This window comes from Hevea brasiliensis, chromosome 4 (assembly GCF_030052815.1).
Source record: "Hevea brasiliensis isolate MT/VB/25A 57/8 chromosome 4, ASM3005281v1, whole genome shotgun sequence".
NCBI classification, from domain to species: domain Eukaryota; kingdom Viridiplantae; phylum Streptophyta; class Magnoliopsida; order Malpighiales; family Euphorbiaceae; genus Hevea; species Hevea brasiliensis.
In genome coordinates this window covers 11,624,936-11,691,794 of record NC_079496.1, presented here as the reverse complement: position 1 = coordinate 11,691,794, position 66,859 = coordinate 11,624,936, and the positions used below count along the sequence as shown (strand labels likewise).

At 33.7% G+C, this 66,859-nt stretch overlaps 6 protein-coding genes, 1 long non-coding RNA gene, 1 other non-coding gene and 2 pseudogenes across 10 annotated transcripts; 1 reads left to right on the top strand and 9 right to left on the bottom strand.

Moving 5' to 3' along the window:
* Positions 1-211: 211 nt before the first annotated feature.
* On the bottom strand, positions 212-2,451 carry LOC110670019 (V-type proton ATPase subunit e1). The gene is made up of 3 exons (XM_021831942.2): positions 2,129-2,451; positions 1,455-1,502; positions 212-567 (listed from the first exon to the last, which is right to left on the bottom strand). Exons 1-3 carry the CDS (start codon positions 2,224-2,226, stop codon positions 501-503), a joined length of 213 nt encoding a protein of 70 aa, XP_021687634.1. The 5' UTR covers positions 2,227-2,451; the 3' UTR covers positions 212-500.
* Positions 2,452-9,492: 7,041 nt separating this feature from the next.
* LOC110669983 (DNA topoisomerase 1 beta) lies at positions 9,493-17,668 on the bottom strand. Of its 2 annotated transcripts, none has more exons than XM_058145328.1 (16): positions 17,501-17,668; positions 15,688-16,839; positions 15,341-15,535; positions 14,926-15,006; positions 14,141-14,200; positions 13,888-13,982; positions 13,621-13,777; positions 13,413-13,538; positions 11,899-11,982; positions 11,573-11,663; positions 11,362-11,495; positions 10,918-10,986; positions 10,734-10,823; positions 10,196-10,299; positions 9,943-10,111; positions 9,493-9,802 (listed from the first exon to the last, which is right to left on the bottom strand). In XM_058145328.1, exons 2-16 carry the CDS (start codon positions 16,804-16,806, stop codon positions 9,734-9,736), a joined length of 2,643 nt encoding a protein of 880 aa, XP_058001311.1. In that variant the 5' UTR covers positions 16,807-16,839; positions 17,501-17,668; the 3' UTR covers positions 9,493-9,733. The 2 variants fall into 2 exon arrangements, with proteins under 2 accessions (XP_058001311.1, XP_021687580.2); XM_021831888.2 differs by having other exon boundaries at positions 15,688-16,817; positions 17,501-17,656.
* An 8,628-nt stretch (positions 17,669-26,296) lies between these two features.
* Positions 26,297-27,276, bottom strand: LOC131179528 (uncharacterized). Its single transcript, XR_009148428.1, has 2 exons — positions 27,135-27,276; positions 26,297-26,560 (listed from the first exon to the last, which is right to left on the bottom strand). It is a non-coding gene; the product is annotated as an uncharacterized LOC131179528 (long non-coding RNA).
* Positions 27,277-33,586: 6,310 nt separating this feature from the next.
* LOC110665192 (probable long-chain-alcohol O-fatty-acyltransferase 1) lies at positions 33,587-35,347 on the bottom strand (annotated as a pseudogene).
* A 24-nt stretch (positions 35,348-35,371) lies between these two features.
* On the top strand, positions 35,372-35,443 carry TRNAD-GUC (transfer RNA aspartic acid (anticodon GUC)). The gene has a single exon. It is a non-coding gene; the product is annotated as a tRNA-Asp (tRNA).
* Positions 35,444-35,518: 75 nt separating this feature from the next.
* On the bottom strand, positions 35,519-36,037 carry LOC131179386 (uncharacterized). The gene has a single exon (XM_058146212.1). The coding sequence runs from the start codon at positions 36,035-36,037 to the stop codon at positions 35,519-35,521; it is 519 nt and encodes a 172-aa protein (XP_058002195.1).
* Positions 36,038-36,458: 421 nt separating this feature from the next.
* LOC131179209 (probable long-chain-alcohol O-fatty-acyltransferase 1) lies at positions 36,459-37,063 on the bottom strand (annotated as a pseudogene).
* A 7,768-nt stretch (positions 37,064-44,831) lies between these two features.
* Positions 44,832-46,096, bottom strand: LOC110665194 (probable long-chain-alcohol O-fatty-acyltransferase 1). Its single transcript, XM_021825206.2, has one exon. The coding sequence runs from the start codon at positions 46,038-46,040 to the stop codon at positions 44,982-44,984; it is 1,059 nt and encodes a 352-aa protein (XP_021680898.2). The 5' UTR covers positions 46,041-46,096; the 3' UTR covers positions 44,832-44,981.
* Positions 46,097-47,277: 1,181 nt separating this feature from the next.
* Positions 47,278-54,940, bottom strand: LOC110665195 (fimbrin-1). Of its 2 annotated transcripts, XM_058145327.1 has the most exons (16): positions 54,696-54,940; positions 54,297-54,345; positions 54,033-54,208; positions 53,761-53,931; positions 53,352-53,590; positions 53,078-53,249; positions 52,949-52,987; positions 52,697-52,765; positions 52,475-52,591; positions 51,829-52,040; positions 50,932-51,087; positions 50,454-50,653; positions 48,714-48,871; positions 48,518-48,614; positions 48,280-48,371; positions 47,278-47,929 (listed from the first exon to the last, which is right to left on the bottom strand). In XM_058145327.1, exons 3-16 carry the CDS (start codon positions 54,117-54,119, stop codon positions 47,663-47,665), a joined length of 2,076 nt encoding a protein of 691 aa, XP_058001310.1. In that variant the 5' UTR covers positions 54,120-54,208; positions 54,297-54,345; positions 54,696-54,940; the 3' UTR covers positions 47,278-47,662. The 2 variants fall into 2 exon arrangements, with proteins under 2 accessions (XP_058001310.1, XP_021680902.2); XM_021825210.2 differs by having other exon boundaries at positions 54,033-54,345; positions 54,696-54,879.
* Positions 54,941-57,635: 2,695 nt separating this feature from the next.
* LOC110665196 (sodium/hydrogen exchanger 4) lies at positions 57,636-61,272 on the bottom strand. Its single transcript, XM_058146211.1, is given in 19 exon segments — positions 57,636-57,759; positions 57,762-57,918; positions 58,110-58,160; positions 58,163-58,179; positions 58,182-58,194; positions 58,303-58,349; positions 58,352-58,364; positions 58,470-58,608; positions 58,798-58,899; positions 58,975-59,075; positions 59,154-59,220; positions 59,336-59,382; positions 59,531-59,725; positions 59,805-59,851; positions 59,945-60,004; positions 60,101-60,198; positions 60,299-60,417; positions 60,564-60,739; positions 61,251-61,272. Coding segments are annotated over 19 exon segments (1,584 nt in total). The 3' UTR covers positions 57,636-57,646.
* Positions 61,273-66,859: the final 5,587 nt, after the last annotated feature.

Genomic DNA, 66,859 nt, shown 5'->3' with positions numbered 1-66,859 from the left:
CAGCTAGGAGGAGGAAGAGTAAGACAAGGACACCATTGTATGAGCGATGGTCATAGGACTAATGATATTTCTGATGCTTCATCACTAAGCCTATGACCATCGTTGCATATGAGCAATATTCAATAGCCACACAAGACTGTCAAATTCATGAACCTGTCAACTACATCAGGGTTGCAATTTTACAAATTACCAGACTATAATAATCCTTAAATTCTTCATAAGACTAAAATCAATATATTCTTCTGCAAATCCAATTACATATTTGTGCTCTCACTGCTCAATGTATTAAAATTTGAATGAGAGGTCAACAAAAGCAGGTAAAGTGAACCACCAAACTAAAATCAATTCAAAGTTCACACTGATAAATATTACACAAAAGACCCAAAATGAGAAGATATTGAATCATCCATAAGTCCTACTTAGATATTCTCTGGCAACCAATGCACGAGACATTTCCTGCTTTATCGATATGGTCCTACTATGCTTTTCCGGGAACAACTTCACTCTCCTTCATTTAAAATTGGAACAATAAGTGGTTTCATCTGTGCAAGATATACAATAGCCCACCTAACAAATAAAAAGAGCAATATAGTAACCGTGAAAAAAAAAAGAAATACATGCAAGGTTATGAATTTTTATTTTAGTACTGAACCCAAAAGAAATAGCATAAACTTGTATCCAATATCAGAAAAAGCTGTGCTCCAGAATAATTGTTTACTCTAAGCGGTTATGTTATGGACCAAAATTATTACAAACAAAGCAGGAGCTGATTCATCAAATGTAAATTTGCAAATGTAGTAAGTAGTCCAACCCATGAAAAGGTTAGAAAAAAAGTGTAAATATAACTGATTTTAAAGGCAACTCAAAGCTTTATCATCTGTACTATCAACCTATTCCTCAATATTATCTTTCGAGAAAAGCATGTAAACTACCACACTCTTACTATTTTACAATGTAACAGGTAAATAGGGCCTCTTTCTTCATATCACTGAAGTCTGAAAACCAAAAGACAGTAGTTTCCTTGCGGAAAATGTGTTCATGTAAACATGGTGCAATGCGCCATCAATGCAAGTTGGCAGTTGCCATCGTCATTAGGACAGAAAACAATAAAGTTTGTTTAAAATCAATAACAAGTTTAATGAAAAAAAAAGTCTCTCTCTCTCTCTCTCTCTCTCTCTCTCTCTCTCTAGAAGTTAACAATTTTCTTAGCAGTTCATGATACGTATTAAAATCTCAGGCACCGACAGTTTTCTGAATAAACTTAGGAGAAAACTCAAGCAGAGCTAGCACTTGATACATATTCAGTAAATGACACAACATCTTGATGACATACCTTCCTTTCCCCCAGTATTTTCACTTTTATTACAGATGCAAAACACTAAATATGTATCTATAGTATAGACGTTCACTCATGAAAATACAGAAGGCGGAAATGTTGTGTTCCACAAACTTACATCATCCAACAACAGACTGTTGCTGTTATAACCAATGTCAAATGGAACCTGCACCAAAATGCCTAGGTAAGACATATTGCACAAGAATAAAAGATAGTAAGGTAATAACGCAGAGGAAATGCAAAGGAAAAAACTAAAGCATATGCCTAATATTCACTAATAGCCAATTAAAGCAACCAGATAAACACAAGCATCTGAAAACTAACTTGCAAAATCCGAGCATCCAATGAGTGCATATGCATCACATAAATCTATCACTAGGCATATAAAACGTGCACATTAGTACAGATATAGAGAATGAATCCATAGCAATGAGATCAAGCATTCACAAATATTAGAATTCAGATGCAATTTGTCCCTAGTCAAATTCAATTGTTCCAATCTGCTCCATCCATCTTTTACATGAATTTATGCATAAAAAATTGCATCTCTTTTCTTCTGACCCAAATAGCGAAAATCCAAAACCAGAGACGCTATAAAAAAAAAATTACTTAACAGAACACTACCTCTAATTATACTCTACGAGAAGGCAAAGCATACAAAAATAATGTAAAGAAGCAAAATTTTACACACACAATGCCTTAATAACAAAATGGAGCAGCCATTACATTAACCACAATAATTTCAGTAATTAAACAAACAGAAAGAAGCATAATTGAGGCAAAGAAGCCTACAAATTAGCAGAGGGGCCTCTATTGCAACAGATTCTGGTACAGAGCGACGCGATTATTCCGATCACTACAAAAATTAAAGTTATTACCAAAAACCCCATCTCGATTTCCTAATTCGATCTCAGATTTCTGCAATGAATAGAAAAAAGAAGGGTGGGGTTTAATTTATCAAGATTCAACAAACAAATACAAAAAAAACAAAAAAGATGTTGGATCGCAAAGGAAGGAAAACAAAATTGGCCAAAAGGAACGATCAAAAAAGACAATCTGTTTGGTTGGCGAGAAACTGCAGGAGAAAAGGACAATAAAGGGACCTTGCTTGGAATTTGAAGTTTTCCCGTGGTTTAGGTTTCGGTTCGCTGCTGCAAGATCCATTTTCGTGAATATAGGGCCCAAACTTATTCAGGCCCATGTAACCCTTTTCATTTGAATAGTTAAATCAGTACACACACATACACACACATATATATATATATATATATATTCTTTTATTTTTACATGTTTTAAAAAAAAATTAGTAATATATTTTATTTATTTATTTTTATTAACATTTCCTCCACTCGCTCTGTTAAAAATTAAATATAATTAAAATAATAAATTTATCTAATCTTGTTCTAATATATCTTTATACATGTTGTTATATTAAAAAATAAGTAACTTATATAACTAATAGACTTTAGTTTTTTAATAAGGGCATATTAATAAATTAATAAATAAATTATTATTTTAAAAAAATTAATTTATAATTTAAAACAAATAAAAAAAATAAGTCTATATTTATGAAACGGATCGATTATTACTAAATTTTTCTTAAAATTAATGAATTTTATTTTTTCAACACATTAAATGAGGGCATGTTAATAAATTTAAAAATAAATTACTATTTTATAATTCAAAATAAATAAATAAAAGTTATTTTTGTGAGATAGATGAATAATAAATAGATAAAATTATTATTTAATTATTTTATTTTAATAAAATTAATTATTTAATTATCTTATTTTAAAAAATATATTAATTTGCCTATATTTTTGTTTAGTTACTTTTTAGTCCCCTAATCGGGTTTAAATCAAGTTTTTTTGTTAGTTAATATATTCTAAAGAAAGATAAATTATCATTACAGAGACTAAATAATTAAAGATTTAAAAATAAAAGAATTATATAATTGTATTATTTAAATTTGTATTGGTTGAAATACAAACGCTTAATGATAGGAGGAACTAAAAATAACATAAATTAATTAATATATTTTTCTAAATAAAAAATAAAATAATTAATTTTATTAAAATAAAAATATTAAATAGTAATTTCTCCTAGTAAATTTTAAACCCCAGCACCAGGTGCCAAATCTCTTTTCAGTTTTCATTGACAAATTGAATTAATGGTTTCATTTTGCATGAAAAAAATAAAATTAAATACTTATATATTTAATAAAAAAAATCAGTTAAAATTAAATTCTTACAAAATTTTTAATTTCTAAACAGGAGAATATGTTATTAGAATGTAATTAAAATTTTAATTAAAATTATTACGAACTATTAATATATATATATATATATATATATATTGACAAAAATAAAATTGAAACTAAATAATGATTCAAGTATTCAACCTATTAACTTGTAGTGGGGTGGAGCTAGCCAGAATCTCTTCTAGAGAAAGGCCAATTAGTAATTTAGTATGCATGGAGCTCATTAATTAGTACGTAATTAGTCGAGTTAAGTATTGGACAAGCGGTGATGCTTGAAAATTGCAAAGCTCGGAGACATCATCATCATCATCATCATCATTTAGTCCTTCTCTAATTCCCTAATTAACCATCCTTTGAAAAAAATTAAATGGAATCTACCATAACTTTAGATGAATTAATTGTTCCACTTATTTTTATTTTATGTATTATTTATTGGGTTGAAATATACATTTAATTTACACAAGTATTTTTCTTCATAATTACAAGTAAAGTATAATATAAATTTAAGCTCTTCTTTAGATAAGTTTAAATTCTAAAATCATTTTTATTAGAAGGTTCTACTTAAATACTATTCCTAACTTTAGCATGAGAATACACCCACGAAAAAGAACGATGGAAAGAGTAAGAACAAAGAAATGGTAGAAAAGACGGTAAAGGAAGAAGAGCCAAAATCTAGGAACTACCACATATGGAAGAACTATAGCAAAAAATCGATACTATTTATCTAAAGATTATATAAAAACTAAACATAGTGATCTACAATTCTAAATTTGAGTCTATTTTTCATAAAAATAATAATACATTTAAATAATAATAATAATAATAATAAAGAGTAATACTATAACCAGCTTTATACTATATCCATACATATTAAATTCAACTATAACTAGTCAGAATTTTCAACCCTCTAACCTTCTTTCTATATATTTCCTAAATTCCAAAAACTCATTTTGATTTAGGGATTAAATCTCTAGAATTTTTGGACTTGAATTTTAAGACATAGAACTGCTGAGAAAGTTGATGAAATCATAACTCTACATTTTCATATTTAAGTTAACACTGCAAGGAATCATAAGTCTAGAGCTTTAATTTTTGAGAAATGTTGATTGAAATAAATAAAAAGAAAATTGCAAAATGTGGATGACATCCATATTTTTAAACAATTTGCCACAATTCACAACTGCCCTTATCTAAATAAATGTTTTTAAACAAAATGTGTTGTCTTCTCTTAATCTAAATCTTTAATCCTGACTCCATTAATTCAAAAGCTTTGCACACAGATGAAATCATCAGAACCAAACAAATTTTGTGGACCCACTTCCTAATTTAGCATTAATATATTCTTTTTTTTAAAAAAAAAAGAATCTTCTAAATTTAATTAATCTAACCCTTTTTTATTTTTTGGTTACAAATTAATTAATAATATACTCCAAACGTAGCTCACTCTTCCTCTCCCTGAAAAAATTCTATAAATAGAGGAGCCCCAAGCTCCATTTGATCCTCCAGAACTCGAGCAAACTACTCTCTCCTCCTATTCTCTTCCTACTCGTATAGTCGTCTTTATATTAATTTCCTCAGTGTTACGAAGGAAAATGGCTTGCTCAAAGACTTTCTTTCTTCTTGGCCTTGCTGTTGCTGTAGTTATTCTCGTCTCCTCTGATATCTCAGCTGGTGAACTTGCCCAGAAGGGAGTTCAAACTAGTGAGTTTTTAACTTCCTTTACCAAATTTAGATATCTTGTTTCTACTATTACTAGTCTATTAATCACAATTAGCTAATGGATGCTCTCTCTCTCTCTCTCTCTCTCTCTCTCTCTATATATATATATATATATATATATATTCTATAAATATAAGCCATATCCAAGACAGACATGCAATGACATGTTTTATATCCTCTTTGCTGTTTCATGCATATGTCCAAATATGCATAAATTAATGCAAATATACATTACAACTACGTACTAACCCTATATATTTTGTTCAATTTGTAGAGGAAACTAAACAAGCTGATATCAATCACTTCCATAGCACTGGGCATGGACATGGGCATGAACACAAGCACTGGCATGAGCATAGGCACAGCCATGGCCATGGACACGGACACGAATACGGACACAATCATGGACATTACCACAAGCACAGCCATGGACATGGACATGAACATGAACATGGGCACGGACACAAAGAAGGGCATGGACACAGCCATAAGCATGGACATGATAATTGGTACAGGCATGGACATGGCATAGCCACGGACACTGGCACGGCCATGGCCATGGCCACGGACATGATGGGAAGGCAGTCAGCGTGGGCACCCAGGACAAGGTGGCAAAAGTGGAAGCAGAAGTTAGAAACTAGATGAACAACCTCCTTCCGTGTGCACAGTGGAAGTTATTTAGTATGTTTCATGATGACCTAAACCAGAGTTCTTTTACGTAGCCTTTACGTATGAAAGTTTGTATGTGAATAAGGTCTAGAGAGGCGTGTCCTAACTTGTCTCCCATGGATATTAGCTAAACTAATGTTATCACCATGCTGATCAGATCGTTTCCTGGCTCTTAGGTTGTTTATTTATGGCTTTTTCTTCTTCGATATATATATATATATATACACACTTTTCTCATATAATAATTTGCTTTTATATAAAAAATAAAATCAGTGAATGTGTTACATATCAAGAATTATAAGATGATATCATTTTTTTTCTTACTATCTATGTTTAATCAAATAAATTTTATATAAAAAAAAAAAATAGCACTTAGTAATCACCTAACAAGTGCAATCTAATTTGATAGTTTTAATTTTGATAATTTTGATATATATATATATATATATATATATATATATACTTCAATAATTTTAACTATTTAACAAAATTACAGTGAGAGTATAGGTTAATAATTGTAAGCTTAATTTTAACCAATCAAATAAAATAAAAATTCTAATTTTAACCAATTAATAAAACTATAATTAATTATTTTGTAATTTAAAATTAAAATAATTCACTGCACGGTAATTTTGAAGAAAAAAATATTGTTTCTTTAAATTTTAATTTAGTTAATATTAAAATCACTCCTACATATTATTAAAGATTTTATTAATGAATTTTAATTTAGACATGAGCCTTCAAGCTAATTTAAATCAAAACCGACTTGGTGGTCAGGTCTATCAAAATTATCTTACTTTAATACCATGAGATTTTGAATTCGAATTTCAATAGATAATAATTATAGTGATAAAAAAAAACAGAGTTATTATTATCATCTCCTTATATTTGTTATTTTTTTTATTAATATCATACAAAGAAATAAATCTTTGAAAATGAGTAAAAGTCCAAATGAAAATTCTCAAATTTATCTCTGGTTTTTGCTATCTTTTGTTCATAAATTTTAACTTGTATGTTCTTTTTCAATTTCTTGCTTATATGATTTATTATTATTATTATTATTATTATTATTATTATTATTATTAATTTACAATGATCTTTTGAAAAAAAAAATCCCTTCATGTTCAAAAAATGTGAAGTACTTGCACAAATAAAATAAGGAAGTTATGAATTTACGCAAATAAATTACAGAGTAAGAAGAAAAAAATGTAGACTCACTTGTCCTCTTTACTTAATAAAAACATGGATTAATTCATAAAATCATCATTGTTCCTCTATTAGATTAATTCTATAAAGTAAAAATAAAAAAGACTTAATTAAACAAAATATGAAAGAAAAATAAAATAAAATTCATAAAATTGAGGGATTTTTCATAACTATGAAAGAACTTTGCCTTTTGATTTTAATTTTAAGTACATAATTTTTCGCTCTAAGTTTAAAGTGATATTTAGATAAAATTCTCCCAACTTCTCCCAACAATAATGACTCTAGAATTTAAACCCCTGATTTTGTACATAAAATTTATTTAAGATCAATTCCACTCCACGAGTCCAATTACTTGTTAATTTTCTAAAATTTTACTTTGAGATAACTTCTTTTTGAACAACCCATAACAAAAATATTTCCTTTATATTAGAATGTATATATATATATATATTGTGCTCCCTTGTATGATTCTAAATATATCTTAAAATCTCTTTCAAAAATAGTATATAGAGGAGCCTGAAGCTTTACTTGTTCATCAAGCACTCAACCCAAAATCTTCCTCTTTGTGTTTGTGTTGCTAAGGAAAATGGCCTGCTCAAACACTTTCCTTGCCATGGCTGTTGTTCTTCTTATCATCTCGTCCAACTCCAAGGCCTCTGCTCGTGAGCTTGTTGACGAGGGAATTCAAACCCGTAAGTTTTTAGCCCAACATGGGTTTGCAAATTGCGATGTTAATCAATTTTTTTTTTTCCATTGCTGTTATTAATTAAGCAGCCTGTGTTCAGATTTAGGGGCGAAACTATTCTATGCCTTGGGCTGCAGCCAACTCGAAAGTCTTTAAAATTTAAATTTTATTCATAAATTTTAATTTTTTTTTAAACAATATTAGCTCTTTAAATTTGAAAATTAAAATTTTATTTATAAATTTTAATATATTTTTTAAAAAAATTATTATTTGCTCCTTTAATATTTTTATTTTTGTTCCAGCTCTACCCTTTTATGTAAATTTTCAATCTTATTTATTATATTATTTAATTTTGATCTTTTAATATTTTTATATATTTATTTTAAATCTTATATTTTTTTCAATTAAGATTTTAGCTTTGTGAATGCATTTTCTAATATTTGGAGCACTTAGGAATTAGGTCAATGAAAATATTTTCTTAATCAACGAGAAAAAGTAAGCAATTCTTAAAAAAAGATGACTTCCTCTTTATAAAAGAATAAGTCATTTTTTTAATATTAATAATTTTATTAAAATGTGAAAATATATTTATATATGCATGACATAAATACAGACTAAATAATTTCACATTGTCTTAGAAAATAATTTCCAGAAAACATCCACAAAATAAACGAACCTTCATTTAGTTTTTCTTTTTAGTATTTATTTTTAACCTTTAAAGATAAATTCTGAGTTCAACCCTTGTTCGTATCGCTATAAATTTGTTTATATTACGGTTTATTAATTAGTATTTATAGCTATTCGTAGAGCAATATGTGATTGAATTGATTTATTCATTTTTCTTTACAGGAAAAGGTACAAGTAAATTTGAATCACTTCCATGGCAATGAACATGAGCACGAGCATGGGCACGGATAAGGGTATGGACAATATTGATATGGAGATGATCACAGACAAGGTAATGACCATGGACATGGACAGTATTGGAAGAATGGTGGTGATCAAATAATGGCTGGAAATTAAATGAAAATGGCTCTACTTAAGGGCACTTGTTAAAGCAACATAGATATTAATATATAGCCTACGAAATTTTGTAAGTGAATAAGAGGCGCTTGGCTCCAAGCCATAGTGGCCTAATGATTATGTGATGCACCTTAATTTGATGTCATAGAAACGAAGAATTAATTCATATGCGCCTTTAATTAATTAGTATTGTTTCCAGCGATCTAATATATATATATATATATATATATATATATATATATATTCCAGGCATCAAAAAAAACTTCATTCTTGAAATACGATACCTCATTCAACTAATTTAATCTGCGAAACGCATTCTAAATTCCTTCTACCATATTCATGAATTCAACAAGTACACAAGTCGGCACATTCAACCGACCTTCACTCTTCTTCCTGACACATTGCAACTTCTCCGACCATCTGAAATTTGATAGCTTGAGAAGAACACAAGGAAAACTAGCAAAAATTACTTGTCTGATTAATTCAATGTATTTTTGATGATTATATTGTTAGCTCAAGGTATCTCAAAGTCGAAGAAAACAATTCTCTTTGCAACTTTTTACCATCGTTGAATCATTTAAAAGAGAGACAGTATAATAAGAGGGCAAATCGGCCCATGATTAGATTAGATTGAACATACAATATTAATTTTCCGCTTGAACAGAAGAAAAAATGCTAAAATAAACTGTAAAGAGGAAGATAAAAAGAAGAGGAATTGTACTCTTTCTTTATGAACTATTTTTAGGCTCTTTTTTTTTTTTTTTTGGGGGGGGGGGGGGGGGGGGGCGGGGCCAGACATGGAGACATTACTTCACTTGTCCTCCACTTGCCAAGATCAGAATCTGAATTGGGGATCCACATCCATTGCCCATGCAAATTTTGCCAGAAGAGATTTGTTGAATATCTGCAAAAACGGAAACAGGCAGTTAGCATCATCCCGCTCTAGTTAGAAATTAAGCAATTTAAGAATTTACTTGCAGCCAGCAGCAATGGAACCATAATTGCTAGTAATGTTCCCCAGAAAAGGTTGCAAAAGTAGTGCACCTTTTCAATTGGAACTTCATGTCGCTTGCACCATGCTACTGTGATCCTAGGATCAAGGTAATTGATCTTGGACGTCCCTAAAGCCACGGTTTTCAGATCCTCTTTGGTCTTCATAGCCAATTCCATTTTCTCAATCTTCTGATTGGTTGATGCTATCTTTTTCTCTATGCTGTATCAATTAGCAAACCAGTGAAAAAACATATAAAAACAAAGGTGCATAAAATACTTCAACAAAAGGCTCAAATTATATTACGCTTCGGGAGTGAGGTTCCTCTTTCGCTTTCCAGCTGCATCCTTTAATGGAGGCTTCCCCTTCTTGGCCCTATCCAAATCAATTTTCAGCTCTTTTAGAGCGGCCTGCAAGAACAAACATTAACTCAAAGCATGAACTTCATGAACACCAAAAGCTCTTCAGATCAAATTCATAAAGGTCCCAGGATTTGTAGGAGCATAGGATAAATACAAGGCCAATGAACATAAATACACACATGAGCAGGTGCGCAAAAAGATATGAAAAGAAAGAGGGAGAGAATTCTTCAGATCAAATTCAAATTTCATAAAGGTCCCAGGATGAGTAGGAGCATAGAGTAAATACAAAGCCAATGAAAGGATTAGCCAAGGAACATAAATAAACACAAGAAGGTGTGCAAAGACAAATGAAAAGAAAGAGTGAGATTTTGAACCCAGAGAATTCCTTGCATCCATGTGCACCAACAAAGATCCAATGTCTAAGTTACAAAATCACTGCATCCCTCAATAGTGATAAAAACGGTATTATAAATATTTATTACCTTAAGTTCCTCAATTTTCTCAGTCAACCTTGACATTTGCGCACCATGAGATTTTGAGATAGTACGCTGGTGATTACAAATGATTGCAACCTGCAACAAGTGAAACAAACTTCATGCATTAAAAGTCATTAAAAAAAAAAGGATCACCACCTATCATGAAGGCTGTTGGCGAAGCTGGCCTTACCTCTTTGTTTGCTTGTTGATAGATAACAACTTTTTCGGTGACATCCCCATCTTCAGTTTCCTCGTACAACTGTCAATAGAATGAAAATAGCCTCAAGATGGACCAAAACCAACAAAAAAAGAAAGCATAAAGCAGTGAAATCCTAAAATTTCTTTTATCAGGTTTGTAAAGTTCAGAAGGATAAAATTAAGCCATATACTTATCTCACATAACAATCATGACCTCACTTTTTTATGCCAAACAGCATACATCACCAAACATGAGCATATTCTTTTCAGTTATCACCATATAAACTCAGCAAATGAAATTTTGGATTCACTTTATTAAGTCTCATTATGACCACCACAACCACTTGGAATAATCTGTCTCACATACTTGACCATGGCCCATTAAATACAACAAAAAATACGAAACATGATAGCAGGCCCCATTTTGCAAATTCACCTTTTCATCCAATGTGATTGAAGCATTATATGTACGAAAAACTTTTGCTGTAAGGCCAGGCATGAGTTCCTTCAGGTGAGCATTCAGTTTAGTTGTATCCAGCTTGTCAAAAAGATCATCAGTTTGCCTTTTCCCTGGGATGAATTGAGAACAAGTCCATCAGGCCCAACCGTTAAACAAATGAAACCTAACATTGGGACCATTTACTCACCCTTTTGGAAAGTTCCAATTGCGTCATATACCTCAGGCTTAACCTCAACCGTGTTTTCATATCGAATTGAATCTTTACCAAGGAAGTCGAACTAAGCAATAAAACAAAAGCAGAAGTATTTAGACTAATACTTGACTGGAAAGTTTTTATACATTTGTATATAGAAATTGTACAATTACTAATAGCCATTGCGAAGGATCAAAAATCAACAAAATAATCCATTTAAATTTTAGTTGAACCAAGGTACATCAAAATCTTCTAAACGAATTTTCATTTATCAAATAAAAAGCAATGATAGTTCTTCCAGAGACATAAACCCATCCTACCTTCAAATTAAAACTTCCAGGAATACACTCTACATTTGCTACTTTTAACGTACAACAACCAACAGTATCGGCTTCATCATCATCCTGTACAAGTCCAACCAATGGATGAGGAAAACATGAATATGTATTAACTGAAAATGCATACAGTTTGTAAAGCTAAATGCCACTGAAAATATTTTAGACAGCTTGAAAGGTAACCTAATAATATCAAAACCCACAACTAACCAAAGCAAACATGCTTTATGATAATTTGGCAAGTCCTAAGAATAATGTAGAACACAAAAGTATTTACAGATGACCACCTATTAGTCATACAAAATATTTAACAGGTCTCTATTATCCCAGAAGATGAAAATTTCTGAATCAGTTGCCTGGAATTGAGAGTTTCTCAACCTCGCTCATAAGGTTTCAATTATCCTACAATGGTTATATATTGAATTATTGATAAAAGAGCCAAAAAAAAAAGATATCACAACAGAAACCCAAAAAGACCCTTGTGTCCAACTCAAGTTAAAAGTACCACAACTATAAGAAGACAAAAAAGGAATTGAAATATTAGGCAGCAACAATAGCTTGTGATGTCCCGCAGAATGTGATACTTGATAAGGTCTTCATTTGTTTCATGAAAAAAATTGACAATATTTCTTTTAAAAAATAACACTTTCTCTATTTGTTTGGTTGAAATACCATAAAGCAGTTGGAAACTATTTCATAGCACTTGGAGCACATTGGAAAATTAATTCTCTCAATAAGACAGAATGAAAATATTTGGACCTATAAGGACTATATTTTTCTACTTATTGTTGAATAAGAAACAAGTACACCCAAGGGGAAAAAATAAAAATAAAGATCAATGGTGGTTGTCACTAGCGCCTGGCAGAAGCCACATGAAATGTGAGATGAGCAAAGATAATCAGCAATGACCAGTGGTTATTGCATGCCTATGCAATTACTACATAAGTTCATTCCCTTCTTATAAATTTGTGATAAAAAATGACTTCCCATTTTGAGAATTAGAAGTCTTTGACCAAGAAAACAGTTTTTCCCCATTCTCCTAGGTGTCACAAACACCAAAATATGTACAAGCAAAATCATATGTATTTTTGAAAAACAAACAGAGCCCAGATCAACTTAAAACAATGAAAGCCCATCCATAACAATGTGGTCTCAATCTATTTTTCGTCACTTATCTTTTTGTAGGACCATATTGACACCCAATGCCCTAATACAATACCAGATTTTTTGTCCATCAAGTTTATGATGTTTCTAAAAGTATTGGATGTCCTAACTAAAATCAAATCTCCTACAAATGAAAGATAAAACAATGATGAAAAGGCACAAAAATTCACTCAGTACAATGAACACCATTTTTCATCCAAAATTAAAATAATCTCTAGGGATTTAGTTTATGCCACAAAATGCACCATAATTATTAGAAAAAGAGAGCAAAGGCTAGAAGAAATTATTAAAAGAAAGAAACAAACATATGTCAAACAAGATCGAACATGTTATACCTTCTCATTACCCGCCCTAAGAGCTAGCTTATCAATAAGATAGGTAGCAACTGCTATTTGCTTCTTTGCAATATCTTTACTCTTAAAATCCTTTTGGTAAGCTGCTCTGATGTTGTGTATGTAGTCCTGCACTCAAGCACAGCTCATTGTTGAACAGCCAACTTAACTTTATGCAAACAGTAACTACCAGAAGCTTGTAGGTTACTACCTTCAACTTTCTTGCCTTCTCATATTTCTCCTTGTCACTTTGCCCCTTCAAGGAACTGCTGGCTGCCAAGAAAACATACTTGAATTCTTTCGGATTGATTGGATCATTCCAGAAAGCCAACCATGTAACAGTATTATCATGCTTCACTTCTTTCCAACTGCAATGTAAAGACTCCAGAAATTCAGTTCACACAAAGAATTGTAATTTCAGCACATGTTAAAAATAGAGTCTGCGTCAGTATTTGGGTGAAAGAAAATGAAACAACACCTTTCACCAGGAATAGGGCATTCAGGGATTGGGGAATCCTTTCCAATATTTATGGTGATATCACTTGGACGGATGCGCTTTTTCAGCATTCCCATCTGATAAGCATCAACAATTAATAAGCAATTCAAACTTTTTTTCTTGAAAAACTGTACTCACAAACTAGTATAAATTCAGTTAAAGCCACCACATCTCAAATAAAATATTGCAAAAAGCTCTATATTATTGCTGTTGGCAAGGAAGATGTCACTATAACCTTTGGATGCTCTCCCCGGCCTCGAAACAGCCCAGGTGGTTCAACTCTGAAGTTTCCAACCTGGGATTCAGACAAGCATTAGAAATGAAATGGAATCTAAGAACGGAAAGAAATGCATGAAGAAACAAAAATCTTCACAATGAAAACCATAACTTCCTAGGATATCTTGTTCGGATTATAAATCCCATATCGAGAAAGTATAAAAATGAAAGGGTAAATATAAGTGGTTAGATTGTAACATTGATTTGGCTAGTCATTTTGATGTATAAAATAATCTAATCACTTATATATGCCGAAATTAAAATGAATTAATTTTGTAATTTGACTAATACTCTCCAAATGTAACATAGTATCAGAGCCAGAATTAGGTTGTGGATTTCAGCCACCCATAAAACTGTATAATTGAGCTCGTATTGGGTTAAAAATACAAACTAATTGTCAAGTGATAACTATGTGGTTGCACTTAAGGAGGGAGTGTTAAGATTATAAATCCCACATCGGGGAAAATATTAGAATGAAAGAGTAAATATAAGTGATTGGATTGCAATATTGACTTTGCTAGTCATTTTGATATGTAAAATAATCTAATCATTTATATAAATTTAAATTAAAATGAATTAAATTATAATTTGACAAATACTCTCTCCAAATTTAACATATCTGACCACAAAACACACTCTTACTCTCTCTCTCTCTCTCTCTCTCTCTCTCTCTCTCTCTCTCTCTCTCACACACACACACACACACATAAATGTAGAAACAGTGTTCCTTTACAAGTACTTCACCTTCTCTTTGACACCATTGACAATAGCCCACATGTACTTCTCCTCTTGCTTCAACTTCTCTTCTTTCGAGGCCTTCTTCTCCTACATGAACGGTAATATTGATTATCAAAGATATATAATCTGAAAGATTCTCTGATAGAACAAGACAGAAACAAACATATTGATTTTTCAATACTAAAGTAATAACAGCCAAAAATTGTACAGTTCTGGGAGATACTTAAACATAGAATGACTGGCTTAAAGAATACAGATTGAGGCTGGAGAAATTCATTGTTGCCATAACAAAAATGACAGCATACACCAAGAATGGCTAATCAAGTTCCCTGGTGAGTGTAATGAGAGTCTTAGCTCACTGACAAAATTTATCATGTCTTGAATGTCAATTCTAAAGAGTGCCATTTGTACAGCAACATACTTCTGTACTCATTTGTTTTTTCTTCTCCTTCTCCCACTGATGCCATTCGTATATTGGGGTGAAATCACAGTCCTCCAATTTCTGTATTACATGGCTCTTCCCCAATAATTTTCGCCAATCAGACCAGAAGTTCTCAAGAAATTTTCCTTTTTGCATGTAGTCTGTATCTTTCATCACTGCAAACATTGTTGCAACCTGCAGATTGGCAAAATCAAAGTAAAAACAAATAGCTTTCACCAAATATGAAGGAAAGATTTGATAAATTAAAGCGGCTGATGCAGAAATAAACCAATGAAGGCCATCCAAACATGCAAATGACACTCTAATATATAAGGGGAAAGAGAGACCTCCTCTTGCTCAGGAGTCAAACCAACTGGCCGCCCCTTGTAGAGAATCTTAATGCCGTGAGGCTGGTATGGAGGCGGAAAAATGACACCATTGTGAACCAAGGTAGTCCATTTTTTCTGCCCATCAGTGGAGCTAGGTTGCATTTTTGTTGACTTCGAATATTTTGCATTTTTAATTTGTTTCTTGTTCTTCTTATTTTTCTTCTCGGATGACGAAGAAGCAACTTTTGTTGCTTTTTGCTTGGAAGATGATAATTTATTATCTGAGGAGCCTATCTTCTTTTTCTGACTAAGAACAACATTGTCACATTTATCATCATCTACCTTCTGTTCTGCTTTGACTGTCACTTGCTTAACTTTTGTTGTTGTAGATACATCAGAAAGCTTAGGCCTTTTAGAAGAAGACTGATCTGATGAATTAGCCTTATCTATAGGTCTCTTAGTTGGCATCTGAGACGTTTTCTGTTGCTTGTCCTTTACAGTGGAACCATTCTCTTGAATTTTCAAAGCCAAAGGTTTCTTCAAACTAAAATTGTTGGGCTTACTACCTGATGTCCCTTCATTGGCCTTTGTTATGTACTTCTTGGATAAAGGGGTGTTATCATCATCTGAATCTTCATCTTTGACAAAATTAGGTGCATTTCTATTGGTTCCCTTAATTCTAGAACTCAATGGTAAATCATCCTCAGAATCATCTTCAGCACTATTTGATTTAGTTTCACGTTTAACAGACTTGATATCCTCCACAACAACATTAGATGCACTATGTTTAGATGCCTGTTTCAAGTGTTCATCTAAATAACTTGATGCTTTTGAATTTGCCACCGGTGACTTCATTGGAGATGCTGTTGCAGAAGAAGTTGATGCTTTAGGACTTCCTATTGGAGATTTCACTGGTGATGCCTTGGAAGACGGAACAGTGTTTTTACCCTTCTGGACATTTAAGCTTTGACAATTGGAGTTCTGTGATGATGATAGGGGTTTCTTTATTTCTGTGTTAAATTGATTTTGCTTAGAAGTTGAGTTGCTACCCCTTTTAAAAACTATGGGCCCATCATCATCATCATCATCAAAATCACAGGCTCTTTGTTTCACAGATGCTGGAGTAGCCATTATCATCCAACTAAGCTCTGTATTGGCATGTATCAATATCTGATAAAATTAAAATGTATTCAAAACCAAAATGAAGTAATGTTAACATATAACAATATCAAAAGCCAATTCCTGGGCTAAAATTACAAAAAAGAAAAGGCAAATCCATATCAATTCATTAAGCAGGTGTATTGATGGAATGGAATCTACCAGAAATCATCCTATTAACTAAATTAAAAAAAAAAAAAAAAAAAAGCTAAAGAAAATTGAGGATGCAAGTTCAAAAGTTACTAAATCCAAAACGAACGCAATCCAAGCCACCCAAACCGGAAACCCACGCCCCAAAAAAAAAAAAAAAAAAAAGGGCGCCAACAACACAAACAGATGTATAGACAACAAAGTAAATTCCAGATTGAACCAACTAAGCTAAGCTACCCGATTCCAGTTTAGGTGCCAGAATTAGGAATCAATTTTGAGCCCGTTCAATGAAAAGGGTCAGGTTCAGGCTAGGTAGCAGTTAAGCTAAGACAAAACAATTTTATGCATTACTGATAGAAAAAAAGGCATTCAGTGAGCAGAAAAGAAGGAAAAATTGAAACAAAACATTAGCTAAGACCACAGGGGAAAAAGGGGATAATGGGAGACACTAAGCACACAATAAGAGCACCCGATAAGAATTACAGTGAGAAGCAAACAAAACCAAAATTCAAAATTGAATAACCTCAATCCGAGATAATCGTATCTGGAAAAAAAACAACCCCTTCGTTGCCGGAGATGATCGAGCCGGTAATGGAGTAGATCGAGTCCTTTCTCTATTGGTGTTGTTTTATCTCTGTTTCTTTTTACAAGGCGTTGAGGAACCGATACCGATAAAGCCTGAGTCTTTGATTTTGTACATTTGTGCCCTTGCCAAATTAAATTTGGGCCAAAACTATGGGCTCACCATTCTTCTTTTTGTTTTTGGAATTGAACCCATTTTTAGTATTTAAAAATTATTATTGCAAATATTTATATTTTTTAGAATGAAATACTACCTTGCTTCATTTTCATCTGTCATATCTAAATTTTGGGATAAGTTTATTTTTATAAAAATATATTAATAATTAACTAAATTAAATAAAAATAAAAAAATAATTAATATTATTTTATTTTTTAAATGTAATAAATAATTTTATATAAAATAAAAATTTAAATATAATAAATAAAAATAAACAAATGTAGTAAATATAAAATTATTTTTTAATAAAAAAAATGAATTGAATATTAAAAATAATAGAAAAAAAAAAAGGAATGATAAGGACAAAATTAAGAGTGAAATAAAGAAGTAGAAATGGTATCATCATTTATTCATTTTATATAGTGCATGTATTTCTTCAATTATTTTTTGTGTAGACTTTCTAAAATCCAAATTTCCAATGCATGGATGTAGCAATTAATGACATCATAAATATGTCCAAATTTCCAATGACCGATGCATTGCATATATCTATAAATTTTCCGAATTTCAAATGCATGGATTTGCACATAAAATTATAACTTTTAATTCAACCTTTTTTTTTAGTACTCTCCCTTCGTTCACTTTTATTTGTAATTTAATTTACATTATAATTAAGAAATTAATTAAATTATCTAAATTATAATAAAAATATTTTTTAATTTGACTAAATTACTTTTTTTTATCTCACATAAGTAAGAGAAAGATAAATAATAAAATGTGTCACGACCCAACCTATGGGCCGGACCGGCACTAGGACCTGGGCCAGCCTAAAGCCCCCGAGGCCCGTAGTAAGTCTTAACTGTTCATTTACCCAATTCTAAAGCCCATTTGGGCCCAATATCAAGAAAACAAACGGACAGAGTCCGACCATAAAATGGACTTACCAACGGGGAGTTTTTGACTCACCCGACCTGTAAACACAATATATAGTCAATTGGGGAGCTCAGCTCACCCTCCACATACTCATCAACATAATAATAAATGGGAGCTCAGCTCCCTCATCCAATCCATCAAACATGCATAGCATATTAAGTTCTGTGTCCCAAAATAATAATTTAGTTTACAGACCCAAATCAAATAACAATTCTAACACATGCGGAAATTCTAAGATTTAACAAGTTTATACAAACAGTAATAATTGACCTGCGAGGGAGAAAAGCAGGTTAACCAAAATAAAATCCTCCTGTAGCCTGAAAAAAATATTGAACAGGAGTGAGCGTTCGACTCAGAGAGTAAAATATCAATTTTAACCATAATCTCTATAACTATCTAAAACTCATGCAACCTGTGGAATGAAATGCAACATCAGCAATAAATTCACATCATAGCATCAAAAAGGTAATTTGGAGCACTCACATACCCTGTAGTATCAATCATAATATATGGGAGCTGATCCCCTATACAGCTCTCTTAAATCCAACCTGGTGCCAGCGAATTACTCAAGCTCAGACTTCCACTTAATAACCAAATCGAGGGTCCCAGCGAATTACTCAAGCCGTGACTACCCCTCGAAGGATCGGGTCCCAGCGAATTACTCAAGCCGTGGATCGCCTGGCCCTATCCATAGTCCACACCACATCACACGCACGCCAACGCACGCACACTGCTCCAAATTACCACAACAACATCCATGGCACATCAACAGTTATGAATGCAACATAAATCGTGCCTAGAGTTTAACTACATAAATATATGCATATAAGTGATGCATGGGCATGCTGAACATATAATAATATCGAAATTACAATTAAAATTAATATTTTACTCACAGACTTGACGACAATCACTGTGGCGGCTGGGCGGAGGAAGAAGGCTGTCTCGGCTCACCTGACAATCATATTACATTTATTTAATACAATCTGACTCAATACAAATAAAGAAAAGACCAATTACATCTTAAGTCGTGCCGAAAATCCGGCAGAGTCTCCCCTATACCTAGGACCTACCCAACCTGCAAAAAGGGTTCAAAACGCACTTCTATATTCACAATCCATATATCAACAGTTCAATCATATCACACAGCCCCTCCTGGGCCCATCAAATCAGTCATCCATCACAATACGCAAAATTTCAATTTAGTCCTTATTATTGATCATTTTTGCAAAAACTGCCCAAACAAGCTCTAAAAATTATAAAACTTTGCCCCGCGGTCCTTAGTAATATTACTAAGCTATTGCAAAAAGAATCGTAATTTTCTAAGCTACCACAAATATTTTATGGATTTTTAATCCTATTTAAGCACTAGAAAATTACGAAAAAACAAGGTTCGGGTTTACCTTTGCCGATTCCGACTTCGGGAACGCGCTCGGGACATCTGACAATGGGGGGCTAGCCAAAACCTCGGTCCAATTCGGAGACTTTTCCAGAACGTCCGTGCGCCCAAATTTGCAACTTGGCCAATCGCCGAATTTTCGCGAATCGAGGATACCTACACGAAGCCCATAACACGGGGGTTAGTACATAAATTTTTCAGAATTTTCCAAGCTCATTTAATGGTCGAAAATACACAGCGAAGTTCCGTGGGACCCACCGAAAAACGGTGTATGAAAAATTCGAAATTTATGTCGTTGCGAAGCTCTCGACAAATGGAGCGTGCTGGTGGCCTCGGTTTTCTCGTGGGATTCACGGTTTTCGAGAAATCTAGCCCAAAAGTCGAAATGGGCTAAAATCTTCCCGAGCAAAAAATCGGACAATCCGCTCGATGGATTTCGGCGTTCTTGGTGTCTATGGAAAGCTCTCGCCGAGTAGATGATTTTGGACACAAGACCCGGTCCAATCGGTGGCCGGATCAGCCGGATTTGGCCGGGGAAGCCGAAACGGCGCGCGCGCGAGGAAGGGAGATCGCGCGCTTCCGGCTCGGGCGGCCGCCGGCCGGGATACCGGGAGGCGCACGAGGAGGACGCAGGGAGGTGGTGGCCGGAGGGGAGGAGAGAGAAACGAGAGAGAGAAGAGGGGAGAGCCATCACGCACGGGAGAAGAAAAAGGAAGAAGGAAAAGGGCCGGTCCGATTTGACCGGTCCGGTTCGATTCGGCCGGTTTGATTCGAAATATAAAATTTTGAATTTTTACTCTGCCTCGGGACCGAAAACGAGGTCCAAAAATTCAGAAAAAATTCCATAAAACTCAGAAAAATACGTAGACTCCAAATATATTTTTAGTTTTGCCACGTGGTCTTTAAATTAATTTTTAAAAATCATCAAAGTTTATATTTTCGAAAAATCGAACCCGATTTTTAAAATCCGAAAAATCTTAAAAAAAATTCCTAAAATTTAAATAAAATTAAAATACCAAAATACTCATAAAAATTAAAATTTCGGGGTGTTACATTCTCCCCCCCTTACAGAAAATTCGTCCTCGAATTTTTATACAAGGCAGAATAAAGCACATGATTATACATTGAACAGATAAGGGTACGTGCTACGCATGTCCCGCTCGACTCAGTGCACTCTTCCACTGACTAACTCCTCCACAAAACCTTAACCATAGGGATCTGTTTGGATCTTAGCTGTCTTACTTGGTAGTCCACTATGGCTACAGGTTGCTCTTCAAATGTCAAGTTCTCTTTTAGCTCTATCACATCCTATAAAGACATGAGAAGGATCGGGAATGTATTTCCTGAGCATGGAGATGTGAAACACGGGATGAACGTGAGAAAGGTTGGGTGGTAGCTCCAACCGGTAAGCAACTGCTCCAACTCTATCCGTAACCTCAAAAGGTCCAATATACCGAGGTGCTAACTTGCCCTTCTTTCCAAATCTCATGACTCCCTTCATTAGAGAAACCTTCAGAAAACATAGTCGCCATCGCAAACTCCACATCCCTCCGTCTGGGTCCGCATAACTCTTCTCGCCTACCGAAAGTCAAGTTTTGCTCCTGATTAAAGGAATCATCTCTGAAGTGTACTGCACCAGGTCTACATCATGCACCTTTGCTTCCCCCATTTCTGTCCAACACAGAGGAGACCTACACTTTCTTCCATATAATGCCTCATAGGGTGCCATCCCTATGCTGGAGTGGTAACTGTTGTTGTAGGCAAACTCCACCAAAGCTAGCTGCTCATCCCATTGACCTCCAAAATCCAAGACACTCATGCGAAGCATGTCTTCCAGTGTTTGGATTGTCCTTTCGGACTGTCCGTCCGTCTGAGGGTGGAAAGCCGTACTGAAGTTCAACTGTGTGCCAAGTGCCTCCTGCAACTTTCTCCAAAACCGAGAAGTGAACTGGGGCCCTCTGTCAGATATTATGAAAGCCGGAACTCCATGTAATCTGACTATTTCTCGAATGTAGAGCCGGGCATACTGTGCCACAGAGTATGTAGTCTTTACAGGTAAGAAATGAGCTGATTTGGTCAAGCGGTCTACAATTACCCATATGGAATCATATCCTCGCGTGGTACGAGGCAACCCAGTCACAAAATCCATAGTGATCATTTCCCACTTCCATTCTGGGATAGGGAGCTCTTGCAGCTTCCCTGACGGTCTCTGGTGTTCAAACTTCACCTTCTGACACGTCAAGCACTTGGACACAAAGTCCGCTATGTCTCTCTTCATGCCATTCCACCAATAGCTATCCTTCACATCATGGTACATCTTGGTGGAACCTGGGTGGACACTGTACAGTGTGTAGTGTGCCTCTCGCATGATTTCATTCCTGAGATTGTCCACATCGAGCACACATATCCTAGAACCTTGCACTAGGGCGCCATCATTGGCAAATCCAAACTCACCACCTTCACCTTGCTGTACTCTCTCTATAATTTTCATCAATTGTTGGTCTCTGTGCTGGGAAACTCTAACTCTGTCCCTCAAGTCTGGCCTCACTGAAAAGTGAGCCAACAATACCCCCTCATCTGAAAGATCTAGGATTAAACCTTGATCCATCAACTCATGTACCTCCTGAATCAATGGTCTCTTCTCTACTGAAATGTGCGCCAAATCGCTGTAAGATTTTCTGCTCAAGGCATCTGCTACAACATTGGCCTTTCCAGGGTGGTACTGGATGGTGCAATCATAGTCTTTCAGAAGCTCCATCCATCTCCTCTGTCTCAAGTTCAAGTCCCTCTGTTGGAAGATGTACTTTAAACTCTTGTGGTCGGTGTATATCTCGCACACTTCGCCATACAGGTAGTGTCTCCGCATTTTCGCAAAGATTACACCGCCATTTCCAAATCATGGGTGGGGTAGTTCGCTCATGCCTCTTCAAATGCCTTGAAGCATAAGCCACTACCTTTCCATTCTGCATCAAAACACACCCTAGGCCAACTCTGGAGGCGTCACAATACACGGTGTATCCTTCACCACTCACAGGTAGTGTCAACACAGGGGCAGTGGTTAGACACTCCTTAAGCTTCTGGAAACTCACCTCATAGTCATCTGTCCAAATGAATGGAACATTCTTCCTGGTCAACTTAGTTAGGGGAGCCGCTATCCTGGAGAAATCTTGTACAAAACGCCTATAGTAGCCAGCTAAACCCAGAAAACTTCGCACCTCAGTGACTGTTGTAGGCCTAAGCTAATCGATTCTGACTTCAATTTTCTTGGGATCCACTTGAATGCCGTCACTAGAAACCACGTGTCCCAAGAATGAGATGCTTTCTAGCCAAAATTCACATTTTGAAAATTTGGCATATAGCTGGTGCTCCCTCAACGTCTGCAACACCATCCTCAAGTGCCACACGTGTTCTTCCTCGGTCCGAGAGTATACCAGAATGTCATCTATGAATACGATGACAAAACGGTCCAAAAATGGCTTGAACACCCTGTTCATCAAGTCCATGAAGGCTGCTGGTGCATTAGTGAGTCCAAAAGACATCACCAAGAACTCATAATGACCATATCTTGTCCTGAAAGTCGTTTTGGACACGTCCTCATTCCTGATTCTCAACTGATGGTAGCCATCTGGCTCCTTGGAGCTGATCAAACAGATCATCGATCCGAGGAAGTGGATACTTGTTCTTCACTGTGACCTTGTTCAGCTGTCTGTAGTCGATACATAACCTTAATGACCTATCCTTCTTTCTCACAAATAGAACAGGAGCACCCCAGGGTGAAGTGCTCGGACGTATAAAACCCTTGTCCAAAAGCTCCTGTAGTTGCTCCTTCAGCTCTTTCAATTCTGCTGGTGCCATCCTGTAAGGTGGCATCGATATGGGGTTTGTACCCGGAATAACATCAATGCAGAACTCTATTTCCCTTCCTGGTGGCAACCCTGGAAGCTCCTCAGGGAAGACATCCATGAATTCTCTGACAACAGGAACATTTTCCATGCTGACACCTACAGATGTATCTCTCACCAATGCCAAATACCCTTGGCATCCACGCCTCAACATTTTTCTGGCACTAATTGCTGACACCAAGTTATATGGAGCTACGCTCCTGTCACCATCAAAGCTAAATTCTTCCACACCAGGTATGTGGAAATACACCTTTTTGTTCCTGCAGTCTAAAGTGGCATAGTGAGTTGCCAACCAATCCATCCCCAAAATTACATCAAAGTCCATTATTGGTAGAGGAACCAAGTCTGCTGGGAGGATCTTTCCATCCACTACTACTGGGCTACCCGGAAAAATCATATCTACATCTATGTTATCACTAAGTGGGGTAGCTACTGACAAAGGGCACTCTAAAGTTGTAGGGTTTCTACCCAACCTCATGGCAAACACAGGGGAGACAAATGAGTGCGTAGCACCCGGATCTATCAAAACACGAGCCTCATAAGAACAGACCAGAAGAATACCTGCCACAACTGCATTTGAAGCTTGAGCATCCTGGTGGGTCAGGGTGAAAACTCGAGCTTGACCCCTACCCTGAGTGGCAGAACCCTGATACTGACTTCTACCTCCTGATCTGCCTCCAAATCCACGTCCCCCTTGTCCTCGGCCCTGTTGGCCACTGAACTGACTGCCTGCCATGTTGGAAGTACCCGGATACAACTGGCGAGGAACATTTGCAACAGAACCCTGTGACCCCATCTGTGGCTCGCTGAACATGGGGCATTCCCTAGCAAAGTGACCTGGTTGGCCACACCTGAAGCATACTCCTGACCCCATCAAACAAGGTCCTGAATGTCCTCTTCCACACTGTGCACACGGTGCCAAAGAGGATCCTGAACCAGACCCAGAACTGCTGTACCCCGAACTGTGACCACTGCTGGATCCGTACCCTGGTCTGAATCCTCGTGGTCTGTGTCTAAAACCACTTCTCTTGCTCCTACCCTTTCCTCTGTAATTACCACAGCCACCACCGTCCGAGTACCCATGGAAGGGACACGAGGAACCCTCGCTCTGTTTTCTTTGCTCTTCCACTGTCATCATGAGATAGCTAATCTCAATCTGCGGCTCGATCAACCACCACATCAAAAGACGATCCGACATCATGGCCAGTTCGCATACCTCTGTCAAGCCCCTTTAGGAATCTCTTCACCTTCATAGTTTCGTAGCTACCTGTGTAGGGGTATATCTGCTCAATTCCGAATTGCAGAGCATATTCATCTACAGACCTGCCATTCTGTCTTAGGGCCTCAAAGGCCCACTGTTTCTGATCTCTGAAGCTTTCTGGCACAAACCGATTGATGAAAAGTTCTACAAACTGAGCCCATGTCAAACCCTCCATCCGGGGTAACACGTAGTCATTCATCCATTGTCTAGGCATAGGCCCCATGACATGCTGCACACACTCTATCGCCTCCTATCACCAATCAGACTGCTCCTGCACATGCGAGAATCCAAAAACCGATATGCATCGTCTGACACATCATAGGTACCAGGCACCAACTTCTTGAAATTTATGATATGTTTGTAAGGTTCCCCTCTTGGTGCGGTGGACTGCTGCTGCTGTGGAGGGTGGACCATATACTGCGCCATCATATCAATGGTCCTCTGTAACCCAGCTAGAGTAGCTGCCATGGGGTCCATGGGACCCTGTGCCATGAAAGACTGTTCCTGAACTGTGGGTAGCTGCTCTTCTACTTGAGCAGCTCTAGGCCTCCTACCCCGCCTCCTCGGGGCAGGCGCCTCATCCTGTGCCGACACCTCGTCGGGCACATCTGGTTCTGGTGCAGTGGCAGCTCTCCTGCTTCTACGCATTTTTCCTGAAATTCAGTAGCATTAGCCCACAAAAATTCAAAACTGCTCATTACACAGCTCTATAGACTCATATTTATACATAACATATGGAGCAGAAACTAGAAGCAAAGACGACAATGCAAGACGAATATGGACCCTATTTTTCCGCATGTGACTCCTATTTGACTTTTCCCAACACTTTAGACAACATTCCCTAAGAATCTGGAGCCTAAGCTCTGATACCACATTTGTCACGACCCAACCTATGGGCCGGACCGGCACTAGGACCTGGGCCAGCCTAAAGCCCCCGAGGCCCGTAGTAAGCCTTAACTGTTCATTTACCCAATTCTAAAGCCCATTTGGGCCCAATATCAAGAAAACAAACGGATAGAGTCCGGCCATAAAATGGACTTACCAACGGGGAGTTTTTGACTCACCCGACCTATAAACACAATATATAGTCAATTGGGGAGCTCAGCTCACCCTCCACATACTCATCAACATAATAATAAATGGGAGCTCAGCTCCCTCATCCAATCCATCAAACATGCATAGCATATTAAGTTTACAGGTCCCAAAATAATAATTTAGTTTACAGACCCAAATCAAATAACAATTCTAACACATGCGGAAATTCTAAGATTTAACAAGGTTATACAAACAGTAATAATTGACCTGCGAGGGAGAAAAGCAGGTTAACCAAAATAAAATCCTCCTGTAGCCTGAAAAAAATATTGAACAGGAGTGAGCGTTCGACTCAGAGAGTAAAATATCAATTTTAACCATAATCTCTATAACTATCTAAAACTCATGCAACCTGTGGAATGAAATGCAACATCAGCAATAAATTCACATCATAGCATCAAAAAGGTAATTTTGAGCACTCACACACCCTGTAGTATCAATCATAATATATGGGAGCTGATCCCCTATCTGACTCTCTTAAATCCAACTCGTGCCGAATTACTCAAGCTCGGACTTCCACTTAATAACCAAATCGAGGGTCCCAGCGAATTACTCAAGCCGTGACTACCCCTCGAAGGATCGGGTCCCAGCGAATTACTCAAGCCGTGACTGCCCCGTCCTATCCATAGTCCACACCACATCACACGCACGCCAACGCACGCACACTGCTCCAAATTACCACAACAACATCCATGGCACATCAACAGTTATGAATGCAACATAAATCATGCCTAGAGTTTAACTACATAAATATATGCATATAAGTGATGCATGGGCATGCTGAACATATAATAATATCGAAATTACAATTAAAATTAATATTTTACTCACAGACTTGACGACAATCACTGTGGCGGCTGGGCGGAGGAAGAAGGCTGTCCCGGCTCACCTGACAATCATATTACATTTATTTAATACAATCTGACTCAATACAAACAAAGAAAAGACCAATTACGTCCTAAGTCGTGCCGAAAATCCGTGAGTCTCCTATACCTAGGACCTACCCAACCTGCAAAAAGGGTTCAAAACGCACTTCTATATTCACAATCCATATATCAACAGTTCAATCATATCACACAGCCCCTCCTGGGCCCATCAAATCAGTCATCCATCACAATACGCAAAATTTCAATTTAGTCCTTATTATTGATCATTTTTGCAAAAACTGCCCAAACAAGCTCTAAAAATTATAAAACTTTGCCCCGCGGTCCTTAGTAATATTACTAAGCTATTGCAAAAAGAATCGTAATTTTCTAAGCTACCACGAATATTTTATGGATTTTTAATCCTATTTAAGCACTAGAAAATTACGAAAAAATAAGGTTCGGGTTTACCTTTGCCGATTCCGACTTCGAACGCTCGGGACGTCGACAATGGGGGCTAGCCAAACCTCGGTCATTCGGAGACTTTTCCGTAGCGGTCCATGCCCGAAATTTGCAAACCCGGTCAACTGTCGAATTTCCACGAATCGAGGATACCTACACGAAGCCCATAACACGGGGGTTAGTACATAAATTTTTCAGAATTTTTCAAGCTCATTTAATGGTCGAAAATACACTGCGAAGTTCCGTGGGACCCACCAAAAAACGGTGTCGGAAAAATTCGAAATTTATGTCGTTGCGAAGCTCTCGATGAATGGAGCGTGCTGGTGGCCTCGGTTTTCTCGTGGGATTCACGGTTTTCGAGAAATCTAGCCCAAAAGTCGAAATGGGCTAAAATCTTCCCGAGCAAAAAATCGGACAATCCGCTCAATGGATTTCGGCGTTCTTGGTGTCTATGGAAAGCTCTCGCCGAGTAGATGATTTTGGACACAAGACCCGGTCCAATCGGTGGCCGGATCGGCCGGATTTGGCCGGGAAGCTAACAAGGCGAGGAAGGAGATCGCGCGCGTTTTCCCGGCCGGGAGGCTGCCAGGTGGCCGGGACAGTGGGAGGCCCGGCCGGAGGAGGAGGCGCGGCGGTGGCAGGGGAGGGGAGGAGAGAGAAACGAGAGAGAGAAGAGGGGAGAGCCATCGCGCACGGGAGAAGAAAAAGGAAGAAGGAAAATGGCCGGTCCGATTCGACCGGTCCGATCCGGGCCTGTTCGATTCGGCCGGTTCGATTCGAAATACAAAATTTTGAATTTTTACTCTGTCTCGGGACCGAAAACGAGGTCCAAAAATTCTGAAAAAATTCCATAAAACTCAGAAAAATACGTAGACTCCAAATATATTTTTAGTTTTGCCACGTGGTCTTTAAATTAATTTTTAAAAATCATCAAAGTTTATATTTTCTGAAAATCAAACCCGATTTTTAAAATCCGAAAAATCTTAAAAAAAATTCCTAAAATTTAAATAAAATTAAAATACCAAAATACTCATAAAAATTAAAATTTCGGGGTGTTACAAAATGAGTTTTAGGAAACTTAGAAATAATTATTATACTTGGGTAAAATTAAAAAAAAATTAATTAATACTCTTAATTTTTTCAAAAAAAAAGATAATTCAAAAAAAATTAAAAAATGAAAAGAGGTATAATTTACTCAAATTAATATATATTTTATTGTAATTTATATTATTCAATTATTTCTTTAATTATAGTGTAAACGGCGTGTAAAAAGTGAACGAAATGAGTATCTTTATAATATTTTACTATCAATGATCAATGATTTACGATAAATTAAATAGGCTGTTTATTAAGATGAAAATTTTAATTCTCACTTGAACATGTGCAAATGCATCAACACATACATAAATCTTAAAATCATGATTAATTACATTAAAATGAAAAATTAAATAAACCTAAAAAGCATGATTTATATAAACTAAAAATCATGATTAAATACATTCAGTTGTTAATATTATTACGTAATAACATTTAATTAATAAAATATTAAAAATTATATTTAAAACATAAAATAAAAAATACTAATATCTCCTTATTAATCCGAATCAACTTATTTGGGAAGCATTTTTGTCAAATAAATAAGTTGTTTCTATACTTTTATTGAAAAGTTTGGTTTTTTTTAAATTTTATTCCCCTCGTGTAATTTTAAATGCTTTTTAAAATTTTTACATAGTAATTTAAAAAATTATTGGATAACTTAATTTTTATTAAAAAAATATTAATAATTAATTAAAATCTCTTTGTAATGCCTTTTAAATATAGAAAGGTTATAGTAATAAATAAATAAATATATTGAATATAATAATAGCCAATAGTAAAATTAGAAAAAAAATTAATATTTTCTTAATTTTTTAAATTAACAAATAAAATTTTTAAAATACCAATTAAAATAGAACGACATGAATATTTGAATTTAGTATACAGAGAGGAGTGTGGGCCCTACATGCGCAGGCTTGCTTAAAAACTCTCATAAAAAATGCTTATCCCTGCGTGATTAAATTAAACATTTTATGGCCGTGGTTATTATTTATTAATTTACAGAAGATGAAAATATTTAAAAAAAATCTAAAATTTAGCATTTTTAAATAATATATATATATTTTTTATTTTTTTTTAGCAATTAAAGTTCAAAATTTTATGCGAATTTTCAATTTTTATTAATATTTCTTTCTCAATTCTGATCAGACTTTAAAATTTGAGATTTTAGACAATATGATAAAAAACGTGATCAAAATATTATTATTTTAAATGATGTTGTAAATGTAGAAGATGATATAGTGTAAACTAAAATATTATTATTAACATGATAAAAAATAATATTATTTTATATGTTATTATTAATGTGATTAAAATTTTAATAATAAAATATAAATATTTTTAATTTTTATTAATTATAGCCAATTCAATTTGATTCATGGTTAATTTTGACTTGACTTAATAAAAAATTGATATGTTATTATTTAAAACGACCATAAAAAGTTAATATTTATGTAATATAGAATAATGAAAAGTAATTTTTCATCTATCTCTTTTCATTAAGAGTACATTTTTAGATAAATTTATAATTTAAAACATAGAGAGAATAAGGGAAAAATGGTATGAGTATAGAAAAAAAGAAATATATAGAGAGAAATAAGAATAAAATAAGTGTTACGATCCAACCTATGGGCCAGACCGGCACTAGGACCTGGGCCAGCCTAAAGCCCCCGAGACCCGTAGTAAGCCTAACTATTCCTTAACCCAACTCAAAGACTCATTTGGGTCCAATTTCAAGAATTCAACCGGACAGAGTCCGACAATAAAATGGACCTTTCAACGGAGAGTTTTTGACTCACCGGACATGTAAACACATTATATAATCAATTGGGGAGCTCAGCTGACCCTCCACATATTCATAACAACATAAAATAAATGGGAGCTCAGCTCCCTCATCCAGCTCAACACACATGCATAAAATAATAAGTTTACAGGTCCAAAATAACAATTTATATTACAGACCCAGTACAAATAAATATTTCTAACACATGCGGAAATTCTAGAAGTTTATAGAATTACACAAACATGAATAGACGACCTGCGAGGGAGAAAAGTAGGTTAACCTCAAAAATATACTCCTGTGGCCTGAAAAAATATTGAACAGGAGTGAGCGTTCGACTCAGAGAGTAAAATATCAATTTTAACCATAATCTCTGTAACTATCTAAAGTTAATGCACCCTGTAGAGTGAAACACAACATCAGCAATAATTTCACATCATAACAGCAAAAAGGTAATTTGGAGCACTCATACACCCAGTAATATCAATCATAATATATGGGAGCTGATCCCCTATACAGCTCTCTTAAATCCAACCTGTGCCAACGAAGAACTCAGCTCGGACTTCCACTTAATAACCAAAATTGGGGTTCCAGCGAATAACTCAAGCCGTGTCTACCCTGAAGGATCGGGTCCCAGCGAAAATCTCAAGCCGTGTCTACCCGTCTTATCCATAGTCAACACCACATCACACGCACACCAACGCACGCACATTGCTCCAAATTACCACAATAACATCTATAGCACTTTAACAGTTATGAATGCAGCATAAAATGTGCCTAGAGTTTAACTACTTAGATACATACATATAAGTGATGCATGGGCATGCTTAAACATATAATAATATCGAAATTACAATTAAAATTAATATTTTACTCATAGACTTGATGATCACTGTGTGGCGGTGGCGAAGGAAGAAAGGCATCAGCTCACCTGACAATTTTATTACAATCATTTAATAAATTTGACTCAATACAAGCTAAGAAAAAACTAAATACGTTCTAAGTCGTGCCGAAAATTCGACAGAGTCTCCCTTATACCTAGGACCTACCAAACCTGCAAAAAGGCTAAAAACGCACTTCTATATTCGCATACCATACACCCATAACTCAATCATATCACACAGCCCCTCCTGGGCCCATCCCAATAGTCATCAATCACACGATGTAAAATTACAATTTAGTCCTTATAATTGACCTTTTTTGCAAAAACTATCCAAACAAACTCTAAAAATTCTAAAACTTTGCCCTGCGGTCCTTAGTAATATTACTAGGCTATTGCAAAAAGAATCATAATTTTATGAGCTATCACGAATATTTTATGGATTTTAATCACATTTAAGCACTAGAAAATTATGAAAAAAGTAAGGTTCGGGTTTACCTATGCCAATTCCGACTCCGAGGATGCGCTCGGGACGTCTGATAATGATGGGGTAGCCAAAATCTCGATCCAATTCGGAGACTTTTTCGTTAGTCGGTCTGTCTGGCCGGAAATTCACAGACTCGGACAACTATCGAATTTCCGCGAATTGAAGATACCTACACGAAGCCCACAACACGGGGGTTAGCACATAAATTTTATAGAATTTTCTAAGCTCATTAAATATTCGGAAAAACACTGCGAAGTTCAGTGGGACCCATCGAAAAACGGTATCGGAAAATTTTGAAATTTATATTGCTGCGAAGCTCTCGACGAGTGGAGCGCTTTGGTACTCTCGGTTTTCTCGTGGGGTTCACGGTTTGCGAGAAATCTAGCCCGAAAATCAAAATGGACTAAAACTTCCCGGACAAAAATTGGACAAACCGCTCGATGGATTTTGGTGTTCTTAGTGTCTATGGAAAGCTCTCAAGGTGTAGATGAGTTTAGACACAATACCCTGCCCAAATGGTGGCCGGATCGGCCGGGAAGACGAAGCGGCAAGCTTGCTCGTCGCGTCACTTCATGCGACGCTTGCTGGCTCTCCAGGCGGCGGCCAGCGAGCTGGGGCGGCTGGGGAGGTGCGTCGACGGGCTGGGATAGCAGGGGAGACGGTTGGCCGGCAGGCTGGGGTGGGAGAGGAGAGAAAACAGGAGAGAGAGAGAGAGAGAAAGGTCGGGACGCGCGCGGGGAGAAGAAAAAGGAAGAAGAAAGGCCGGTCCGATTCGATCAGTCCGATCCGGTTTGGTTCGATTCAGAATACAAAATTTTTAATTTTTACTCTGCCTTGGAACCGAAAACGAGGTCCAAAAATTCCAAAAAAATTCTAGAAAACTCAGAAAAATTCATTGACTCTAAATATATTTTTAGTTTTACCACGTAGTTTTTAAATTAATTTTTAAAAATCATCAAAGTTTATATTTTCGGAAAATCGAACCCGATTTCTAAAATCCAAAAATTTCAAATAATTTCCTAAAATTCAAATAAAATAAAATATCAATATTTACTACAAAATAATAAATTTAAAAATTAGGGGTGTTATAATGAGAGGAAGAGAATTAGAGTAATTATGTGTAAAAAATAATTATAGAACTAAATAGTTAATAAAGTCAAATTATAGGACTTACTAAGGTGTTTTTTCAAAATATAAAGACTAACAAATTAGTTTTACTAAAATAAAGAGATTAAATAGCAAGTTAACCAATATTGACTAATAAAAAATTTGATGGAGTGACTAAATAGTTTAATGAAAGTTTTTACAAGAACTAAATAATATACTTTTTAAAATACAGAAATTAAATAGTTTTATTAAAATACAGAGACTAAATAATAATTTTTCATTTAAGAAAATATCAATGAAGAGATAGAAAAATTTATTTTTTATTATACTATGTTATATAATATTAAATTTTTATAATTATATTAAATAATATCATATTATATTTTTAAGTTAGCTCAAAATTAGTCAAATGGCACTAATTAACACGAATTAAATAAAATTTATTATAATTGACAAAAATAAAAATATTTAACTTTTTCATTATCAAAGTTTCGACATGTAAAATAATAATACTTTTATTATATTGACATTAATTTTTTAATGTATATTATATCAACAACATCATCTAACTTATTAACAATTTGGCTTTTTTTTTTTTGTAATCCATCCATAAACTTATTAAATCACCACAATTATACTTTCTAGTCAAGTCTTTTATCAAATTAATTGTAGAAGTAGCTGACATGCACCCTGGACCTGCTTGCTCAGGTTGATGTGAAAAATAAAAATAAATAAAGAAAAAGATGTTGTTTCCCCTTGTCCCTCCCTCTCGTCTATCGACCCACTCCTTCCATTTCTTTGCTTATGCAAGTGAAGATCACCCACGCTTCCATCATTCTTTGCAGTCGTGAGTCACTTCTCAAACTGCTTCGTCCTCTTAAGCATGTCTGTTCAACTCACTTGCCCAATCAATCAGTTGTTTTGTAAAAATTGAAGGCTAAAAGCTCTTGTCATACTCACTGATCTCCTTCTCTGGCAATTTGCTCACAACACCACATTTATCGGTCGTGGCACCAAGTCACCTCTTGTCAGGCATCTCCGCAAGTAATCAAGAAATGTACCTAAATCCGAAAAAGTTGAGTTCAATTTCTCATGCGATAAGCAAGAGACTCTGAGATATGATTTTCAATGACTTTTGTTTTGTGATTAGAACTCGAGTATTTAGATTATCATCCCCTTCACATAAATGGATAACATCTTGCATTCTTCGATGACCTCATCAGTGGCACCTGTTCCAATTAACTGTGGAAAAAACAGCAACTTGGCAGTGACCATCACAAATCCAGCTGGCAACTGTCCTGATACCCCCCCAGTGCAACTGCCATCTGCCACCTAACAACCTCTTTAAACCAGCCTCCGCAACCACACACACCCCATGGAGGATGAAGAAGCAGGTCACTTCCCACGTGGAACGCACTCGTGTCATCTGGTAAAAAAGCAGCTCATGCATATAATACCAGATACCAGGAAAGCAGCCAAAATGGCCGGCAGTGGAGCCCGCTGGCCTAGCCATGTTTCCAAAGATTACTTTACGGGTTTGTATACCGTATGGCGTAGTACATTTGTTACCATGAGGTTCCACCTTCTACCTCAGAAATCTTGCAATGATGTTGAGCAGTAGGGCTCATCGGACGGTGGTTGTGGCTCCATATTTAATATAGTGTAAAGCAATGCATTAGAAATTCCAAGAATTATGTCCACCAATCAATAAAGCATACAACAGTGTAGCACTAAAACCATGTTTGGATGCATATGATCTTTATAACCATGAAAACTAACCAAAATGGTAAAAGGCAAAACTTTGGTTGGCCAATTGAGAGGTAATCTGGGAGGTTTTGAAGATGAATTTTTTATTGGCTTTGGTGGATCTGGGGAAGAAGGGTAACTTTCATTTTGTTTGATTTCGATGGGGAGGATAGCCATGGAGATGAATTGGACTAAAGACTTATGCGGGTGATGTGAAAGTGGACCTTGATGAAAGGCAAAAAGAAGGAGCTTGAAATTGGCTAACCAAGAGATGAACAAGGAAGTGATGGCTTTTGGAGATAGGTAGGATAAGAAGAGAGGGAGGAGGATGAAGAGGAAGATGATTGGCAGAAGAGAAAGAAGCCTAAACTTGCCTTTGGGGATCATGGATGATATAAAATAGCAGTACAGAATAGATGCAGAACTTGAGAGACATACCTTGATTAAGTTGTTGGTTTCACCCTTCATTTTAGCTTCTTTTATGTGCTCTACTCTCGGTCACCAATTTACCATCTCTTTGAAGATAGGATTTTAAGGTGAGAATAATAGAGAACGAATTTTGGGTACTGCGTACAAGAATCAACGACAGACTCATGACGGCAAAAGATAGACAATAATTATTGTAGCAAGGGATAACCTTGCATGGTTGTCGTTGTAGTATAGTGGTGAGTATTCCCGCCTGTCACGCGGGCGACCCGGGTTCGATCCCCGGCAACGGCGATAAAATTTTTGTTCCCATTTGATGGCGATCAATTGATTGAACTTTTTTTTTAACTGATAAATATAAAATATCATTCAAGAAACAAAGCAAGACGGAAAGTCCTGAGCCAACAGCATAGCAAGCTGATGTGGGGGATTAGCAACCCACCTAGATACAAGCCTTCCTATTCTACTTTGGTTGGCTACCCAGTGAGCACAAGAATTTGCTCTTCGAGCAACATAAACAACAGATAAGGAGGGATATGAAGATAACAGAAACTTAATGTCATGAAGGACCACTTCAAGCTCCCAAGGAGCATTCTCCCCCGAGGAAGAACACAACTGCACCATTAGGTGTGAGTCTGTTTCCACCACTCCTGCAGTAAAACCTCTCCTAGAAGCAACGAGGAGGGCTTCGCGAATAGCCATACCCTCTGCTGCCAGAGGAGATAAACAAGTAAAAATAGCAGCACAGCCATCCACCAAACAGCCCTTATAGTTTCTAATAATTACTCCATACCCAACCTTCCCTGATTTGCTGTCATAAGAAGCATCCACATTTAGCTTCCATAGGCCTTGCGAAGGAGGGGACCAAATTGGATTCTGAGAAGCCATGAGTTGATTTTTTAGCGGAGAATGAGATTGCGGAAAGGCTAAAGAATGCCAATCTTCAGTTTCATTCTGAGCTTTGCGAACAGTGCCATAGGATCAGGAATTTTTGACTGAAAAATTGCTGCATTGCGGCTCTTCCATATATACCAACATAAGAAAGCAGCAATTTGCAAATTTCTACCATCAATTTGACTTCCTTTGGAAATAATGCCCGACCACCAATCTGCAAAGATCTAAAACCCTCTTCTCTTGGATAAAACTACGTTTTAGAACCCTGGAGATCAAATTCAGCAAGCTTTTTCCAAAAGAAGAAAGGATGATATATGCATTGCATGGGCAAATATTATACATATTTGATAATAATAATATACAAATTTATTTATTTATTTATTTATTCCGATCGAAGGACTTATATATATATATATATACGATCTATCCTACAGAAAAAGGGTGATTAACAATTTTACGCTTAAAGAAATGTCGTGTGGGTGAGTATGCTGTCGTGCGTAGAATACCTGTCGCCATGAGATTACACCTGTGGCACCAGAAGTCTTGCAGTGAGGAGGAAAGGTAAAGCTAGTTGAACTGTGGATCGAGCTCGAAACCAAGGAGTGCTCGAGCTGGGTTAGCAGTTATGGCTAGCACAATTTCTAATTCAAGGTATGTGTGCGAGCAATATAGAGCTAAAACGATATAAGGGTGCATCAAATGTCTGTAATTGTAGCTATGAAAGATGATAGCCAAAAGTTTAAGTGGGGGTGGATATAAGGGGCCACGATCCAAGGAGAAGAGGAGGAGCTTGAAGTTGGTGAGCCAAATTAGAAGGAATGTTGTGAGTCAGCAGATATGGACGGAGGTGAGATTGAAGGGCAGGATGATGAAGATGTAGAAGACAGGGAGGAGGGAGAGAAACCTCAAAACACCCTTGGGAATTCTTGCTGCTGCATGGTAACAATAGCATAGACATGTTGTAGATAAGACCCATACCTTTATAAACCTCTTGGCTTCTCCCTCAATTTCTGTCATCATTTTCTTTTCTTCATTTGCAAAATTCTCTCTCTCTCTCTCTCTCTTATTTGTATATGTATATTAATAATTTAAGTGGCAGAGGAAGGCAATCACGATTCTTTGCTCTCCAAATTTTACGCTGCCATTGTGCAAATTATTTCATGTATTAATTTGTCAGAAGAACCCAATGTCACAGGCCGGATTGACATTAGGACCTGGACCAGTGTAAAGCCCCTAAAGCCCACAATAAATCTTATTGTTCTCCAAATTCATAATTAAAGCAAAAAACTGAGGCCCAACATGTGAATAAAATAAAATAAAATATTACATAGTGCTTAACAAGATTATTACTAGTACTAACACATGCGGAATTCTATATTACAATTTTGAAAAATAATAATAATTGTCACGATCCAACCTATGAGCCGGACCGGTACTAGGACCTGGGCCAGCCAAAAGCCCACGAGGCCCATAGTAAGCCTACTTATTTCTTAACTCAATCCTAAGGCCCATAATAAGCCCAATTTCAAGAATTCAATCAGACAGAGTCTGACCATAACAGGGACCACTCAACGTGGAGTTTTTGATTCACCCAACCTGCAAACACAATATATATCAATTTGGGGAGCTCAGCTCACTCTTTACATACTCATCATGTCATAAAATCAAATTGGAACTCAGCTCCCTCATCCAATCCAATCATACATGCATCTAATAAATTTACAGATCCAACACGATATTATATTACAGACCCAAGTCAAATAAAATACTTCTAACACATGCGGAATTCTAGAATTTAGTAAAGTTATACAAAACATAACAGATATTACTAAAGGACCTGCGAAGGAGAGAGGCAGGTTAAAATTCAATAAAAATCTCCTGTATCTTGGAAAAATAAGGTAAACAGGAGTGAGCATTTGACTCAAAGAGTAAAATATTGATTTTAAGTATAATTTCTATAACTATCTAAAGCTAATGCATCCTAAAGAGTGGAATGCAACACCTTAATAGTTTTCATATACAAAATCACATCATAAATTATAAAAAGGTAATTTGGAGTACTCGCACACCCATATAATATTCAAACAGTACATATATGGGAGCTAATCCCCTATACAGCTATCTTAATCCAGCCTCTGTCAGCAAGTACATCTAAAGCTGAACTTTCGCTTAATAGATCAAATACGGGGGCCAACGAGATCATCTTAAGTCGTGCCTACCCCGACTTATCCATAAAAGGATCGGGTCCCAGCAAGTCAAGCTCTAGCCACATCTACTTGTCTTATTCATATCCAATATCACACACCACACGCACACTGCTCCAAATTATCATAAAACAACATCCATAGCATTTTTTCAAATAAATATGCAATATAAAATGCGCATAGTATTTAACTACATAAATATATATTTATAAGTGATGCATGGGCATGCCTGAACATATAATAATATTGAAATTATAATTAAAATCAATATTTTACTCAAAGACGTGAACCGATGTTACTGTGGCGGTTGGGCGGAATAGGAAGGCTGTTCTGGCTCACCTGATAAATTTATTATAATTATTTAATATAATTGACTCAATACAAGTTTAAAAAGAACCAAAAACACCCTAAGTCATGCCGAAAATCCGGCAGAGTTTTTCCTATACCTAAGACCTACCCAACTTGCAAAAAGGTTCAAAATACACTTCTATGTCTAAAATCACATAACCATATCTTAATCACATCATATGGCCCATCCAAACAGTCAACAACCACAGTTTTAGAAAATTATAATTTAGTCCTTACAATTAACCATTTTTACAAAAACTACCCAAATGAGCTCTAAAAATTCTAAAATTTTGCTCTGCGGTCCTTAGCAATACTAATAAGCTAATACAAAAGGAGTTATAAGTTTCTAACTATCCACAATTATTTTATAAATTTTTAATCTAAACCCGAAACTAAATAATTAAGGAAACTTAGGGTTCGAGCTGACCTATGCCAATTCTGATAACGGAAACGTATCCAGGACGTTTAAAAATGGTGGGGTAGCCTATGATCTTGACTTGGTTCTGAAGTAGCCTCGACCACCTGTCTGTCCGGCCCGAAAATATAGACCCAATCAACAGTCGAATTTCCGTGAATCGAATGTACCTTCGTGAATCCCATACCACGGGAGTTAGTATATAATTTTTACGAAATTTATTAAGCTCATTTAATGCCTGAAAAAATATTATGAAATTTCGTGGGACCCACCGAAAAACGGAGTCAAAAAATTTTGAAATGGGTATTGCCGTGAAACTCTCGTCGAGGGGAGCACTCCAGTACTCTCGAATTTTTCATGGGGTTCATGGTTTTTGAGAAATCTAACCCAAAAGTTAAAATAAGCTAAAACTTCTCGGTCAAAAATTGGACAAACCGCTTGATGAATTTTTATGCTCTTGGTGTCTATGAAAAACTCTTGAGGTGTAGATGAGTTTTGGGGCAATACCCGGTCCAATTGGTGGCCGAATCGCCCGAAATCGACCTGAGAAGCTAAAGCGGCACGCACGCGCAGAGGGAATTTTGGGGCGACTTTCTGGCAGCCTGGAGCGTCAGCTGGTGGCGGGGAGGCATCCAGGCGGGGCGCTGATGACCAGAGAAGGGCTGAGTAGCGGTGGGGCAGCAAGGGGAGGAGTGATGAGAGAGAAAAAGGAGGGGGAAGGAAGGTGGTTGGGCACGCGAGGGAGAAGGGAAAAGAAAAAGAAGAAGACCGGTCGGATTCAATCGGTTCGACTCAATCAGGTTCAATTTGGCCGGTCCGATTCAGGATACTCGAAATTGAATTTTTAGTCTGCCCTATGATAATAAAAAGGCCCAAAATTTTCAAAAAAAATTCCAAAAAAACTCAAAAAAATTTGCAAAGTTTAAATATATTTTTAGTTTTGCCACGTAGTCTTTAAATTAATTTGTAAAAATTAATAAGTTTATTGATTTTGAAAAATCAAACCCGATTTCTAAAATTTGAAAATTTTCAAATAATTTTCCAAAATTTTAATAAAATAAAATATTAATATATACCCATAAAATAAATAATTTAAAAATTATGGGTGTTACAATAATACAAAAAAAATAACTGCTAATAAACCTGCGAGGAATGAAGCAGGTTATTCTGAAAAAGAACTCTTCCTTAAACCTGAAAAAATAGAGTGAACAAGAGTGAGCATTCAACTCATAGAGTAAGATATCAATTTTAAAAACAATTTCTATAATTATCCAATTCTAATGTATCCCTAAGGATGAAATGCAATACCGATCAACAATTTTCACCAAATTTAAATAATATTCACCCAAATAATAATTTAGAGCACTCACACGCATATATACCATATCAAATAAAATATATATGAGAGCTAATCCTCTATACAACTCTCTTAGTCCGAAACTTGCTAGAGAGATTAACTCGAGTCGGATTTTCGCTTAATAATCCAATTACGGGGGTCAACGAGATCAATTCAAAGTCATACTCACCCTGTCTTCCTCAAAAAGGATTGTAACAATCAAACTCCAACCACTAGAGGAATTGTCCGCTTTGGTCATAGGCCTTACGGTTTTGTCCAATAGGTGGAATGGAGAACTTCCCAGGAGGTCACCCATCTTAGGATTTCTCTCAAGTGAGCACGCTTAACCCTGAAGTTCTTCCAACTCTCCAAGCCATTCCACCAAAAGGCACCTCTGGTGATTAGTTCCCCCATTTTATATATCATTACTTTTTGAGCCCAAAACCATTTTCGTGCTTTTCCGATGTGGGATTTGTCTAAGGGACCTTTCTCCCCCCACTTTTCGGGACTCAGCGTCTTCGCTGAGGTTTGCCCCACCATCGCCCAAGAGGACACGCGAGCGGCCCACTAGTGATATTGTCCGCTCTGGGCCGAAGCCCTCAAGGTTTTAAAATGCGTCACTAGTGGTTACGAACCGCCAACTTATAAACCCAGCATTTCTCCCATGTTTTACCGATGTGGGATTTGCCTAGGGTGTTATAATCCACCCCCTTATGGGACTCAGCGTCCTCGCTGAGGTTTGCCCCACCATCACCCAAGGTTGCACAAGGAGCGGCTCTGATACCACAAATGTAATGGCCCAGCCCACTAGTGATATTGTCCGCTCTAGGCTGAAGCTCTCACGATTTTAAAACGCGTCACTAGTGGTTACGAACTATCAACTTATAAACCCAACATCTCTCCCGTGTTTTACCGATGTGGGATTTGTCTAGGGTGTTACAAGGATCGGGCTCCAAGCGAGATAAGCTGAAGCTGATTTGCCTGTCCTACCCATATCCATCACACCACACTACACCACACCACACCCACGCACGCTGACACACGCACACAGTTCCAAATTACTCAAAGGCGATATCCACATCCATTTTTGCAATTAAGAAAATTCAATAAAAAAATGTGTCTAGCATTTAGCTACATACATATAATTATATGTGATGCATGAGCATGCCTTGAATATATAATAATATTAAAATTATAATTAAAATTAATATCTTCTTACTGGTTAACCAGTTACTACTTTAGCGGTTGGGTGGAGGAAGATAGCTGACCTTGATTACCTAAATAATTTTATTATATTTTCATTAGTACTAGCTCAAAACAAGACTTTAAAGAGATAAAAGACACCCTAATTTATGCCGAAAATTCGACAGAATTTTCCTTATACTTAGGACCTACCTAATCTACAAAAGAGTTTAAATAATACTTCTAAATCACAATTCTCACATCCATATCCCATCAACATCACATGACCCCTCCTGAGCCCTCTAGACCAGGCAATTCTCACAAAATAAAAAAAAAATTATGTTTTAGTCCCTAAAACTAACATTCTGTAAAAATTACTCAAACGAGCTCTAAAAATTCTAAAATTTTGTTCCGTGGTCCTTAAAAAATTTTGTTATTGCAATAAGAATCATAATTTTCTAATCACATATGAATATTTTATGAATTTTATTCTAAAGCAGGTATTAGGCAAAAATAAACAATTTGGAGTTCATATTTACCTATGCCAAATCTGACATCTAGAATACATTTGGAATGTCTAAAAATGCTATGATCAATTGTAAACACAACCCCTTTCTGAGACAGCTCGTCGAACATCCAAACCGGCTTAAAAACTCAGTCCTGAGGCCGGTTAGCTATCATTAATCCGATCACACTTAAATTAAGTCCAAAAATTATCAATAATTATCATTAAATTATTTTTAATTTTTGAGAATTGAAAAAGTCCGAAAATCTCACCAAGCGATTTAGATCGTCCGATGATCACCTTTTTCAAATGGTGTCCGATCAGAGTGAGGTCAGTCCCATCTCGAAGGTTTCATCTCTGCGAGTCCAACGGTGATCTCGGATGGCCGATCCAACAATTGGATCGTTGGAAATCCCACTGGAAAGTTGTGAAATACTGATTTTTCTCTCTCCTCGTCGGCGCGGGAAACGGCCACCAAATCCCGCGAGGCTGGTCTCATCTGAAAGAGCTCTCTACCAGGAGTTCATAGCCGCTGGAATCACTCTAATCGGATATCGAGAGAGCTGGATATGAGCATTCAAAGTTTATGATCTATTTTTCTCTCTCTAGCAAAAACCACCACTACCACTGCCCATCACCATTAGTCTTCGTCTTGTTAGCGTCGCCTAGGGTCCCTGGTCACTGGCCGGTCAGTCACCATTCATGGGGGTGGTGTTGGTCGGAGCAAAAATGGGGAGGGAGGGAGAGATATGTGAGAGAGAAAGAGAGGTTGAGGAGGGGTTATTCTGGAGGATGGTTTGATTTTTTTTTTTTTCTGCTGCTTCTTGAGCATCCATCAAGAAATTTTAATTTTTAATTTTTAATTTTTTTTTTCTCCTGATGCACGTTGCATGGCCACCTTTCTCTCTCTCTTTTATTATTATTATTATTATTATTATTATTATTATACACTATCAAAACCAATAAAATAATTTAATAACATTTATTTAAATTTCTTTATAATGTAACTAGTTTATAATTTAAGTATCACTACTAAATATTTAAATTATTTTATTTAACCAAAATAATCAATATATATATATATTAAAATGTTTTTGTTTAAATCTAAAAAATATATATTTAAAATTGAAACCTTAAAATAATTTTTACAAAATATGTTTAAGAATAACATTAGAAACGTATAAATGAATGGATTGTAAAAAATATAATTGAGTTAGATAATATTAAAATAATATTTGAATAAAGTATAGAAATATAAAATTTATATTTAAAAAAAATGGGTTATTACATGATTGGCTTTGGTTTAAAAATAACAATTAGTTCAAGGGTCATGTATTAATTAGGTCAATATTTTAACTTTAGTTTTAATATACATATATACAAGAAATTATCCAATTTCATATTTACTTTTAGTTTGTATGTTTGACATTAAATTTAAAGGGTCTAAATTATACTTTTAAATAAAAGTATAATTTTAAATATTATTAAAAAAATAATTTTAAAAAAATAAATTTATTATTTAATATTTTTATAATTAAAATTTATTAAATTTAATTTTAATTATTATTTAATTAATATATTTAAAAAAATAATTTTTTCAATAGTAATTTTAACGATGATATTAAAACGGCTCTATATTTCTCTCCATCACAGTAGCTCTTGTTTGTTGCGTTGATGTTGTGTTTGCAAATGGAGAAAGGTAAAGAGTAAGGAGTTTGGAGTATGGAGTTGTTTTTAAAGAAAAAACGTAAGAGGAGGCCGATTTTATTTTATCTTTTTATAAAGAGAGACAAATTAATGTTGGATGTAAAAAAAAAAAAAAATGCTTTAATCAATTTGTTCTGGATTAAGAGTGGCAAAATGGTACTTTCAACGTCTTAATTACATTGGTTAAGAATTGATTAATAATTACTCTTATGTAATGACATAAATACCCTTAAGTGTGCAGCGAGATAATATTTAAAAGCCCAAATTAAAATTTTAAACTTTATCTTAATTATAGAGTAACATTTAATTTCAGTAATTATTTTCAATATAATAACTTTATTAAATCCAATGCCTATTAATCTAAATTAAAATAAATTAATAATATCAAATTATTAGAATTAGGATTCTAATTAACTTTTATTAACAATAATATTTAAAATAAAATTATTAAGAATATAATTCATATATATTCAGAATAAATTTATTATTTCAATTTTAATATATATTAAATTTTACTTCCTACTTATATACACTAATTTAGATTAGAAAATAGTATATAACTTTTATACATAATTTAGAGATATAAAATAGTTAGTCATATTTTAATTACATATATAAAATCTTTTTGAAATATATGAATATTTGAATTATATTTTGACTCATTTTATATTTCCTTTTAATTTTAAAAAATTGCTAAAAAAAGAATGCAGTAATTTTGGATTGTTTTATTTTCTTCTTTAATTTAAAAATTAGTCAAAATTTTATTTAATTGAAATATAATATAAGCAAGTTTATATATTTATATAAAGTGAATTGATTTAATTGAGCTTTTTAAAAAGTTAAAGCGTTTATATGTTTTAGGAATTTAAATAATTTAGAAGATATATTAAATTCTTAATTAATCATATCGTACGCTTTTTAAGGCAGAATTAATCTGATGTGGCAGATCACGTGATGACCTTATAAACAGCACGGATTCACATGTTCAGCGGCACAGATGTATATATCCTTAACAGCTAATGCCCTCTCGAATTTCCATGAGTGGAAGTAACAAGATTCACATTTAATAGAAATTAGATTCCAGCTTCACATTTCAAGAAACCAATTTCATTAAGGTTATAATTGTAAATTCACCTATTTTGAAGCAATAAATAAAATTTCAATTATGCCCTCATTTGATTAGGATTTAATCCCTTTAGCATCGATCAAAAAGGTAAAGTCTAAGGGGGCAATAAGGACATTTAAAATACACTCAAGCAATAAACAAAAAAAGAGCTTAATTTATGCTTGATGAAATTTACCAGAATGGAGCACTCCCATATAACCTGCTCATCCACTCTATTTCTAATTAGCTGAGGGAAAAATAACCAAACGGCGGTGACACCTGCAAAAACGACAACCAAGGGCCCTGAAATTGCCCGGTGCAACGGCCAACTGTCCTTAACAGCCTTCTTTAACGCCACCTCTATAGCTACACAAATACCATGCAGGACGAAAAACCACGTGACTTCCCACGTGGGACTCACACGCGTTATATAAAAATAAATGACCTCGTGCATCCAACCCGACACGACAAACGTCGCTATGACAGCTGGCAACGACGACCATGCCGGCCCAAATAAGCGCTTTGAAAACTGGCGTGTAGGATAGTATACGGTGGGCCGAAGAATACTTGTGACCATGAGGTTCCATCTACGACCCCAAAAGTCTTGCAGAGATGTGGCAAGGTAAGGCTCGTTGAACTGTGGCTCGAGCTCGAACCCAAAAAGAGCTCGAGCGGGGGTCGCTGATATGGCTAGGACGAGTTCTAGCTGTAAGTACATGTGCAAGCAATAGATAGCTAAGATGAGATGGGGGTGAATGAATTGCCTGTAGTTATAGATATGAATTACAAGAACAAGAATGATGGTTTTAATCGCCAGAAGAAGTAATCTGGGCATGAAATGGATTGATGGGTTAGTGTTATTATTTGTTTCTTGTTTGAGTTTTATGGGAAGACAGGCTAAGGAGATGAAATGGAAAAGTTTGGGAGGTGGGGGTGATAAGGGACCTTGATCCAAGGAGAAGAGGAGGAGCTTGAAGTTGGCAAGCCAAACGAGAAAGAAAGCTGTAGGACCACAGAGATTGAAAGAGTTGAGGTTGAAGGGGAGAATGATGAAGATGTAGATGATAGGGAGGATGGAAAGGAGCCTCAAGATACCCTTAGGTAATCTTGCTGCTATATAGTAACAGTAGCATAAGCATGTAGTAGCTAAAACCCAGACCTTGAGGAAGTTCTTCAACTCGCCCTCCATCTCCATCTTTTAGCTGCTCTCTCTCTCTCTCTCTCTCTCTCTCTCTCATAATGTGTTCATCCCTAGTTATCAACGGTTCTATAAAATATTAATATCATTTGATCATGATTTGGTAGATTTAACTCATATTCAAACTTGTAAAATTTTGAATTTACCAAATCAACTAAGAAGAGATTATTCAATTATTTTTATAAAAAAATTAAAAATTTTATTAAATTAATAAAAAATAATGAAATTTCATAAAAAAAAGCATAAACTATTTTTTTTTAATTATTGTTATTAATTTAACATGATATTTTACTATATTAGTTAACAAGAGATATTATAATTAAAAAATATTTAATAAGTTAATTAGAAATATTTAATATGTTAAATAGTATAATTTTATCTAAAATTTGTAAGATGTAAAATGTAAAGTTTGGTATTTTTTAAATTTCTGAAAATAAGTACTTATCATTTAACGTGAGTTAGGTATTGGGTGAGAATTAATAAAATCACATAAATTAAAAGAAGTAGGAACCCACAAGTTGCAGAAAGTCAAAGGGTACGTAATATTAGGGGGCGTAGGGCTGAATGCACACTTGGATCTTTTATTATTAAATTTAAGGAATATGGTGCACTATTATTATACCCCTATCATTTGGGCCGTTTCACTTGGGGATCAGTGGCTCCACTTAATTACTTACAAGCCCTCCATTTTCCTACTTCATCTCAATAACACCACATCTATGTATCAGGTGAGTCTAACAGAAATCGTTTATAACTGAAACAATCAACCGATTGTTTCAAACTTTAAAAATTATCAAAGTAGTATCTTCAGGATGCAAAGAACCCATTTGGGAAAGCAAGTACCCTTCCTTCTGGTCACTTTCATAAACGCAGAAATTCAAAACCCACACAAATCCATGAACCCCATCTGTAGCAATTAATCTGGTAGGCTGCTACATCGCCAATTTGATTAGAGAACGCCTGGACAACCATAAGAGGATGATGATAAATGCTACTATTGTTTGATGAAATGAGGTACAAAAATTGAACAGCCTTATGTGTCCCAATTAAGAATGGAAATCTCCCTAGGCCCATAGGATATTTTGAGAACAAAACAGTGCTTCTGAAACAAGTCCCTAGTTCATCCTATCTCCTGTTTAGTTCATCATGGATTCAAAACATTTGACAGAATCAACTCATGCAAGTTTACAGCCCACACAGTAGTTCTTTCTGATAGAACATGGTCGTCGCTAGCTAGACTCACGTAACCATCCATATCAAATTAACTAGAAAAATGCCACATTTACAACTTTCACTTGCTCTATCTTAACCAACACTAGAGTCAGTTTCTATCTACTTTTATGATCAAACTAAATATTGCAAGAAAATGAGATTATGTCAAAAGAATATATCTAACAGTATAACCTACATAACGAATGAAGGATCGATGAACATGTTGAAATCGTGCTTCTTTTTCTTTCTCAACAAGCAATTTTACAAAGATCTATTCTTTCCCTCTTGTTTTCAAATTTGCTTTTGCATCAAAGCAGGATATAAGTAGACTTGGCTGCACATTGTATATTCACTTTCTTCTAATTCAACCCAAATATAATTTTGTAGAAAACCTTCCTCTTCATCATTCATTCTCCTCCAGGAGCTTCTTCACTCTCAATCTGTGAGGAGACAGTTGTATAAGAGGCAGCATCATCAATATTTAAATTTGAGACTTCACCCCCGAGGGAGGAGTTCTCGTCTTCACCACTAATAGAGCGTGCTGGAGATACATCAGGTGTAATGGCACATTTGCCATTAGCAGGCGGTGGAGATGACTCTCCCTCTTCCATTGCCTTTTGCAGGCTCCAGTACATTATGCTGGCTGCAAGAGTGAGAATCATCTTCTGATTTACCTGCCACCACATCACAACAGCAATAATCAAGTTACATTGTATAAATTTTCCACATTTAATGAAGCAATATCTAAAATGACTTGAACAACAGGACTGCTAATCAACAAATAGTTGTATAGTCATTTTTCTCTATCTCCAAAAGCAATTAGAAACTGTAGACTGGAAAGAAATTGCAAGTCTGCAAGTTTTGGTGAAAACTTGTTTCCGTTAATTTCTCGGGAAGTGCTACAATCTTCCCAATCACATTAGGCTTGCCAAAGTTACAAATTGGGCATGGAAAGTAGTTGTTTAAGAGCTCCCCAATGTATATTCCAACAAATTTAGCAATCTACCACAGATAAAATTCTTACCTCTATGATATCCTCAGGCAACAAGAAAATGGAACAGCCAAGTTTCCTTGCCACACTGATTATGTATGTAGCATTTAATCTCTTCTCATCATCTAGATATCAATGAAAGGAGAAAAAAATTGCCATCAGTATTTTCCACATATTCTAGGGCATTTTAGGAAAGAAAACAGCAAGATTAAAAATAAAAGAGCACTGTTCCAATCTGGACCAAAATAACGGCACTAACAAACTTGAATACCAGTTTCACCCTTGGTAACAAGGTTCCAATTGACCACCCTTGGCTCCACAGCACTAAGAAGCTCAAGGAAGAACATCCCTGTTGACAGACTCTTATCCTGAAAAAGTTCAGAACAAGCAATACCATGTAATATTTATGGTCCACGGGTTCGGGATATGATGGTTAACAAAAAGATAAAATGCCAAAATTTGCTAACCTTGAAGTTGTCGATTTGAGAAGTTCTGCCTGTACTTTTAACCTTGCAGTTTGTCCATTTTAGAATATCAGCATCAGTTATTTCCTTCCCTTGTGAGTGAGATCTCAAGTTTTTCAGGAGTTGAAGCATGTTATATCTCATCAACTGCCATAAGAAGGCTGAAACAGATCTTGTAAGTTTTATGCATATTTGGACCACTGCACACAGATATTTTAGTTGGAAAAAGGATTTTGCACAGAGCAAAAATTCACAATAGAAAAAACACAGGATATACTGGAATCACTTGGAGTAAATTTATGTCTAATAATGGTAAAGTGCTTTTTCTTTTCAGGTCTAATTCAAAGGCATTATAAGCCAGTAGAAAATAAAAATGGAAATTCTAGGTTATTGAGGTAATTTGGAACTGGAAGACATGAAAATTATGCTATCCATATTTCTGGTGCTTCTGATTCTATCTTACATTTTTAACAAGCATAAATGGGAAAAAGGACAGATGTCACTTTATGTGCAAAATACTATTCACACACAAAACAAAATTTGGATGTGCCAGAGCATAAAACAGATAAGGAAACTTCCCTTTGATTCATATTAGCAGAGAAGAACAAAAGCCAAGTCCCGAGATCATAAAGCATCATAAGTGAAACTTCAAAAGCAAAACTAACGATGTCCATCATCCTATGTATGCAGAATTCATTTTTCAAAATTCTAAAATGTACAAATAAGGTACATTAACTTGGGTAATCCTCCCCCTTAAGCTACCTTTTGGGGGTGAGTTAGATCTGATCTGTTTTCTTATATTATGGTATCAGAACCTCCCTAATTGGTGTTAGGCCCCCCAACAAGTGTTTCATGCCCCAGGTGTTAGCCCTGGGCGTGAGGGGTGTATGTTAAGTATCCTATATTGGTTAGGTATATAGGTAATATGTCCCTTATAAAAACTTAGGAAATCCTCCCCCCTTAGCTAGTTTTTGGGCATGAGTTAGGCCCACTCCATTGCATTATGATATTTACACAATGATATGAAACATCATGAAGTTCCATATCAAAACAGCTTCATATCATTTAATTTCATAACTTAAAATTCCCCACAAAAAAATTCCAAAATTTAGTGTCAATGTGAATTTTAGCCCCGCTTTTCAAAGTGTCAAGTAATACCCCGAACTCTGAAGCAGTAGTGTCATTTGTGGCCATCTTTTGTATTAAGCCTTATTTGGACATTTCATAGTCTAACACAGACACAGAATGGCATGCAGACATCTAATACAATAACAATACCAAAATAGATATGCCAATGCCACATTAGTATCTTACAAAAAATAGACATGTCAACATTTATCGCATTTGTAGTATTTAATTTTATTTTTTTTTACTAACCTGTATTTAAGAGTCATTGCCTAGTTGGACATATCAACATGCCACATTACATCCAAACATGATGGATGTTGCCCTAGGTGAAATTAATACAAGGGATAGGCTATAATCCTCAATAACAACCCAAAGTTTAAATAGGAAAGAATTGGCACAATTGAAAGGTTGGGCCAAAGTGACACAAGTGCTAACTTTTGGATTTTTTTTTGAAACATTTGGCCTAACATAAGTTACAAGGCTTCAAGTTCAAATAAGAACCGGCAAATTTATAAAGGCAAGATAACTCCAGCAAAACAAAAAAATAAAATAAAGGCAGATTTGCAGAAACTGTAATCAATACCTATATAACAAGGTTTATATTAAGGACATTACCAAGAATGAGCTTCTTGTTTCCTTGTACAATGTCGTTTCCACCTACATTAACAAGGGAAAATTTCAATTGACTCCCAATCTTTATCACTTGATTGCAGTTCTCTACTTTTCTGAATGGCATCTTGATTGGAGGCTTAGATGTCTGCTTCCAGTTAACTGATCCTGGAGAAATCTTGTCAAGCACTTCTAAAAGTAGCCATCTGCATGCATAATCATTTAATAGTCAAGTTTATGATTTCAATAGTTTCAATGTTAGTATTAAAAACTATGTCAATTCCTGGCTAGATTATGCATCTACGAAGGAGTAGTGTAGTAGCATAACCAACGAAAAAAAAAAAAAAAAAAAAAGAAACCATATGTAAAAAAGAACCATGTATGAAATGAAAGTAGAATTTATAATATTATTTTCCTATTGGTAACACAGGCTTCACAATAAAATTTGGTCAAATAAATTTCTTTGCTTAGAAAAAGAACATACCCATTTCTAACATCCTCAAATACATTGTTAACATATGTAGCAATCCCAAGACTGTTGATCCACAGTCGAAAGCATCTCTCTTCTCTAGATGTCTGGACATCGTCCTTCATCATCTCTGCAAACGAATACTTTTTACTGTCTGTAGAAAGGCCGCTCCTGCAAGAAGACATCATTCGCTATCAATTGCAAAATTAAATTATGATCAGAGAGTGAGGAACAGAATGATTTCCCTCTGAAGGGAGAAATTGAGAGGGGAAAAAGACAAAGGAAAGAAATTCAGCAGAATAGCTTGTTACCGAAGTTTGAAGAAGGAAAACAAGGCGGGTATAATCTAGTTGACGCAAGGAGATCAATTATAGAAACTAAAAATCAATTCATACTGAAACACCACCATTAAACCTTAAATAACAGAAATAAACTAGTTGTTTTAAACGATTATTAAAGAAATAAACATGCAAGATCAGTATGTCCACTTTCTAAAAAGTACTTTGCCATCACAAATTTGGCATATCTTGGACAGACAATAGAGCATTTTACAGCTACTGTTTTGTCAACCACATGACAAGAATTTTTGCAAAACCATTTCACTTACGAGACATTGATAACTTAAAAAAACAGTAAAGCTGCAATACACTTGAAATCTTACACTTATAAATGAAGGTACAAATAAAAATTGAAAGATTTGCAGATTTGACATTTTAAATGAACTGATTCTATCTGATATTTACAACAATGGTCTAAATGACATGCCAATAAGTTCTTTAAAGTGTAAAACTATGCAATTTTAATCTTACTGAAATCATGCAATGTTTACCTACCAAAGGGAAGAAATGAAAGAACTTGATCCAAAGTTGCAATACAATAAAAGGAAATGGAACATAATTGTTCATTTCTCACCTTTGATGAAATATTTGTGCAACAAATGCGAGATTCAGGTTTGGTGAACCTTCAACAATGTCTTCTGGTCTTAAATATCTTTTGCAGTCCATTCTCTCTGCATGGTCAAGTACCAGACTAGCCCTTTCCACAGAGTCCTTGGCATCCAATGTAGCCGGATTGCAGAATTCTGGGGCAAGAACATTAAGCAGGTAGGCATAAGCCTTTCCATCCTACACATGTATAGCCAAAAGACATCATTACAAGCATCATAATGTGCATTGGTTTTCTTTTTGTGCTTGCAAAGAAAATCAGTCAAGGAATTATCTAAAAAGCGAGCTGAGAAAGGGAGGACCACAAATTATAAGTTCTGAACTTCATATAGATAAACAAAGATGGATTGTGACTATGCTTATGCTCTGAAGAAAAATCCAATAATAATTAAACATCATTGAAGCGTAATTTCTGATCCCTTTCCAGATGAAAACCAAAATATTCCAATTGCCCACATACTTCCTAGAAGGTAGAATTCTAATCTAAGACTTCAGCCATTCCATATAACGCAGTCATGCCTTAAACTCAAGCCTCAAGAGAAACACTCATCTCATGATACAACTTACATTGTAAATTGTCATTGGTACTAGATACACCACTGAAGAAGCATTACCTTCAAATCAGATGAAAAATTTGTGACAGGTTTCTCATAGCCAGATTTCTTCAAATGGAAATTCATCCATTTTAACAAAATCTTTTCAGGGGCCAAGCCCATAAGCTCCTCAACATCCTGTAGGACACATTAATGATGAAGCAATTACCCATTTTATTCAAAGCACAACAAAAGTTAACAAAAAAATCATGAAAATTTAAAATTCCAAAAGCATTTCATTACATTGTTATCATCCACTAATTCCACAAGCTGAGGTGTCTTCTTAAGGCTAAGATCTGCTAGCAGTTGAATCTGATATTACCACAGCAAGTCAGTTGATGTAAAAGACAAAATTAAGTACAAGATAAGAAATAATCCAATTTCTTACTAGGCCAATCAGTAGTATTATTTTGAAAATACTACAATCTTCTAGAACATCATACTTGATTAAAAGGGAATTGAACTCTGTAAATAAATATCAGAAAAAATACATACCTTTATAATTTGAGAAATCAACCCAAGAACCAGATGAGGCTGCAAAACAAACGAGCAAACAGACAAATAAAAAGAAATCTCTTAGATCAGAAATAATGCACATGAGAATCTGAACTAGAAAAAACTTACTCTTCCTTCGACCAAGTCCTGAGTGCCAATGTTTACTACAGTGCAGCCTATAGCTTTAGCAGAGTTGAGGCAGAGAGTGTGATTTTCATTCCTCTCCCATGGGTTAAGAACCCGTTTTGTGTTGATAGCTCGTTCGTCTATTGTCCCCGGCACAGCAACATTGATAAGCTTGCTGAATCCAAACACAATATAAAATTACATGTCCTGCAATTATCAATTTTCATGAACACAACAAAATTAAAAAAAAAAAATGAGGTGAACCCTGCTTAAATACCATAGAAGTACTCCATCTCTCACAAGATTGAATAAATCACTTGAGGCTGGATCTAAGGGGAGAAACTGCTTTAGAAATGGGTCATCTGCGAGATAGCTGTTTATATGAACAACATAAGATGCTTTCTCTGATTCATTAATGGTGTGTAGAAGAGTGGTTGTCATGGCCTTGAGGAAAGATGAAGCATGCTTTGATTCCCCTGATTTTGCAGTAGCTCGACCTTGCAAATTTAGATATGCCTGCCCATTCCACAAAGCATGTCATCTCCCATTCTCACCTCTGGGCAGTCATTAGAATATAACTTTCCACGCTGATAACCCCAAAACAGTTAAAGTTGAAGCATTCCAATGTTGATGTCATGTTTTAGTGAGGCACTGAACAAAGAAGGAAACTGAAACAAATGACTCACCCTGAGGAAGCCTTCAAAATCAATCTCGCTGCTCATGTCAGAAAAGGACTCACTCAAGATCCCTCTAATCTCCTCCTCATTGAACATCGAATTAAACGCTTTTAATTTCACCGTCAAAGGAGGCAAATCTTCAACAGTTACTTCGCCATTTTGATTCTTCACTGATGTAAACTAGCACCCACCAAAAATATAAACGTAAATCAAGTAACATTCTCATTCTAAAATGAAAGAAAAATTATGCAAAAGTTCAATAATTCTCATTCTAAACTTACTTTTGATTTGAGGCTGCGAAGCTCAACCTGTGTGAACTGACTCTGAAGCCATTGATCAGAGACATGAACACCCACATAACTCGACATCTCCGCGAATTGCCAACGCGGAGAACACTAACTATTCTCAAAATTGATCTTCCAGGGTAGACAAAGTGGACAAAAATGTCTCAAGAGTCTTTGAAATTAGAGTTCAAAAACCAATCAAAGACTCAAATTTAGATCCTATTTACGTACAAACAACAATAACCCACAAATTAAATTATCCTTGTAGGTGACATAGCTTGCATGAATCACCAAAATCAATTCTCTATCCCTGAACATAAAACAAACATCACCAAACATCAATTCTCTATCCTTGGACATAAAATAAACATTTGAGAGTTCATTAAAAGAAAGCCCAGAATGTAAATAAACAAACCGAAAAAGTATGACGAAGTGATCCTTAATTATTGGTGCTTCATTAATAATATAGAAAATGAATCAAAACCCATGAACAAAATAGAGTAGACAAGAGAATCCAATAAAATAAACATAATATTCAATCGAAAAAGTAATAAACATGGAAATAATATATGGAAACCAAGTTTTCCTCATACAATGAAAAGAATGAGCTAAAACCCAATAAAGAAAACGTAAAATCAAACAGAACCCCGAATTGCATACCTATGTCCAAAAACAACAGATTCACGTTAAAACCTATAAGCCGCTTTCATGAACCATTTATACATAAGCATATACATATATTTATCCACGTACTAAACAGGGCAAGAAGAAGGACAAGGAAGCTGTTAGAGACAGAATGGATTGAAATTTCTTCGTGGGAGAGCAAAGCCAGATAGAGAAAGAGAATGGGAGAACGGTTTTTGCATCGAGAACAGCGAATGGCAGACTGGCCTTGACACTTGAAACCAATTGATTCTCGTTTTGGTACTCTCAAGTTGCACGGTAATTCCGTGTACTTGCTGTGTTAGAATGCCAGCTCATCAATTTGTGGACACGTACTTTTGATTTTCGACCTTTTCTGTAACTATCTTTGTTCCCTTCTGGGCTCACCGGTCATACGTTAGACAAAAATAGTCCGACAATCTTATCATTCCTAATTTTTAACGAAAATTAAAAAAAAATAATAACAAATTAAGAAATAAAATATTTTAAAAAAATATTTCTCGAGAAAATTTGTTAAAAAATTATTTAATTATTATAAAAATTTTATAACTAAAACATAAATTTTAACTTTATATTAAATTTTTAAAATTTATCATTAATATATTTAAAAAATAATATTCTTAATAGAAATTTTATTGACAATACTGTAAATATGTTTAATATTATTGTTAAAATTATGATTGAGAAAAATATTTTTATAAATATATTATTTAAAAATTATTAAAAATAATTTTAAAATTAAATTTATATAAATTTTAATTATAAAAATATTAAAATAATAAAATATTTTTTTAAGTATCTACATTACATGGTGTAAAAAAGCAGTTTTAGATTTCAGAAGTTAATAGGAAACAGTCACTAAATAAGGCTTTCATTATCTAAATTATTGAATAGAAAAGTGATTTTCTTATGATTAAAGAAGTGGTTGATTTGAAAAATAAATAAATAAGCAAATTAAATGATATGGGATATCATATAATTAATTAATTAATTAATTAAAATATAAGCTATAGATATCATATATCAACATCCCAACTTTCTGGTAAGATGTAGCAGGCCCCTTCTTTGTTAAGAAAAAAAGAAGCTAAAAGCATATTTTCCTACTTGAACTTTATTTTTTTTTTTTTATAAAGTCTAGCAATATTAAAATTATAATTAAATTAAAAAATAAGAAAATATTAAAATTTTTATAAAAAAATTTAAAAAATAAGAGCTAATGAAATCAATGATAGCAATAGAATTAAATTCTTTGAAAAAAAAATAGAATTAAATAAAAAAAAATGAAAGTTCAAAAATCAAAATGTGTTTTGCCAGAAAAAATAAAGAAACAAATAACATGGATCCCACTAATGATTTTTCTATTTTGGTGCTTTTGTGGCCCTAAAAAAATTAATCTGCTTTTTATTACTGGAACTTTTACTGAGTACCAGCCAGGGGCCAATCAATGATGGACACGTGTATTGCAGGTCAACAATGGATTGAATTACCTACTAATTATTAAAAATATTAAAAAAATAATATTTTCTTCCATTATAATACAAAAAATAAATCTCCCATAATTATAAAAAAAAAAAATATATATATATATATATATACACACACACACCTAATAATTTGTTTTCGTCACCTACTTCGTTGCACTCTTCAAATATATCATCTTTGTTTCATACAAAGGGTGGGGACAGGGATCCGAATCTAATCTTGGAGCGGCGGGTGGTGAGCCGTCACGGACGGTGGTTCTTTGGACATTTTAGCTTAAGAAGGCGCCATTTGTCTGCCAAATGTGGAAATCATACACTGCCTTCCTTTAGTTAAAATTATTTCTTCAACCAAAAAAAATAAAAAATTGAATCCATTCGATGGGTTTCTATTTGCTTTTCAATAACTGAACTTAACTTTCAGAATCTCACATCAAATAATTTTATTAAAAAATATATATCTTCTATATCTATGTATGAATGTGTTCATAATTAATTAAAAAAAAATTAAAATATTTCTGTTCTTGAAAAAAAAGGTTAAAAATATTTATGAATTCTGATTATTGGCTGGTACATCATTCAATTTCATATATTAAACAAAATAAACATTTAAATATAAAATATCATTATAAATTATAAATACACAAAAAACATGATAAGCAACATAAAAATTTTTTTCACTAAATATCACTATGTAGAATGTGCAACATATGTGATGTGCTTTAAAATTTCGAGATATTTTTATTTTATTTATAAAATTTATTTAAAAAAGACACTATATTTTAGATAAAAAAAACTAATTTTAAATTTGACTGACAAAGAAACAACACTTTAGGCATTTGCTCTTCAACCAATTCCCAGACTCCACAAGAAATTTGGAATTGTTAATCCAGAGTTTGCAAATTTTTACATTGCATTGTAAAAATTATAATTTCTAGTTATTATTTGCATTTCATGTCTCATCTTCCTACTTTCAAAGCAGTTTAATAAATAAACAATCAGAGACTGAAAAAAAAAAGCATATTAAATAAGACTTGATGCTGTCTCCCATATAGTGACATATCGGAGACCTGGAAACATCAGGCAATTTGTATCACCTTTTAAATATAACTATGACCGATAACTAATTGATATGATATTCATCAGCTCTAATTTGTATCACTTTATTTTCAGAATTGTCTTTCATCAGCTGATTGTTGATTTTATTTTATTTTTTATGTAGACTATATTATTCTTTTTCATGTATCTCCAAAATCAATAAACTTGTTTAGCAACTGCAACTCGTATTACAGGAGGCGCATACTCCTTACTGACAATTACAAGTTTGATACTGGGTACCAAGCCTGCATTCTGCAAATTGCAAACTAACCTGTTTTAGCTGAGAAATAATGCATCTCCACTACTAGCATCCTGCATAACTCGTCAAAAATATAAATCGGTCTGCATCAACATATGGTCATTAGCATATACCTAGCATTCTGAGTGACTGCTCAGAGGACCCCCAAATACTGGTCTCATGTAGGCATTATCAAACTTCCTCCAGTAGTAATGTATGGTATAGACAGGGCTTTCTATTAGCATTCTGATGCACGTTGTAGGTTGGTTGCGGCTGACTCTTCGAGTGAGAGCAAATGTAGGCGCGCATCATCTTTGGGTATCTTTATTTCCTGATGATTGTTTTGGTTATTTGCATTTTGTGGAATCATATAAGCTATTAATGTTTCTGTCAGAAAACCAAACACCTGTAATGAAAACCATGCTATTAGTTAAACTTCAAGGATAATGAACTACCAGTGTCAAATGCAATTTAAGAGTGATTTCAAAGAAAACAATTGCTTTTGATCGTCCAGTTCTTTGCAAACAGATTGCTCAGTTAGACTTACAAATTTTCTGACAAAGATTATAGAAGGAAACATTTTAGATTTTCACATACCATTGTGGTGAACAGGACGACAATGATGGTGTTGGTTATCATTGCAGCATATAGATTGGATTCCATGTAAACCAGAATATGTGAACTTCCTCAAGCCAAGAGAGACAAAATAGGGAAAACTATTACTCAGTGATCTTACAATAGAATTTCATTCTTTAAACAATGTAACAATTCCTATAAAACAAAAGCACACCTGTTTATAAGCCAAAGCAATTGAGTCTGCCCCTCTCATTAGGCCAGCCACCAAATAATTATCTAAAAATACAGCAAGCTCCAAGTTCATCAACTGTTAATGGCGGGAAGTTCCTTACACTTTATAAGAAAAATAAAGGTTATTGTAGAACTTGCAAAAGTACTAACTTGGAGTCCGAACATAATCAGTGATATTCTTCCTCTGTTCGTGCAATTGGAAAAAGCCGAGAGTGGAAACACAAATGCAGCTCTTCCCAGCAATATTAGCAACATTAGTGTGCTGTTGATGCTCATTGAAGTTCCAAAACTGAAAATCAGACAGCACAAAATTCTAACACAGCAGACTCAAATGCCTCTCTATCTACTTTCTTTTCAGATAGCAAATTAAATTATGTGTAGATTAATTGCCACAAATATACTGGTTTGAACTTTCAAGATGTTTGAATGCTCAATTTCTAAGTAAGACTAAGCTAAATAATAGATAGGAAAGCAGTACCTTAACTTACTTGTCTTCCATTTCTCATTATCAAGTGTATCCATGCCCACATAGAGAAATATGAAGGTCTCTGCAACATATGACATCATTGCAAATACATGCCTGAAGAAAGGTACATTATCGAAGTCCGAATACTCTGAGTGCAAAAATGAAATCATTATCATCCGACGTACATACCTGGTTGTGATTCTTGAGCTTTCAGTCACATTATGCCATGCATAATGAGACATGAGAATCCCACAAAAGAAAACAGTGAGAATCCCGCTTAACTCTAGCAGCTACATAAGGAACAGTAGTTTAGATTCGTTATACAAAAATTAATTAACTTAGTATATGAATGTTTAGGCAGATGATACTTCTGCTAACATGTAAGAAAGATACGCCATTAAAACCATCTGGGAAATTTCTCGAATGCTCGAATGTCTGCATTTTATAGTTCAGGATTAGTTCAGGTCTCTGCATTTTATAGTTGGCCTCCACAATTTGGAAAGAAAATTAGAGAAAATACTCTTCTGGCGCATAATGAAAAGGTATTTACCTTCCAAAGTACGAGGTTTTAAGTATATATGCTATCACAAGCCCAGTCTGATAGCAAAAGCAAAAAATTAAGCGACAATCATCTAAACACGATAAGAAATAGCGAAAACATATGACAAGAATTAGAATCCCTCATGTAAGAACGCATTAATGTCATCATAAAGCTGCTTTGAGACATTCAGATATCCAAACTCACAGTGATTCCCAGAGCAGTGCTTGTCAAGAACAAGTAAAAGAAATCTCCAATAATGCGGAGGGTTTTCATCGAATTAAGCCTTGTAGCATCCATCTTTTGTATTGCATTGAAGAGAACAACTGATGTTGCATCATTTACCACTCCTTCCCTAAAGACCAAGCTGTATAGCAAAGGAGTCTCATCTTGACGAAGAACCTGCATTCCACATTAAAAAAGATGGACATGACAAAAGACAGAACATTTTGAAAAGACAACATTTTCAAACTCAACCGACCTGCATTGTACACACTGTATCGTTTGATGAAAATATTGCTCCCACAGCTGAAGTGATGAGGTTTCAAACATTAGATTTGCAATAAAGAAACTTGTAAAGGGAACACAGAGATAATATGATTACTAACAGCAGGATCTCACCAAGATGGTCCCGTGCTGTCAGACCAAGAAATCCTGATCTTGGAAACAACCACCTGCTGCCTACGCCAATATTAGAAACACGTAGGAACTCAGAAAGCAATTAACAGAATGAATCATCGGCTTGAAAAGCAACAAGTTCCAATAGATTCAACTTACCAGCTACAATAATGAAGGCTGAAATGAAAACACCAACCACCCCACACAGCATAATGGTTATAAAGTTCTGGAAGAACTGCTTTTTCTTGACCTGAAATCTGACGCAAGTGAACCAGACAAATTACACACTGAACTACTGAAGTAACACTTTCAAGAGGATGAAGGATTGATGTGGAAATTGAAAACTTGTCCTTATACCCTGCATTGAATATTATAGGTGGAAGGAGATATATAAAGAAGAGATCTTCATTGAATCTCAATGTGTGGGAAGTCTTGCCATTGCTCAGAACCAAGAAAAACATTCCAGAGATGCATCCCTGATAAAAGAAAAACAAAAGGGCCCTAAATGATTACGCACATAAGATCAATAGATGATCTTACATAAATCTCAACAGAAAAAGTTGCAAAAGAAAAAGAAAGAATTAATTTTATTCGTGAGAGGAAGAGTTGATGAAAAATATACAATGTTGATGGTGGTGATGGACTCGTTAACCCATTGGTTTTCCTCGAACAAGCGACCGATGATCAAACAGATACACAAAACAGCCACGAAGAGTGTCGAAGGCACCACGTGGGCATGCTGCTGCGTTAAGTTTCTTATAAATTCTGCTATTCTTTTTCTACTTAAACATGCATCTCCTCATCTCATTCCCTCTATTCATGTCCCAACCTGTTGATGTTGCTTACGGGAGATGGTGTTGGCGGGTCAGATTGACACGTGGGTATTGATGCATCTTGTCCTGACACGTGACGACCTCATTACCAACCATACTAGGCCTGAGTGGAGATTGCTTGGGTATGGGAGCCTCGTTTCTCAACTTGATCCGGTGAGCCCATGGCTCGAAAAGAAATATCATACAAAATTTTATTATACTTGAGTAAAAAATTAAACAATGATTACAAGTTTTACCTGAAAATCAAATTTAAATATAAAATTATAATTAATAATTCCATATTTTATTTATTATATATTGAATTTCGTTACTATTTTGTTTAATAATATTTTTTAAAAATAAATTTAAATTTTTTTAAAAGTACAGTAAATATTACTATTATATAAATATTTATTTATTTTTTTAGAAGGAACATATCTCAAATTTACCAAGCAATAGTTATTGCTTAAATCTCATGCAATTAATAGTCTGCCTACGTGTTGCGATCCCATTGGCCATCACTAAAAGGAAACATTTACTGCGTTGTATATGAATCCTCAATTTGATTTTCGGTTCAAACTGAAAAAAAATCAAATTGAGGATTCATATACAACGCAGTAAATGTTTCCTTTCAATTTGATTGATTTTTCTTAATTTTCTGCTCTGCATTGAATGAACGTGGCTTTTAGAGATGAAATCACATGCATGAGCAATGAGTTGATAGCAACCCACAACCTAACTTTAAAAAAAAAAAAAAAAAACCTATAACCAACTATTGAAAATTAACTAAAGCCCTCTGCTTTGGAATAACAATGGAGGTGGGATTGTTTCCCTCGTTGTCATTTTATAGGAATTTTGAGGTCAAAACAGGAACTTTCCCACAAGAAAAAGAGGTATATATATATTTTTTAAATTATAATATTTAAATATATAAAAATAAATTATTTTTTTAAATAATAAAATAATAATTTAGTTAAATTAAATTAAAGTAGTTTTTAAAAAAAAAATTATAAGAAAATTGGAAAATAAAATTTCGTGTTCACGTATATCAATTTTCTAAATAAAAACTTAGAAAATTAGTTTTTTAGTTTTCTCAAATTTAATTAAAATTTAAAAAATAACTTTAAATTGTTTTCTGTTTTCCTTTTATAATAAATATTATGTTTCCCGACTGTTTTTTAAATGAAAATTCATGTGTTTTTTATAATCAAAATTATGTTATAATTTTTTTTTAATTTATAAAATTGAATATTATTGAGAAAAATATTTATTTATGATGATAAAAAAATCATATTATTATAAAATAAATGAATAATACATATTAAGAGATTTTTAAAATAAAATAAAAATTTAAATATATTTCACAATGAACTTTTTTAATTATAAAGGATATGATTTTTTTTTTATTTTTTAAATTAAAAAAATCATTTTCTATTATTTATTGATGAACTCATTTTTTATATTTTCCCTTCTTTTGCATAGAAAATGAAAACCATAGTTTTATTAGAAAACTGTTTTTTCACATGTAAGTAATTTATGGTCCATTTGTTTTGTGAATTTTTCATATTTTATGACATTTGGGATACTGAGAAAATGATCAGTCAAATATATTTTCATTTTTAAAAAGAAAATTAATCAATTTTTAAATAAAATGGCTTCATATTTTTAAAATAGATAGTCAATTTTTAAAATTTGATAATATTATTAAAATATAAAAATACATATTAAAATATATTATTAGCTTAATATTATTTGATAATAAAAAATATTTTTAAAAAATAATTTTCATAAACAAAACGTTTATAGGAATTTTTTTAATAGTTTGAATTATATATGAAGAATCAAATTATATTTTCTTATGTTTTTATTTTTTTTTTAATACTAAAAAAGAATTAAAACAATTGGCAGTTTTAATTTAAAGAGTTAGAAATTATGACCCTCAATACACGGCATCGTGCGTACCCTATCATCTATGGCTCTGTCTACGTTGTCTCTATTTTTATTGTCCTCCTGCGCGTGTGGGCCCTACTATTATTATTATTATTAAAAAAACATTTATTACCGTATTAAAATTATTAAATATCTAACTTTTAATTTTTATAATGTAAACGCCTGATACTAAAAAGATTTAAACAGAATCTTTTATATTGAAATTATTTTAAAAATATTTTAAAAAAGATATATATCTTTTATTAATTAATTGATAAATGTATAAAAAATTTCTTAAATTAAAAAACCTGAGTTTTATAAAAAAATAATTATGTTGTGAAATAAAATAAATATTAAACAGATTATTAAAAAAAAAAGAGAGATTAAACGACAATAAATAAATGGACAAGGTAGAAAATCAAATTTATTTATTTAATTATTTTTTTTAATCAAATTAAGAGATTGTAGAACAAAATGGTAAATGATTGACATGGTGCAGGTACTAACAAAGGACAGTCTCTCTCTCTCTCTCTCTGGCCTGTGTTTCTGTAATTCACAACTCACCACATGTGCAATTTTTATACTGACCGAACCTTCCCGCCAACTTACATCACATGTGCGACAAAAGTCTACTGTGAACTCTCTCACTTCTCTTTTGTTAATATATAAAAATTGATTTCTCCATTTTTTACTAAACATATTTAATTAATAATATTGATTAGGTAGGAAAAGTACACAACATTAATTATTTCTGATTAACAAGAGTTTCCGCGTTAAATTAAATACTATAAATTATTTTTATTTAATTACATCAAGTCCTTTTCTTTTATTTTTATTTAAGTAATTAATATATGGCACTTGTATTAATATAATTATAATTAATATATGGCAATTGTAATTAAGTAAAATGCTTTTCACTGCTTAATTTTCATAATAATATAATAATAATAATAATAATAATAATAATATAATTAACATTGTAATGTATGCATACAAAAAGAAGAAAAAGGGCACTTATAGTTTATTATTATTATTTTACATGAAAGAGTAAGAAATCTATGGGTTTATTTTTGAATGTGGGTGCAGTGAGCAATTATGTCAGCCATTATGATGTGTGATGGTTTTCATTGCTGAAATACATGTCCACACTCATTGATTTTGTTTCCCACTCAAATTTTTTTTTCTCCCCCCTCACTTCTACGCTCAATCAAATCATTCATTCTATGTATATAAAAAAAAGAAAAAATCCTTCAGACTAATTTTCAATAATTAATTTATAGAGTAAATCAACACACATAAATATTTAAAATATAAAATTTATGAATAAATATATTTATAAATGATTTAATATTAAAATATAATAAATTTTAATACTATATAAAAAAATAATTAAGTGATTATCAAAAATGCCAATAAGGCGAGTCTACTAACAAAAACAAAAAAATTTTGTTTAGGCATTGACTCGTAGAATGTAAACCAATGCTGCCAAACGTAAACGCCCTCTGGAAAATTAGTGGGTGCCCACATTGCGCGTTTGGCTTACATCAGTGACAAAAGCCAATAACATAATGCCATGTCAGCAAATGCCAGATTGTCCATGCTTAAAATTGCAGTCTTTGTCTAGCTGTATCCAATCAGCACATTCTGGGTGCAACACCACAGCTAGTGGCTGCCGGCTCCAGCCACGAAAGGGAAATGAAGCGGCCAATTTGGGTCATCGACTGGTTCTTAGGTCGGGGTCGTGCAGACCACAACAGGCTTTACTCAGCTATCAATCGCTTTTATTTGTATTTTCTAAAGAAACCGTGAGAAGACCCAGTCCAAGTCTATCTAGCCCATCGTTTTGCTCGTCTCATATTTTCTACTTTCGATGTGATCTTAACGTCACTTTAAGATCCAATAAAAAAAAATGTTTAATCTGAGATATATTCAGAATAACATAAATTTATTATTTTTCATTTTATTTTTATAACCAGAATTATTGAAAATATGATCAGTTTAATAATGAAAATTTTGAAAAAAAAATTCAAATTTAATATATATATTAACTTATTCTGTTTATATAAAAAGAGTGCATATTTCCATAAATCAATATATTAAAACCGCAATCAAAATATGAAAGAGACTAAAATTAATTTAAATATTAATCATTTATAAATAAAGTGAAAAAATGATAATCTCATTTAAATTTGTTACCATATTTACCTTTTTTTTTCATACTTATTGGTCAATTTTAAAAGAAAGTAAATTTTTTTTATAAATTTTAATTAAATTAAAAAAATTTTACATTTTTAATCTTGATAAATTAATAATTCTATAAATAAATTATAATTTTTTTATTTAAATTACCAGTATCAACTATTATTAAATAACTTATTTTTATCATATACAAATTGCATCTCACAAATTTAATTAATATACGATCAAATCAAAATTTAAAGTTCTACATATTGAACGTATATTAATTAAAATCATTACTATTTTTTGTTATTTAAATCGGAGCTATCAAAAATGTTAGATGTCAAATTTACTTATTTTATTATTTAAAAATTAACTTTAATGATTTATTAAATATTTTTATCAATATTTATTTTAGTTTTAAATTTCTTTAAGTTTCATTTTTATTTGTTTTAATTTTAATATTTATTCTATTATGAATTTATGAGCAATATATAAAAAATTATATAGTATATAAAGGATCATATTTTTCCATGATACCATCACAAATTTATTAAAGTGGCAATTTATTTAAAAGATATAATTTATTTGTGACACATAGAATTATAATATGTTTAGCACTTTTTTGATAATTATGAGTAATAATTATAAGAAATTATTATATCATGCAAATGATTGTAAATTCTTCATTAATATTTACATTTTTTAATAAAAATATAATGATATGTGAATTAAATATATTTAGTTAATTTAACATATGATTAATTATGGATTTAAAATAAAAACTATTTTATTCATTTTATTATTTTAGTTGCATTTATTCGATAAAAGCATATAAATCTTAATTTTTTTTAGAGAAATAATAATAAATATGATGATAATCAATTAACTTAACTTATAGCTTTAATACTATTAATAATTATTAACGGACATTCCATATAATATAGTATATATTATATATTTTTTTTATTATCATTATTCTTTTCATGTTATTATTATTTTTAGAAAATATTAATGAAAATAATATTTAAATATTTTTTAATATATTAAGATGATATAAATTTATTTAATATTTTAAAAATAATGAAGATGATCATATAATTTAACTAATTTCAAATTATTTAATATTTTTAATATATAGTTCTATTTTAATAGTAATTTTATTTTTTAATATTAACAATTTTTTATTTTATGACGTTAATGAAATTTTCATTAAAAAAATTGTGAGATGAAAATTTAGTATACATAAAAATTATTAAAAATAAAATGTGCAGTAAATAACAATAAAATTTAAAATATTATTTTATTTTAATATATTAAAATTAAAAATTAATTACATTCTATTTATATATTAAAATCATTAAAAGCTACATGCATACAACCCCTAGTTTTAATATATGTGAGAACTATTTAACGTGAATCATTATTAGTCACACTTTAATTTTTGTCACACACAATTTAATTATTTTTTTAGTTGAAAGAGTTTTTAGATTATTTTAATAATTTTTTTTATTTAATAGATGCTAATAATTATAGTGATAATTAATGCATTATCTAATGAAAAATAATTTATAAAACTAATAAATTAAAAGGCTTGTTTTTTTTTTTTTTTTTTTTTAGATATGGTCTGTTTAATAATGAAATATGTGAAGGAAATTATAATCTAGAAGGAAAAAAAGAAAAGGAAAGCCCTGAGCTTGAGTTGCATTCCTTAACTTGTGAGCAATAAATAAATATTCAATGTGATTAAATTTTAATATAATAAATTGGAATAATATATAATTAAATTTATGAAGGGTATTAAGTTTATATTTTATGGGTTAGATATTTGCACTAAATAATTAATTAAATATAAAAAATATATATTTTAATGATATTTATAAATTTTTATATTATAATTTAAATAAATATACTTTAAATATTTTATAAAATTATTAAAATTTTAAAATATAAATTATTAATTAAAAATATTTTTTTATAGAAATTATTAATTAAAGTG

Excerpts from the sequence above, each read along its gene's own strand:
- LOC110665194 (XM_021825206.2), bottom strand. The coding sequence starts at position 46,040 with ATGGAGATGGAGGGCGAGTTGAAGAACTTCCTCAAGGTCTGGGTTTTA.
- LOC110669983 (XM_058145328.1), bottom strand. The coding sequence starts at position 16,806 with ATGATAATGGCTACTCCAGCATCTGTGAAACAAAGAGCCTGTGATTTT. Across the intron at positions 13,983-14,140 it reads GCCGGGGAGAGCATCCAAAG|ATGGGAATGCTGAAAAAGCG; the intron begins GTTATAGTGACA and ends GATGCTTATCAG. Across the intron at positions 9,803-9,942 it reads ATGAAGTTCCAATTGAAAAG|ATATTCAACAAATCTCTTCT; the intron begins GTGCACTACTTT and ends CCGTTTTTGCAG.
- LOC131179386 (XM_058146212.1), bottom strand. The coding sequence starts at position 36,037 with ATGGCTTCTCAGAATCCAATTTGGTCCCCTCCTTCGCAAGGCCTATGG.
- LOC110670019 (XM_021831942.2), bottom strand. The coding sequence starts at position 2,226 with ATGGGGTTTTTGGTAATAACTTTAATTTTTGTAGTGATCGGAATAATC. Across the intron at positions 1,503-2,128 it reads AGAGGCCCCTCTGCTAATTT|GTTCCATTTGACATTGGTTA; the intron begins GTAGGCTTCTTT and ends ATTTTGGTGCAG. Across the intron at positions 568-1,454 it reads ACAGTCTGTTGTTGGATGAT|GTGGGCTATTGTATATCTTG; the intron begins GTAAGTTTGTGG and ends TTTATTTGTTAG.
- LOC110665195 (XM_058145327.1), bottom strand. The coding sequence starts at position 54,119 with ATGTCGAGTTATGTGGGTGTTCATGTCTCTGATCAATGGCTTCAGAGT. Across the intron at positions 52,766-52,948 it reads TGATTTCTCAAATTATAAAG|ATTCAACTGCTAGCAGATCT; the intron begins GTATGTATTTTT and ends TGGTAATATCAG. Across the intron at positions 52,592-52,696 it reads AATTAGTGGATGATAACAAT|GATGTTGAGGAGCTTATGGG; the intron begins GTAATGAAATGC and ends TGTGTCCTACAG.